Genomic DNA, 70,195 nt, shown 5'->3' on the forward strand with positions numbered 1-70,195 from the left:
TGCTTCCCTTAAAATGGGTTCTATATATATATATAGGGTTAATTTCCTGTTATTTTCCCTCTAAATTAATACTATTTTTACTGACTTTTGTGTTGATATATAGAGGATGTAATTAGTAATTATCAGGTTTAAACTAATGATGTGATATATACAAAAGGTTGCAAAATGACAAGATATGTATATGGAAGATGTAATTAACCAGATAAAATAAGTAGATCAGGCCGGCCAGGCGGACTTTTGAAATTTACTCCTCAATATATTGAGAGGCATTAACAGCCTAAAAGCCTTATCCTATACATTCTACTTAATTCTCTTAGACAAACTAACTAATTGTTAGCTGAAATGTTACTCAATTAGTATTAATATATATGTCTCTTTGCTCTCAAAGAATCTCGAGTTGGAGCCTCCTTTTAGGGAAACAAAAATTAAAAATCTAAGCTAATTCATGTTGCTGCTCATTCAATATATATATTTTATTAAGATAGGAAAAGTTGGATTTCCATATTTATGATCTATGTATACATGCCCCCACTAAATTGAGCTAGAGACAGTTACTGGCTTACATTTGTTAAGGAACCTAGCTAGTCATACACAGTTGCTCTTAATTACCACTTGAGCTTTGGGTGATTAATTTGCCCACTTAATTATCAACGATTAAAAGAAAGCTTTTAACAACGTCTCACTGTTTTATTTACAGGAGGCTGCTTATACCTAGCTAAGGATATAGTTCTTAGGGTCTAATTATAGAGTCTCATATATAATAATGACGATTTACCAAACAAAATCAATCAGGACGGGGGACGAATTTTGAGCCATGCCTTGACAACATCTATATATATATATATATATATATATATATATAGGACACTTTGACTTCCACCTCTCGAAAGGGTGAAAGAAGCTTTGTAGATTATAGAAAGATTTAACCTGCTTTAATTAAGTGCAATGATTATATTGGAGGGGAACCAAATGAACAAAGATATTGTAAATGAAACCCAAAAGGCTGAATGGTCAGGTTTTTCTCCTAAAGTTTGTGTGCTAGATTATTTGTGACCTCGATCGTTGCTGCTTTGCTTTAGCACGTGATTTTCTCCCCTGAAAGGTATAAATTGTAACAGGAAAAACAAGGAAAGCGAAGGGTGAAAATGATGAAAGCAGACATGTCCAATCATAATGATCCTCGTTGACACCAAGAAATTGGCACATTCAAGCAACTGTTTGAGTGAAGAAAGGGTATCATATGCTTACTATATTTATTTATTTATATTAACATCTATATATGAGCAGGTGCGTGTTTGTATGCGTATGTAGTGTGTGTTTTATATTTTGAAAAGGAAAGAAGGAGACAGCACTCTGGGTGGATGGCTTTTTCATGTTGAATTTAGATGCAAGAAATGATGTGCTTATCTTTAAATCATTAGGTCTTCCCTAAATGGCCATATTATGATTAATCCCCCAACGTCCTTAATTATGTCCTTCCTTTTCACAATGGTGTAACATTACTTTTGGTCTGGTCTTTGCAGCTAGTTATGTAGTATTCATTACAGCTCCATTGCACCTATGTATGTTTTACTAAATTCAAACCAAATTTCGTTAACTTGATCACTTGTCAACTTATTAGTTTATGTTCTAACTCCGCACCGGTCTCTTGTTTTGTTTGTAAATCTCCTGATTCTACAGACTCTTGATACCTTTTCGATCTGTTAAGTTCAACAGCTGCTTAATAAATCACTCGTAATTCATAAAAAAAATGCCCTACTTCCTCATTGAATTTGTCAAGCATGCAGGAAAGGGATAGTGGGTTATCAACAAATTCACAACGAAAACATTTCAGCTAGTGCAAAATGAAGCAGAACGGTGTGTGTGTGTATAGTATATATTCAAGAACAATGTGCATGCATCAAACTTCTTCATAAACTGGAAGGAAAAGACATGATTAAAAAGCAACGAGAGGAAAAATATCTGCATAGATCAATCATCCTCAGAACCCATACTCATTCTCATACAGCTAGCTTAATTAGACATGAAGATATATTGAGTAAACAAATACTTAAAAGTAGATGTGCTATACAAGTATGCTGCTTCTTCAAGTATCACGCTTTGTGATGACTAATTAATTATGTCAAATTACTAATCAACCCAATAATTAGTAGTAACATGTTTTTTATTTAGTTAAAAGGAAAGTAGTAATCAAGTCGAGAGCAATGGTTCAAAACAACACTTGAAGTTTCCAAGACACTCAATGAGAGCAGTGGTCCTCTCATGAGTACACCCAAAGTTAAATTTCCACAACCTTTTCTCTCTCCCTCCCTCCCTCTCCATATTAATTTGCATATAGACGTGCAATGCAAAATTAACAAGGGGAGACTGCCTTTATATAAAGGTGCATGAGAGGTAAGCATTTAATTAAACCTGGAGGACAAGAACATACAAGGAAGGAAAGCACCCCCTTCCCCCTCAAATTCTAAATGGTGAGCTGTGATGATATGCAGGAGGGTTTGGGAAATAAAACGGGCCACCAATGCTGCAGCAAACGGAAGGTCAAGAGAGGGTTATGGTCTCCAGATGAAGACGAGAAGCTAATAAAATATATAACCACCCATGGCCATGGTTCTTGGAGTTCTGTTCCAAAGCTAGCAGGTACCGATCACACGCACACACTCTGGTGCTCTTTAATTGATCCGTTTATTTGTTTTTCTTTTATGAAGAAGTGGTCTTTAATTCTTGTTCTTAATTTCAAAGCCAAACCCCCCCGTTGTATTGTTTCTTTTCCTTCTAATGGAGGCTTCTTCTTTCAGGGCTGCAAAGGTGTGGAAAGAGTTGTAGATTGAGATGGATAAACTACTTGAGACCAGATCTCAAAAGAGGCTCCTTTACTGCACAAGAAGAAAGTATCATCGTTGAGATTCACAGAATGCTAGGCAATAGATGGGCTCAAATAGCTAAGCATTTGCCTGGTAGAACTGACAATGAGGTCAAGAACTTCTGGAACTCGTGCATCAAAAAGAAGCTCATTGCACAAGGGTTAGATCCAAAAACTCATAATCTCCTCTCTAATAATTACATACATAACAATAACAATAATGCATGCAAACTGATCTCGCATCAATATTCCCATCAACAAACCACCTCAACTTTCACAGTAGATTCACAAATCAATGATATTTCAATGGATATGAAAGCACCCCTCATTCCATTCCCTACGATTCCCCCAGTTCCTGATACTAATCCTCCATATCCCCCCTTGTTGCACAAATTCTCTTCCATATCAACATGTGAATACCAAAACCCTAATACACTAGCTTTCTTGGAGTCTGGAAGCAAGTCTTCAATCGGTAGTGTCCCTGTATCCTCTTCTACTTCACATCCATCTGAGTTTGGCATGCTAGATGAGAGCTGCATGTGGGCTGGTGGCTATGAACTCATTCAATCCATAAAATCTGAAAAAGAGCAGCCAGAACTGCAAGTGGAAACGATTGAGAAGACCAATGAGTTAATAGGAGCTGGGCAGAATATGGTTGCTTCATTTGAAACTTCCACCTTCGATTTTGATTTTGTGGAGTCTACTCTATTGCCTTGTGGGATGTACTATAACCCTAGTCCCATAGTTCAACCTGCATGGAATTCATGGGCCTTGCAAGAGAAAAAGTGATTGGTGCGGCGATGAGAGATTTCACTCTGCAGAAATTTTTCAAACTAGTACTGGTATGCTTGTTAATGGTATTGGTAAGTAGTAGTACGTAATATATTCTGAAAGACGTTATGAAGAGTTGAAGCAATGGGGTTTTTCTTGTATTATTGTTTTAAAGTATAGTTTCTAGCCAGGTGGACTAATTAATTCTGTAACTTGGATTGTGATGGAGTAGTACGGAAGAAGGCTTTGTAAATTTGTATCCAATAATTAAGTGACGTCCCTTCTCTTGTTAATTTCCCCCATTTTTTTTTTTTAATATAAATCATTGTGTCTAGCTAGCTTCTTTCTTTGTTTTTTTTTTTTTTTTTTTCTATGAGAAAATCTTTAATTTACAGTTTCCTAACTTCTTAAAAGGATCTGAATTTAATACATTGATGAACACAATATAATTGTAATTGGATTTTCTTTTCTCAAGTTTAATTTATGTAATGGTTTGTGAAAATAATTAATATATCTTGTAATTTCATGCTTAAAATTGTTTCGAAAATAACGATTTGTACCGAGCTAGGGCCATTTTTATACAAAAAGTATTGTTTCCCTTTTTAAAACAGAGACCTTCTGTCCACCAAAACAACAACAAAGACAACCTACGATATTATTCAAGGAGACACGATGCTGCCAATCTTGTAGTTTGGTGGTAATTTACCCCATTCTAGATAGCTACAAATTAATTAAATTAAGGGCGCTGTTTTCAAACCAAAAATGACGCATGATGATCAATATTGCCACTGCCTTGGCAAATATTAGGGAGGGAAGACTTTGGGTTCTATGTTTAAATTATCCTTCAAGATTGCACTTTGAATTCCCTCTCCATCATCAATTTCACAGATTAATTACAGTACCTATTGAATTATATACAGGTTCTTTCACTATCATTCTCTAAAATGATTTTCTTTTTCTCAATTTCAATTATCAGAATAGAAATAGATTGTTTTGGTTAATACTGTTTTTAAGTAACAAGTGTAAAAGCTCCTAAAGGTTTAGTTGAACTCATAGTTGTTAATCCCGGTCTGATTAGGCCAAAAAGCTCAGTTTTATGTCATATAGAATGACTTGGGTCAACTGGAAAAGTAAAAACAATATATGCTTGAGGATTAATATTCTATATGAAAAAGTTTTGAAATAATACATGTTGATGTAGGCTATAAAAATAGAAATATGAGACATGAAGTGTATTATAGTTATTATATATCTAAAAATTAAGAAACAATTCATATGGATATAGACTATTAAAAAAAAATGTGAGGCATGAAGTATAGTATAGTTATCCCCCATTAAAAAAATAAAAAACAATTTATGTTGATATAAACTATAAAAAATAAATGTAAGGTATGAAGTGTAGTATAAGTATCTCATATCAAAAAGTTAAGAAACAATTCACGAAGATATAGTCTATAAAAAAAAATAAGGCTAAATATTTACAAATCAATTTTATATTTATTGGTTTTATTAAAAAAATAAATATATATAAAAAAATTAGATTTTATCCAGGTTATGTTGGGTCATCGAGAATTTATGTTGACTTGACAAATTATTTAGGTTTAATTGGACCAATTAAATTTTTAAATTTTTATGATTCAAGATTAATTTTATCAATAAAACTAAATTTATTTATTTGATGTTTCATATTCGAATCTTGTGGTTGATTTTAAAAAAATATCATATATCTGTGTTTGATTAGCACTATTCTTCTGAGATGGGTGTAGGTTGGATTTCTCCCAAATATATGTGTAATGTTTTCTAGAAGTGCTGCTCATTCATGCAATTTTTTTTTTTTTTAATAAAAAACAACATGTGTAAGAACAAGTAGCTAGTGTGGTAAATTATTACCAATCGTGTGAGACCCAACTACTAATAATAGCAACAACACGTGCAATATGAAATTTCCATCAGCCAGAGAGGGTTTTTTTTTTTTATTCTTTTTTTTTTCCATCCATTACAATAAACCATGAAGATTTTGAATATTTTATCATTAAATCGTGAACAAAAATATCCATAATCACTCCTCCACTAAAATGCTAGATTATGCTAATAGATTTGCTGGAATATTTGAAGACAATATGAAAGAAAATCAAAATTATTGGTAATATCATTATAATTTTTTTTAAAATTCTAATATTTAATTTTCTATTGGTAATATCATGATTTTCATTCATGAAATTTTCATTTTTAAAGAAAATAATGAAAAAAAATATTAATGAACCATTATGTTGGTAATTATTCTATGTAAGGAATTAAAAGATAAAAAGAATAAGAATTGAACAAGTTCCTTTTCTTCTATCATAATCAATTATTTTTCAGATTTAAATGGAGACTAGATAGAAAAACTAATTAAAAACATAAAGTCACGTTTATATATGATGAAATTGATGGATGGAATTAATGTTAAAAACAATAATGACGATGACCTTATAATCAAAGGATATTTTTGTAATTAGGTCTAATATTTTCCTTATGACAAATATAATATATGTAAGTGATTGGAAAGAGTAAATAATATTTTTTTTTACATGTAATCAAAATCTTCTGCATAATTTGGATCTAAGGAATGAAAGGTCAGAGTAATTTAAATATGAATAAAAAAATTAAAATGACATTTTAATTGCATGAATGGTAACCAAAAATCAAAATAAAATTTTAAATTCTTAATCTCTTATTTTTAAGATGAAAAGGAAAAATAATATAACTCATAATGATAATAAAAATAATAAAGTAATTGTGAAAGTGATAATGAATGAAAAAAAAAAAAAAGAGTAGCGAGAGAATTAATAATAATATTATATCAATCATTATAATATATTTAAAAAAAAATTAATGCAACCATGAAGGTTATTTAGTTAATTTCATTAGTTTAAATCCATCTCAGATGAATATAATAAAAAATCAAGAAAAAAAAAAGAATTTATTTAAAAAAAACACCTTCACTGTTTATATGAGCTCACGAGTTTATTTCAGCTCATATCTTTTTAGGAGGTTTAGGTAATCTTCAGTCCAGTCTAACAATTATTCGATTTAGTTTGTCGTATTAAACCGAATAATGTTCTTTCATGTAAACTCATGAATATTAAATCCAACCTGGTACACCTAATAGAGAGACCGGTTCGGTTAAAGTTAAAGACCAATAAAAATAGAAAACACATTCAACTCATGATCTAGATAATCCAGTAAAACTCAGTAAAGATCTATTTTTAAAAAAATTGTTTTTTTTTCTAACTAGAATTTTTTTATATATATTTTTTAGTCAAAGTTCTATATAAATACTAAAAAAATATTTTATTTTATCAATATAGGATTTGAAATTCTTTAGTATATATATTTTATATTCACAAGAAAAAAAATATGTTTTTTTAATGTGAAATAAAAAATCTTTTTTGTTTGAATATTTCAACTTAAAAAAAATATTATAAGTATTTTTTTAATGTGGAATAAAAAAAAAAAATAATTTTTAAAATTTTATTATTTATATATATATATATATATCCTATATTCACATAAATTATTTTTTAATTATTTAGATTGACATATATCAACTTGTGTAATTAAAGATCTACTTTCTTGGCCAGGTCAAATATTAAATTGGGTTTGATAACTTTTTATAAACCAACGCCAGGAAAACCCGACACAACACCACACGACCTGAACGGGGTTTCCGTTATTACTTGCTTCCGAGGTAGCTCAGCTTGGGTCGAACTCGAACCAACCGCCCGAGATGGAACATTGGCTACGTATAACCATCAGCAACTGTTTTAAGAGCGCCGTAACCCACCGCTTGCTTCTCCCTTGATTTCTCTTTCTTCCGCAGCCCAAACAAACGAAGAACATACTCACAAAGACAGTTCTTTATTACTTGGGAAAGCATGCCACAAGGTTTCTTCTTCTTAATTTGATTTGTTACTAATAGTAATAAGTTGCTGGCAGAGCTTCCGGGGTTTTATTATGATAAAGAGAAGAATCGGCATTCCCCTCTTAAAGGTTCAATTCCGGGTTCTTCTTCTTCTACAAACAATGCTCAAGAACCATCCACAGCCAATATCCAGGTCAGTGTTTCTTGTGTGTGTGTGTGTGTGTGTGTGGCTTGGTGACTACAGCTTCTAAGCCCTATCCTCAAGCATGTTTATATTTCGGCTGCCTAGCAAAATTTACCCTTTGATGACATATATTGCAAAGTGTCCAGTAGTATGCTCCTACATTAGGTCTGCTTTTCATTTTCTTTTATGGAAAAGGTAGAATCTCAACTCCAATACTTGCTCCTTCTTCCTAGCTTTGCAGGACTGAGGGTTATGTGAACATTAGTCGTAATTGATCAAAATTGGATGCCTTTTCATACACGAGTATTATGAGAAGCAAAGGATTAATAAAATCAATTACTTTATTTATATCGTTTACAATTCTTCTAAGCCCTTTCAGGTGATTTGGCATATTTATCACTTTCCATTCTTTCTTTCAGTAACATTTGTACTTCCCAAATTTTGGGACTTCATTGGTCAATTATTTTCTCTTCGTGCATGTGTTTCATATGCTATGCTATTTCTGGTTTAAGAAGAACCTGTTTTTACTTAATAAATTCGAAATGCTCTAAAAAAGGCACGAAAGTTTGTGATCTTTCAGTTTTAGAGATTGAGTTGTTGCTCAATAGTAAAATGTTGTGGTGCTCACCTCGATAAAGAAAGCAAAATGGTGTGGCAAAAGATAGAATTTCCATCATTTTATATTGCATTTTTTGCTCCCAGGCCAATAGTTTGGTAGACAAAGAGATTCAAGGAAATTTTTTTTTTATGGTGTGAGTAACTTTCCTAATCTTGAATTTCATGCTGTACTTAAATTAGTTGTCCATTGCTTTTAATTTACATGTACATATGGTTTTTCTTTTAAAAATCACAACTCAATATATGTGAATTGAACTTGTTTATCCCATGTTTGATTTCACTGTCCTGATTGTTCAGGAGATTTGACATATTTGTTTGTCTTGGGTGTCGTCAACCTTAATTAGCAGGATTTTTTTACCAGTCTAAAAGCTGTTATTTCTTGTCCTGGAAATCTCAATGTTATAAGATACAGAGATCTCCCTGGGTGTCGCGGGCAAGTATGGCCTTCTGTCAAATTTGGGTCTTGCTGTAGTGTTTTCTTTTAAATTGGTCGTCTTTGTAACTTATGTATTTCTAATTTACTCTTGGCACATCTTGTTTGCTTTAGCCATTCCCTTTTCGCTTATCATACTTGTTATTTACTGTTTTGTTATGAAAGCAGGGAATTCTATTTCACACTTGTAATTCCTTAATTTAAGGAAACAGGATAGCTACTCTCGGATCAGAGACATCTGGAGGATCTGTTTATAGTCTTAACCCTGTTGAACCCGTCAACTTTGATTCAAGTTCTGCTATAGGTCGAATGCTGTTTAAGGCTGCATCTTTCAATTGCACCATTTGGACTGCAGATTGCAATCCCAACTCAAGTCAGGCAGTGATTGGCAAGTATTCTTTTGTTCTTTTTTTTCCTGTCTTGTTTTTATTGTAGCTTATCAGTCTTGAAATTAGCTTAGATATGTGTTATGTTCACTACTCTGGAGTCAGGAAATAGAACTTAGCTAGAAAACCGTGTCTTGGAGTTTTGCATGTTATCAGGTTTAGTTTAGTTCTTTTCTCATTCAGATTGATGCTTTAAAAAGATAAATAGAAACTTGCCAGTCCCAGTCTGTATCTATAATTGACCACCTGGGTGTTAATGATTAGTTTGGTAGGAGTTCAGGGATAGATACAATGCATTGACATTAATTCTATGTTATTTTCATGAACATTTTTGTTTATTCTGGCTGTTACAGGAACAAATCTAGGAGCTGCCCTGGTCAATTTGGAAACTGGAATGGCATCATGGGTGTGTAGAAGCAAAAGTGATGTTTTGTCTGAACAGCTCGATCCATCAGTAACATTCTAATCTTTTTGGTACAACACCTGCATTGAGTTCCTCATGGCCACCAGGACATTATCATCTCACATGACTTTACTATGATTGTTAAAGAAGTGAAAATAGTTTGATAAGTTGATAAAGCATATTTTCTCCTGAAACCTCGAGCTAAAACCAAACCGGACTTATTTGGTCAAATTTTCAGTATACACAAAGTGAATCATTCTCTAAGGTGGCATTTGGTTACTATCTTAGGAAAAAAGAGACGGAGACAATGGGAACAAAAATATGTTTGATTAAAGAGACAAAGACAGAGACATAAAATAAATTTATAAATTTGTCTATGTTATAATCTTGGAGGGAATTTTTGTACTTCGGAAGTACATGAGAGACATGCCCCTCCTGTCTCTACTGTCTCTGTTTTTTCTGTCCTAAAACAATAACTAAATGCTACCTAAAGAACCCGTAGAAGGGCTGCTATCTGATGAGTAGACGAAAGTGACAAACTTGCCATCTTGCATTTATATCTGTGGTTTAGCAGCTTGACAGGCTGAAAATGATGGAAAAAGAAATTGATTCTATTTCTAAAGTTTAGGTTGGCTTGCTGACATCTCCAGCTGCTAGTGGTATAGTAATCTGGATGGCTTTCTGCCCATTATTTCTTTCATAAATTTAATCTCATTTTAAAGATCATGAGGCACATGGAACTTAATTACAAAGGATTATTGCCATTTGTCAACACAGACTTTCTTTTCCAATCAATTGCCTACAATATCTGAAATATATCTGTTTTTTATTTTGCTGCAGGGGAATGTTGTTTTATGTGGGCTAATAAATGGAGCAATTTTGACAGTCGATGTTCGTGAAAAACAAGAAATGGTTTCAGATAGACTTATAAGGCATAGAATACCTTATTCATCACTGGGCAGACAAGGTCCCAGTTCTAGTAAACAATGGTTTGAGGCATTCAATCCTTTAGATATGATAAATTTTGCAGGCACCAAATTTGTTGCCAAGTAGTCCCAGAAGTGAACATTCATCTTAGAAAAATATTATGGAACTTTGAGAGTATGATATCTTGTAAATAAATCGACTTCTAGTCTAGGAGTCACGAAGACCAGTAGAACTAAAATTAGCATTAGCACACAGGTATTGAATCAGGTGTTAAATTTATGTCTCACCATTCAAAACCTCAAGTTAAAGTGAAACGAAAAAAATAAAATAAAAATTAAGGGAGTAAGAAATTGTTGAAGGCATGCCTGGATCATCTCTCTCCTATTTATTGCACTTCATTTAAAGTTTTCAAAAAGAAGTGAAGTGCTATTATTAGGAAATAGATGAACTTTAAAACATAAAATTTTGAGTTTGGTAAAAGAAAAAAAGGTCAATAGCAGTAGTTCATGGGTTTGATCCCAATTTTACCGTGCCATTGTATTCCTCCAACAGCGAAGCAAATGGCAACTTCCCAGCTGGTTGTTTTGTTTTGCATTTATTTTGTTCAGTGAAGAGCTAGTCTGTGAAAATTTTGGTCATTGCAGCAATTCTGTTTTGTGCAATATTTGAACTTGATGATTTCAGATGATTAGTGTTTTCTTTCCTTTTCAGTTATTTTCCTTTCCTGCAGCAATTGTTTTACACAATAACTTCTCCTCTTGTGTGATTCATTGAACATGAGCTTGAGCATTTGGAACTGCTCATTTCAGTGAAATTATGGTAAATACCCTGGATGTGATGTTTTTTAGGTCAAAGGAAACATGTACTCTTCTCGTACTATTTTTATGCCTTCATCCATATGCTGGTTAGTGGGCTTATGTAATTCTTGGTTTTAGTTTTTATGTTTGCTTTCAATTTATATAACTTCTACCTTCTTTTGAATCTCCAGTTTGGTATCACTTCAGTCTGACGACCAGTACTTCTTGGCCAGCTCTATGGATGGATTGGCTAGTATTGGCTCCTTGCTTGCCATTCTTTTTACTCTTTTTGTGGACATCCTTTTAATAATGTGCTCCTGAATGGTAAGCAACATATCAAAGAATCATTTTTTTCTAAATTAATAAGGCAGTAATGAGGCACAAAATGTTCTCCTTTCAATTAGTCACTAAGTAATTGGATCCCGACCCAAAGAGAGCATATATTCTTATATTTTGGCATTATCATAATAATTTTGTTGGCAGGTAACACTAAGCGCCCCCCCCCCCACCCCCCGACCCCTTCCTCTATTTAAAATCATGAGTTGCCTGATTGCTGGAAAGTTCATTTCAATCTTGTAGGGAGGTTGAGATATTCTTGTGGATAAGCAGCAATGAGGATTTATTGCGTGAGTTACCTAAAATATCAAATAACACAAAAAATGTCTGGAAGCCTTGCAAAAGATAATGACCAACTTGCAGTGAATTTCAGCTATTTGGTCATTTTTTAAGGAATTTAGTTTAGAATTTGTAAATTGAATTCAATTTCAATTCCACCTGGCATGCTGGAAGCAGCCCACCCCTCTCCCTCTCAGATTATTATGTAGATTCCCCCCTTTCCTCTCTCTTTTTTTTTTGTTATGTGTGCTTTTCTGTTTAGGGTCCATTGGTTCAAGTTTTTAAAAATAAAGGCAAACTGTTCCATGAGTAGCTATTGAGAAATTCTTTAAGGATTTTTCTTTGTGATAGCCAATTAAGGGCAATTTGTTAGTGTTAAGAATTATTATTTTTTCCTTTACGGTCCTTTCTAGGCAAAAGGTAGATGAATAAAGAGGAAACAAAAGAGCCTAATGTTTCTTCTCAACTCATGCATGTTGTGTCAATCTCATTCATTGCACAAAACAACAACTATATATCAAGAGAGTACCATTGAACATGCCCGAATGCCTACTAGCATACTTCAATTATGAATATGCAAATTAGAACACTGGCAGTGGCAGTGGCAGTGGTACTGGATATGGTGATGTGGTGGCTGTGGAAATGTAGGAGGCTAAGGTTGAGGCTGCGGTGTTGGCTGCAGAGTGGTTGCCAACATTGTCATTGCTATTGTAGCTTAGGTGAACATCATCATTGTTACTAAAACTGTTATAGGAAAAGAAAAAATTCAGGTGCTGTCATCTTGTTTTGCTCTAAGATAGGAATAAATTTCTTTAGATAATCACAGTGATTCTGTAGATTTCAACAAAGACAACATGAAAAACATTGGTTCCTTGTAAAGAACTGTGGTGGTCTTCTAACATTCACACACTTGCGATCTCTGAGACTAGGTTAGAAATGTTTGCTCTTCACAATCTCTTAGTATGTTATCGTTGTTGGGAGACCAAAGAAGGCATTAAAGATTTCATTTATGCTTCCTTTGAAGTTCATAGAATGGGAAACCGTCGATATTCTGCAGCATTTACTCATCATTCGACAGTGACAGCTTGATGATTTCCATGAGCAGATGCAACGAGCGAGTAGTAATGAGTATCCAGAATTTCAGTTCTCTAAAGAATGCGAAATCTTTTTAGTTTTTTCCTGCTATTGCACCTCAATGTAGATTATTTGTTATCATGCTTGTGTTCTATTATTTGATTTTATTTATTTTCATCAACTAATTAATCAAACTAAATTTATTTATAATGTGAAAATTCCAAAATATCTTCTTTTAATTTTAATTAAAACAATAGCTGTTGATGTGCATTTCAATGAAAAAAAAAAATATGAAGGCCTTTTTGTTTATGAAAAACATATAAAGCTTTAACTTGACCACATTATGGAAAAAATATTGTTTCAGTTTCTTATTAAGCTTTATAAAACAAATCATGAAAACTTCTTAATGATTACTATTTTTGGAAGTTCTTGCAATAAAAATATAAAAAGGCTCTGTATCTCCTACCTACAATCTATCAACTATTCATGAACAGAAATTTATTTTATTTTTCTAATTTTATTTTAGCTGAATAAATTTGTTTTATGTGATTTAAAATTAGAAACTTTGAAGATTTTTTTTATAAAATACTAAAAATTAAATATCAAACATTTGTATTCAATAAATAACCAAATTCGTTAACTTATGAAGAAAAACTTTAAGGATCTATTAAAATTAGTAAAAAAATATTAAATATGAACCTGACTGATGCACGTGTTATAATTCAAGGGGCAAGAAAACCAATTTCCTAGAGGAGGATAAATACTAAACAGCACAACCAAAAGGCAGTCTCATATTACACTGTAAGGCACCTAGTTTTTGTCTTCTTTTCTAATATACTGTTAACCAAGCATCCATTTTCTCTGATAGAGAGCACATCATATGGATTTGAGCGGGTGTACTGTTTTATAGTAAAGTGAAGTGGCCAGGTTTTTGTCCAATTATAAATCCTATTGTTTTTTTTTTAAGTCAAAATAACACATATTAGCATAAATTATATTAAATTGATAAAAAAAAAAGTATTGAATATATATATATCTAAGTGTAGAATGTGGGTGATGATAGTGGTGACCGGTGGTGACGCTTTTAACTGGGAATGGCTTGACCTGCGGTGGAGAAAGAAAGAGAGGGATGATCTCGTTTTGAGGAGAGGGGGAGAGAAAGAGAGGAAGGTCGCTGATAGCAAGGAAAGGAGAGGGGCAAATTGCCTATGAGGAAAGAAGGGGGGGCATAAAAGGAGAAAGGGAAAAAATAAGCATCATGGTTTTAATTTTATATAAAATTATAAATGATATCTGCAACTCGTTACACTGTGCTGTTATTTTATTATTATTATTATTATTATTATTGTGCTTAAAACCAAGAAAACTCCTTTTTATTTTTACCCGTATATAGATGTTCAGCATGCATGCGTTTTGTGAGGTGACCCAAATGTCATTCAATCCAACCCCAAAACTGTAGCTTTCAAGTTTTCTTATCCATGCAAAAAGCAGAGGCACCAGACCACAATTTAACTTTTAGTAAAGGGTAAAAAGAAAGGAAAACAGCTATGAAAATTCTCCTTTATTCACTTTGATCGATGGAGACAAGCAGTTCTTTTCCCTTTGAAGATGCACGACAAGACTGCTGGTGTTAGATATTTCAAAGCGTTTTTATTCTTAGTTTTAAAACCAGAGTCTCTCATATACAGTGCAGGCAATATAGGAAGGTAGGTCTGGTTTGAGTCTTTGTTACAAAAGTTTCTTAAAGTGATTGAACTCCTCAAAATCAAAAGCGAAGACAGCATGATGCTTTGATTGCCAAAAGTAAACCATCTTACTGCCCGTTCTTCTAGACTTGTGGCAATGGCAAATATTAACAAAACATGCATATGGGCGTCTCTGTCTTGACTTAAACTTGCTTTTAGCAAAGTTTTTATAATGATTGAAAGTGAGGGAATATAATCCATTACAAATATCTTGTCAGCTTTATATGCAGCATCATAGTATACATACTGTAATAGTAACACTAATTTGTGAACTGAACTTGTAAATTATTTATTAAACATGTAAGTATACTAATCAATGGTTATTTCAAGCAAAATTATAACAGTCTCCTAGCTAGTTAGGCATGCTAGATATGCCAATTTAATCTTCTTCTTCTTCTTCTTCCTGGGTGCAAGTTTAGATTTTAGATAGTCTTTAAATAGCTAGGTCATTTATATTGGAACCGATGCATCAACAATGTTGGACTTGAATCATGAATGGTTTCCCATGAGGGGGTAAACCCAAATCCAAGATTCATATAACTTTTTATAAGTTCGAATTTCTGATACCTGCTTCTTAGGCAGTTGAAATGGACGTTAATATTTTAGAAGAAAAAACTTATAGGGATATAGATTGGTATATCACCCATGATGAGGAGTCCAAGTATAAAACACATCTATAGAGGGGTTAAGACTATCATGGACAGCATATAAACAAAATATTAGTTTTTAATTTTATTTTTTTAAAAAAAAAAAACTGATAAAAAGGAGAAGATGGACACAATGTCTATAACTTGCTCTCTTTGAAAATTTATTTGCATTTCTCCCTGTCAATGTATCTGTCTCTACAAGTATAACGGCTATATATTGAGTTGTGAAACTCTGCATTTTCATCTATGATTATGTATTGATACATAAACACATGAAATAGTATAATCTTGAGGCTTCAGTAGATTCTACGGTTTGGAGAGTAGAGGCACACTCTCTAATTACTTCATCAGCAGTGAAGCAACTAGGTTTAATGCTTGTCTTACTTTACAAACAGTAAACTGTTTTCTTGTAGCCTTAATTAGAAATAAAATCTCAGATAATAATGTGAAGAACACATCCACTTACCAAATGTTAATCTAGTTATTTGTGTTTAAGTTGGTGGTATTCAAAAGATTATAAATGTAATTTGGAGAGAATGAGTGCATAAATCAAGGAGAGAAGAAAAAAAAAAGAAAAAAAATAAAAAGAAGCCACTACACGCCTCCATTATCTATACATGTCACACAACTAGTAAGACCTCGTTGAGACATTTCAGCGGCACCAAAGATGGTGGCATTTAGATATTAGAGGAAACTATGCATGCTGCTAAAGCGCGATAGCTTCCTTTACAAGCTGATGCGTGTAATGTATATGTCAACCTCTTTGCCACTATTTATTAATTGACCCCGCTTGTAATTTTTATCAATTTTAAATTTGATCCAAGCCTCATTATTTTAAATCAATAAAATTAAATTATATTTTATAAAACTAATTGTGTATCAAGATTTTTCCTCAACATTGAGGGATCCCCATTTCTAGGAAACCATAAAAAATATTATTAAGTTCAATAGAGTGTTGATTCTTACCCTTCCCATGAAATCGAGTACTTGATTCTTTAAGTAAAAAAAGTTTGAATATTTATCTATTGTTCCAATTCAGTCTCCATGGTTTTAATTGTTTTAATTAATAAAATTTCATTTAATTAATTTTACCAAATCAAGCATCAATTGAGTGATAGATTTTTTTCCTGACACTTTGGGATCCTACAAGTTAGACAGCCAAAACAAATCATTAAGCTCGATTTTAAATTAACACAACTTCAAACAAACAAATTGAAGGATTAAAAAGAAAAAGAAACCAATCAACCAAAAAAGAAAAGAAAAAAGAAAACATTATATTATAATCTACAGTAAAATCTTAACTCGTAATCTTAATGGGATGATTTCGAACCCACTCGATGCACGAATGCTTGCGTTCCACAAAGGAATATGTGATCATTCAAAACGTCATGAACTTAAAAAGTAAAAAATCCTTGAACAATAGATAGCTAGCTAGATTCCCTTTTCTCTCTGTTTGGCCAGGCATTGGACTTCCTTTTTATCTTTTTGGCAGTGCAAGTTTTTACGCTGGTCATCATAAAGAATAAGTACTTGATCGATCGTTTCAAAATACATTTCTCAAAGTTCGAATTAAATTCATGCTTGTTTCCTGTCTAAGTTTACCTGGGACAAATTAATGCAGGCAGTTCCTTGCATTAAAAAACATACAAGTGGAGGTAGCCAACAAGAGGATGAAGACATGGTTGAGGCACATATGGACAGAGAGGACCCTTTTATGGTGATTCATGCATCTAAGTCAGTGTTTTACACTTCTGATGATTGCAAAAGTGTTTTTAAAAAAATTTTTTATTATTTATTTATTTATTTTAAATTAATATGTTTTTTATATTTTTAGATTATTTTAATATATATTAAAAATAATTTTTTTAAAAAATAAAAAAATACTATTATAATATATTTTAAAATAAAAAAATTTTAAAAAACAATCATTTATCATTCTAAAACAACTGCATGCAAAAACAGACAAAGTGGCAGTAAATGTGGTAAACAGGAGAGAAGCAGGGATATTTTGGGAAGGTGAAATGAGGAAAGAAAAGGGTCCCTTCACGCCAGCTTTACACGCAAAACTATGGTATTTTGGGCTTTCTTTGCCCTTTCATAATTGTATTTAGTCTCGTCCTAAACAAAAGCCCAAACCCACACATTTTTTTTAATCATTATGTCTCTCATTCCACCTCTCATGTTTTTTATATCAGTGATTTATGATATTTTTAAAAATATTTTTTATTTTTAATATCAGTATATTAAAATTATCAAAAATTACTAAAAAAATATCAATTTAATATTTTTCAAGTTAAATATATTTTTGAAATGCACATAAATATAATTCTGAACATACATAAATATATTTCATATTGAATCAAAAGTGGAAATGGTGATCCCTTTCACTTACTTATGAAATTACAAGTCTCTCTTAACTAACTCTACTAATTTGTACTTCTTCTTTTTCATTCGAAAAATCTTAGATTATGCAAGAATAACTACTTATATTTAATTTTTTAAAAATAAACATAAAAAGAGAATAAAAAATGGTTTTTAGCTTACATGCAAATATTCTTATTATTTTTAGTGGGTATTGGATTTGATTTTTATTATTATTATTATTAACATGGATGTCCGGGTTAGCTTACGCGTATCTCGACTAATCCCATGAGCTATAAAGCTAATGATTATGTAAGACTCCAGTAGCTCTAAGATTTGTGGACTCGAAACTTGTGACTTCTAAACAATAAACCTAGAACCTGATTAGTTGAATTATATCCCTTATGATTTTATTTTTTATTTTATAATTTATCTATCTCGCTCTTCAAAGTGAACTTTAGGGAGTAACTACTAATACTTTTTTTTTTATTTTTGAAGGATATATAAATCCAAATAAAAAATTCGAAGGATTTGGAATGGTTACCTTACATGGGAGTTCCTTAATGATACCTTATTCCATTCCAATATTACTTCAGTTGTAGACTGTGAGTATTCAAATATTACATATACAACTGAATTACGTACCCACTCATTAATTTTTCTGTAATCTTTTTGGTCAAGTGGTACTGATGACCGAATAAATTATATGATTCGGATGGATTTTTTTTTCTTTCTTGGGAGATAAATTAATAAAAGGGGCCAGTAATTAGTAAAACCAAGGGCAATTGGCAGCAATAATTGAGAGAAGCAAACAAAAGAGGAAGCGTGGCATAATCATGAGCATTCAACATCAAAAGAAATCCCCAGATATCATTATCATCATTTACAGATATCTCATGGTTGAATGATTGGTGGATAGGAACTGTTTGAGAAACCAATAATTATAAGAATAAACTGTAGTGATCTCACATTGTTTTTATATATATATATATATATATATATATATAACAATATAACAAGAAAACCTAATTAACTGTATAAAAAAAAGAAGAAACAAACACAAACTAAGACATAATTAAAGAAAGTTGAGCTTGAGTACTCTGGTACTTCAATCTCCTTTCACCTATTGGAAAGGGGATTTGGACCACTAGGAACTTCATGGGCGCTAGCACTGAAAATTCCTTCTTGCCATGGTAATGGAGATCTATGAGCTCGAAACCGGCCTCTCCTTCTACTACTCCGTGGAGGAATGTGGATAACATTAGCCTTTGAAACTGTCTTTGCATTGCCCATGTCAGGTCTCGTAGTAGAAAATTCCATGCGGCTTTTCTTGAAATATCCTCCATCCCTTGCGGTACCAAGTAGGAATCCATGGTCTTTGTTGGCCATGGTGGTGTGGAACATGATAAGAAGGAAAAATAAGATGGTTAAAGAAGCGAGATAGGGAGATCCTACATCACTAGCCATGCAAAAAAATGGATTAATATATATGAACCATAAAGAATCACAGAAGGTTAAGTGATTTTAACATCTATATATATATATATATATATATATGTCCAGTCAAACAAAGGGTTGGCAAAGGTGAGAATCAAGCTTGAAAGAGCTTGAAATATATATAGCGAGGAAAGAGAGGATTTGTGTCTTGTGAAGAAAGACTTGTAATATGAATATTTCAAATGAGAGAGAGAGAGAGAGAGAGAGAGAGGATTCGAGCTAAAAGAATATATAAAAAGAAGGAAAAAAGGGTGGTGGACTGCTTTAGCAATGTCTTGAGGGTGATGGGGATAAGTGGATGGCTTTATCAATTTCCTGTTCTAATGACGGTGAAAATATGCAGAGTAGTGATAGCTAGCCAGCTAGATAAATAATGTTTTTTTGGGCTTGACGATGAGAGGGGTTTCGGTTTTTTTTTTGTTTACCGCGTGATGATGGCGATCTTATGGCATTTTGGGAGCGTTTTGAAACAATCTGCAGAGCCCGTCCGAATGGGAAATTGTATTTACTTTTTAAAGTTTACAACTCATTAAATAAGCTAGAAAGCCATTATAAACAAATTAGAAAAATAAAATTACTAATGTCAATACTTCTTTTCCTAAACTAAATGGAAAAAAATAAAATTGCTATAAAAAATATTTTATTAAACTAAATAGAAAATAATAATAACTAATAAAATAAAAAGTAATTAATAAAAAACAGACTTGATCTCATTTGAACTATTGGATATATAACAATAAGCAAAAATCTCTCCCTTAATTGTATTTTTTTTTAAAATAAAATTCATGCTCATAATATTTATTATAAAATTTCCTCCCATCCATATCTCGAATTCTAATATTTTTACTTTGTATCCTAATATTTAAAAAATTTAAATTTGACAAACTCGACACTTAAATATGTTTTCATAATCAATTCCTATATCCAAGTTTGAGTAATATTAACCAAAAAAAAAGAAGGAAGGTAGACTTGATAAGTTCTTATGTATCCAATACTTTTTTAAATAAAAAAAATCAAGTTTAAATCTCCATAAAAAATAATTAAAAAAGTTAAATCTCATCAATATTATGTAGCAAAACTCAGTATACCGTGAATTGCTACAATACACTAATTATTTTGTCCTCCATGTTCGCAAGGAGGGGGCTAAGTTTTGGGAGGAAATAGTATCTTTAGATGGTTCAATTTGCATTATCAATTTGTTTGGGAGTAAATTAGTTTTTTTTTTTTTTTCATGTTTTGAATCATGTATTTCATTTCAAAATTTTCTAGTCATATTAACCAATTTCACAGGATATTTAATTAGTAATATCATAAACTTTATTATGGATTCCAATTTAAATTCTATTTAGTCTTGTTTAAGGTATACTTAATCCTTGATCTCTTCGTTCGTCTTTGTTGTTGTGTAAAACCTCACTGACCGAATCAGACACGTGAAAACATCATGGAATGCTTTAGATAAAAGCAAAATCACTTTGCGATTCGCTAGCTGTTGGAAATTAAGGTTAAACATAGACGGTCAAAACTATTTTTGACATATAGATTGGTTAATTTGTTGAATAACATTCTCATTTTTTATACACGGCTGATAAACAGGAAGACAGAATCAATTAAAAAAAAATACAAAACATGGAAATTACGAACAAATTAAACTCAGAAAACAATTACATTACACAAACAAAGTCTTTCAATAATTAGAATTGACCGAGTAGCATTTGGTTCGAATTTCACCCCCGTCTTGAACTGCAGGGACTAGAATATTGCCGAGCTTTGTCATCGACACTGCAAACTGGTGGTTGAAGAAATCGGAAGGCGCATCAGCCAACACATCAACAATGGGAGAAGTCCTTGAATCAGAATATAGCGATTGATCTGTGTGCAGAAGTCCCTTCTTGTCTTGAAGATTCTTGTAGTAAACATTGTCAAAAGTCCGTGGGGTTGTAGCATCTAGATCAACGTACTCAGAGGCCCATCTGCATTTTCTTTTCAAGAAGTTCGCGTACCTATAATCAAGGGATTCATCTTGTCTGCCTGTTCCTGCATAGTTGTACAGCCTGTATTGTAGTGAACCGCATGTAGCCCTGCCAATTGTATGTGCCCCTGTCAAACACAAAACAGAGCATCAACTACATTTAGTATAGATCCATATCCACATTTGGCTCTCAAGTTCTTAATTAAACACTGATAATAATGCTATTAATTCACCTGAGAGAACCACCAAATCAAGGACATTCAAACCATTAGACTGGTAGAATTCAATCAGGGTAGTGATGTTTTCCCTGCCCATTGGCACCAATTCAGCATCCTTGTCATTAGAAACTTTCCCATCTTTCCTTCCATAGGGCACGTCCCAGTATGGACCGCCAAGAAGAACGGTGGCGTCTCTAGAGGCTGCGGTAAGAATGTCAGCGCACGACACCGTTCTTGGGCACTCCTTCTCCATCTCAGCTTTGATAGCATCGATTACTTCAAACCCCCTAAGAGACTTGCTTGCCTCTGCTGTTCTCTCACTTCCCTCATGGTTCAACAGAATGGAGCCATCACAACCCTGTAAAGAACGATAAATAAATAAGCAATTAATTTTATGCCATTGAGGAAAGGTAGGGTTTAATTAAAATCACTTGTAACTACATATGTTGCTCGGATTTGGGTACGAGTATTGTACAGGGGTGCAAGACCGAGGGATATGATATTCAAATAACAGATACTGTAAATATAGTTAAACAAAATAAATGTACAAACAAAGGAAACAGTTTGAAGGGATTCTTACATGCACGGCACAGTCATGGAAGTGCAACCTCAGGAGACTCGCAGCAAGGGTTCGGTCCTCTTCAACCCACTTGGTCACGTGTTTATTAATGATGGATTCAGCTTTAGGACAGCTCTTGCTATAGTATCCAAAAGATAGCAGATCATCTGAAGGCAAGTTATCCAGCAATGTTGAGATCTCCATTGAAGGTGCATGATCATCTTCCTGGTCGTAATTTTGATCATTCTGTGCTGGCATTCTTTCTTTTTCATAATTTTTATCATACTTAGCTGGTCCCTTTTCTTGATCTTGGTATTGACCCTCATGATCTTGATCTTTCTGGACTGCTCCCTCGTAATTATCATGGTAGGCCGCGCGTTCATATTTTCCGTCCTGGGCTGAGGCTAAAATCAAGGGAAGAACAAGGATGAGGAGAAAACCAAAGGAAATAGAGCACTTCATTCCTTCTTCTTCTTTTTTTCTTTTCTTTTTTGGGTTAAGCACACTACTTTAGGAAGAGAAGATAGAAACTTGAACTTATTGGGTGTCATGCATAAAACTCCTAATTTATATAGAATGTATGCTGGTATTCTTCAGAATGATCATGGAATATTTTATTCGTTAGGTAGGAAACTACGTGAGAGGCACCCCCTCAAATAAGAGATGACTTGCTAGAATGTAGAGTTCAGAAACTCGGTCGCTTTCATTTTTTTTCTTAAAAAAAACGATGGACTTCAAAATGCTTGCATTGTTGCCTGCCTGTATCCCTACGCCAAAGCTGGTAGTGGAGGGGTGCCATAATAAAAATAATTGACTTTTTTTTGAACGATTTTATTATTCTACTTGGGCCAATGGCCTGTCATTAATGTACGGGTTGGTTTTATACTAGACCCATCACAGAGCGGTGGTTCAGGCCCCGTCCAACTGTAGATGCTTGTGTTGTTTCGGCTGCACCCCGTCTGAGATGCAATGACTCCCCCCAGCCAGCAATATCGAAGATGATTCTATCATGAGAAGAAGAAGAAGAAGAAGAAGAAGTAATATAAAAAAAAAAAGATTAAATTAAAGGACAAGAGCATAAGTAAAAGAAAACACTGTTAATTTCGTTCATCTAGTTTGAAAATTACAAGCTAATGCTATCATTTTGTTTTTCATTATTCCCCCACCCCTTGCCCAAATGATCCAAACCGTTGGCTCATTCTCATTCCGTTTCGATTCTCCATAGAAAAAAGAGAAAAACATTTACGAAAATCACCATCGACACTCTCATCAATTTTCACTTACAATACATGTTTAATTTCATGACAATCTAATTTCAATTATATTAAGTTAAGTTTCATTTTTTTTGTGCGAAAAGCCTCGCTAATAGTGCACATTTTCCTCCAAAGATACAATGTGGTCCTTACCACAAAAAAGTTTATATCATGCGGAAACCACAGTCTAAAATTTTCAATATTGCCCCTCAAATTTTTTAATAAATTTTTCAAAGTTCTAAATTTTCCCAATTTGATATCTCACCTGAAATGGTCAAAAGTTTTAAAATGAAATTGTTGAGTTTTTTCATAAAGCAGTTGTCATTTGTACTTTAAACAGAAAACATTCATGAATATATAAAAGAACTCAATTTGAGGAATTTCTAAACTTTCAAGAAACCATCGGAGAGTTCTTTGTTGGGGGATCCAATTAAAAATGAATGAATAATATGGTCACAAATTTTCAGTTTGGAAACAAAGTTAGAGAAAAATTTGAGTTTTTTCCTCTAATTTTTTTACTATTTAAACTTATCCCACACAACATACTATCATTTTATATGTTTTTTTTTCTTGAAAATTATTGCTTGATCCTCTTTTTTTTTTGTTGATATGTCAACTTAATTTTATATTGGTGTTATTAACCGTTTTGTTCTCCTATATATTAATGAATTGTGAATTTATCTATTATCAATTTTTTTTTGTCTAATTGAATTAAAACCAGCTTATTAATTTCAGTTGATTCAATGACCTACTGAGATTCAATGACCTGAATCATAAATATATTTTTTTATAACACATTTTCAATAACTAAACATTATTTTCCGTGGAAAAAAAAAAAAGCCTGACCCCTAGTTTTTCACTATTTGAACTTGTACTTCAAGAATAAACACACACTTGGGTCCCTTTATCGTTTTCTTTTGTTGCCATGATTGATCCTCCTTCTAACTGAACTTTCCTAATCTTCTCTTAAATTTCACTTCTCCAAACGGCAACTTTCAATTCTTTCAATTTTCAACTTCAATCATTGAACAAAAAAGAAGCCGTCGACCTAATCAAGCGATCCCAACCTTTAAGTAGACTGACCAGCTCGTCGAGCCCTACTTTAGCTTGAGTTAACTTGATCCGAAATCTTTGTCTTTAATTAGCATGACAAGTACGAGAAAGTCCTCTAAAACTAGCTGTGTGAACGTGACACCGCGAAGAGTTGTGATAGTGACGTCATAGTTATAACAATTTCAAGTTACAAGCCCGTGTTAACAAACCAAACCGAATTGCTCTCAGTGGAAATCTTGTCTGATAATAAGGTTGGGTCTAGCATTGGACGAGTCCTTGTGACTTTCAAGGGTTTCGAAGAATGGGAGGCCACCCATCATGTGAACTTCGAAATCCAAGCGAACAGATCGATCAGTTCTGGGGACCAACAGCTCCAAGGTCTAAGCCAAGGGTCGCGTGAGCTTTAAGTCGGAAATTAGATTGTACTAACGAACTGGACAAGATAATATATATACACACACACACACACACACGCACGCACGCATGCTGTACGTTTAGACTAGTTATTCTAGTCATTCAGTTTTGACAATATGGATGTTTTCTTTGGAAATTTGGTCTGAAATTACCTTTAAAATTCAAAGATCAATGCATCCCTGTCCGTGGGATAGCGACCCTTTTGATAAATGGCCCGTGACAAGACCTGAACTATATGGGATTGACCTTCCGGGAAGTTTCCTCTTCTTCTGCTTTAATTAAACGTGTGATTGATAAATATCATGTTAGGTATTTATATCAATTGTTAGATTTTATTCCTTAAAAACATGATTTCTCATAACTGCCCAGAGATCAATGTAAAATGCATGAATTACTAACAAGTTCTCTTCCCTCTTATCCTAATAACTAATACTGTGCAGCTTGTCTCCAATATTAAGAGACAAAGACAAATGGTATTTTTTGTGTGACAACAAATCAACAATTAGAATTTCTAAAAATCTAATTCTACATGGTAGAACAAAACAAATTGATTTGATATTTCAAGAGATCTCATAAATGACGGAACAAATGAGATCATTTATTATAAAAGTGAAGAAAAAGCCGTTGATATATTCACCAAGTCCTTCATATTAAAGTCATTTGTGATGCTTGGAATATTGCACTCAAGAAGATCTTGTTTAGAGGAGAGTCTTTCATTGCTAAGCTGAGTATTTAAGAACATCAATTTAAAGATTGTTGAGATATTAAGAAATTATAGTATAAATAGGAATCCTTGATAAAATAAAATTTCATTTTAGAATATTTATTTAACTAGTTAATTAGAATCTTTATTGAATCATAATAGTTTAAGCTCGTAATCTTTCTATAAATATAAAAGTCTTGTAACCAATATATCAATAATTGTTAAGAAGATTAAATATTTGTCTGTCTATTCTTTTTTAACAAGTGGTATAGAACTTTTCAACAAATTAATATTTGTTTCTCCTCAGGCTACAGTGATTTCATATAAAATATTTTTCTCAATTCTCATATTTTATTTATTTAGGAAAACTTGACCAATATGAAATGTTTTATATTAAAAGGAAAAATAAACTTAAAACAATAGAAAATAACTCACGGTTCTTAAAAGATAAAAATATTTTTTTAAAAAATAGTTTTGTTAATAAACCATAGACTCCACCAGTACTAATTAATTATTGTTGTTTTCTTTTTAAAACATATTTTTTTATATATGCCAAGCACCAAAAAGATTTATTATCATAATCAAATAACAAAAAATAAAATATTTTCTAAAAGATTTCGAGTGTCGTGCCTTTTCTTTTTCAAAAGTTATAATTTAAAAATAATTTTAATTTTATATGTTTTAAACGGTTTTAATATGAGAACGCAAAATCATCAAAAATCACTTAAATAAACATGAATTCAGTGACTTTTCATATAAAAAAATACTTTCAAAATTCATTTTAACTTAGAAAGTTGAGATTACTTAATTTCAAGTGATCCGCAACTCATTCATTTGATAGATGCAAAATGTGATAATCATGAGATAATAAATATTGCTGTAATTAGTAGAACCCTAGAAGAAATACATTAGGAAGGACTGCGATGTTTAGGACTTTTTTATAAGAAATACATTTGTCTCATTCTCTTGGACGTAGCATCCTGTGTTTGATCAATTTGAACTTAATCAATTCTCCGCTTGCCACATGTGATATGATTCTGGTAAAATATAACATAAGGCAAATAATACTATACTATAATATATTTTATTTTATCTTATTTTATACACTCCACGCTTTAATTAAGGAATTTAATTTGTTTGGTGTTTAATTACCTACAAAAAATACAATATATTATGTGATTGAGCTCGTAATCATCAAATACCACAACAGCATAATCCTGTGATTCTTGAGAATAACAGCTGTCGTATTCTCAACAATGATCAAGAAATAATTTGAATATTAATTAATGTTTATCCACAACTATCATCAGAAAGCTATTTCGAGTACCAACTTGTCTCGGGCAACGATCAGATAGAGACATGGAATAGTTTAGGCAGTGTTAATTAATTAATTTATATAATACTAATTGAGAATTATACGACCTTTCAGGAGGTGATGGAGACGAGGAGGGGAATAAGAAGAGCAGAGAGCCGAGAAGCATTCTCAGTTATTTATAAATAAACTAGTGTCTGTTAACAAAAACTTAAAAAAACTGATCAGACTTTCGGTGTGAGATATAGATTTATTTACTGTGATTTAAAACTATAAAATGATGATTTCTTTTCTCTGTAAAAAATTAATAAAATTGTTATTAGAAATGATTGCATTATTTTTAAAAGCCAAAAATTAATTAAATTGCATCTAAGGGTTTTTCTATATTTTCATTTTTATTTTTTTAATTATAATTAAATTTATTTGGGAAGTAATTTGATATTTTAATCAATATATAAGAGATTTTAAAAATAAAAATAATTGGTGCGTGTAACCAGGTGAAAGACACTTATATTTTTTTAGTAACGATTAAGACATTATTTTATAGCTAAAAGTTGCATTCCACAACTAAATTAAAAGTATAATGATGTAATATTTTTTACAAAATTATCTCTATAATATAGCTAGATCATGATATTAATAAGTTTACTTAGTCATTAGGCATACGAATTCAACGCATGGTCTGAAATTTGATTGGTGGTGGCAATAGAGTATGCAAACATTGAGGCTTGATTATTGCATGTTTGTTTAGTTTTTTTTTTTCTATCTTTAATTAAGACTTAATCAATTTATATATATATGTATGCGTGTATCATCATTTTTTTTTCTAGTTAAATAAAACGGGTTAAATTATATCCACTAAGCTCAATCTCTAAGTAATGCTAAACTCACACTCATTGGTACTTTACTCGGGTATGTAGGAGGTACAAAATGATAAACACATGATCGATCTTACATTATTGTATATAAAATTATAAAAGCTCAGTGTTTTATTATTTATTATGTGAATTACATAGTAAGACTATTGTTTTGCTTTAGGGTGGAAATTTTTTTTGAAAATTTTAAATTTAATTCCTAAACATTTTTTTATATATAATTGAACCATTTTGAACTCGAATTTAAGTCTAATTACATATTTTTTAGAGGGTGAGGGTTAATTGAAAGACAAAGAACTTAAGTGAAAAATTATAAGTAAAATAAATAACAATACTTTTTCAAAATTCATTTTAGTCTCTTATTTTTTAAAGCTCTGAGGTAACTAGTCCATATAATTGTTAAATATATATTTTGATGCCAAACTTTATTATTATTTTTTTAATCTTTTTTTAGGTGGATGAGAAAGAGAAGATTGCTAGATTCTAACTTAGATAGAGAAGATTTCGACCTCTAAAATAATTTATTTTTATGTCAAATGTTCCATATAATAATGGAAGTTAATATTAGGTTTTTCTTTACTCTGAAAAACACCTAAAAACAAATCTAAGATCTGAATTTGGGTCTGGAGAGGTTTTTTTTGTGTTTTTGAAAGTCATGTCTTGGTTTAACAAGGTTCTCAAGATAATTTTTAGGTGTTTTAGGTAAAAAATAGATTAAAAATAAGTTTTTAAATAGAAAAATATCCTTATTTTTCTGGACACACCATTGACCGAATTCTAGGCACTTATAGACAATGCATCAGTTAAGCAAACAATGTCGTCTACTTCATTAACTAAAAAAAAAAAAATTAAAGGCCCACACGAGGGATTTGTATGGGTTGGCCAGGAGCTAGGCTTGACTTTCTAGACTCAACAACTCTTGACTTTATTTATTTAACAAAAAAAAAAAGATTTATTAATTGCTTTATTTTTTTAAATATATATATATATATAATTTCTCATGTATCCCTACATCTACCACAAGCTATATTAACTGTGTATGTTAATGGTCACAATCGACGAAGAAAAAATGTATTGTTTGCCAAAAAATATTATCAAATCATTTCAAGGGTAATCCTTTTTTCTTGCTCCTGTTGTCTCTATCCTTTAATCTGTATGAAGTGGCCAGTACGTTCTGGAATTATAGAACAAGGACTATAATGAAATAATAGAAAATTCTATCTGATCTACCAGACAACGTTAGTATATATTAACCAGATTCTCCTTCTTTTGTTCCATTTTAATTAGTCAATGGTAATTACATCATCAGTATTATTGTTTCCAATTTAAAACAATTGCATATCACTGATAGGATGTACCCTCTGATCAATGAACAAGACACCATTTGCGACGCTTCAAAATCTTAAACCAGATACATATGTACGTGCCTTTGCAAAGAAATAATCGGGGCTATGTTGAATTACACATACAGTATGATCTCTGGGGATTAATTTGATCATAGAAACTTAATTACCCACGAAATAATTATTAGATACTTCGCATGAAGGGAACAAATATCCTCTTTTTTTTTCTTTTTTTATTTGCCTTTTTTCATGGATCCTAAGATTCTGTGAACTTGGGATGCCTTTATTTTTACTTGTTTCTAACAATGTTTTTTTTTTTTTTAATTAATGTGATATTTAGATCAGTTTGTGTATACCTCGACTAATTTTCCAGGTCCTGAAATTAACGACCATGTAAATCTCCAATGGCCATCATATAAGCAATTACAGGGCTCAAATCTAAAATAATAAAAAAGATAAATTTCTTAATCCTAAACTCTCATCACTGAACACCTCCTAGATTAGATGGTTATATAATAACGTTTTTATTCTCACTTGAGATGAGCTTTGGATGATCAAAATATTATAGAGTCAATCTTCCCACACCGAATGCAGGGAAATGGATAAAGGTTTTGTGCCACAATAATGGTTTAGCTGAAGCAGGTTGGAAATGGATTTGTTTGCTTGCACAAAACAAATTAAAAGAAGAGTATAAGAAACAATAAAATACGTAATTGATTGCTCCTGAAAGCATCTCAACACCCAATTTGCATAATTTGAGTGGGGAAACAGTTCAGTAGGGCATTTTGGAGTGGGCAACAGGGTTACATACATGCAACCAATCCAAATTTAAAGGCCACAAAACGACACTAGGGTTTGGTAGCTCAACCCATTAATAACCTGTAAATCGCAACGGCAGCATTATATTCTGTAGACGTGGTTTTCAGATTAGGTAATCTGCAATACTTTTGAGCCAAAATATCAAACTTGTAATATATACGCTGGTAAGGTGCGATTTGGAAGTTGTGTTTCTTACGAATGACAAGTTCATGCGGGGAATCCGTTGACTTTGTAGAGCTTCAAAGTACAAATTGATGATGCCTTGTAACTAAACAAAAGGGAAATAGTAGTAGCAATCCAACAGCTCACTTTCTCAGTATTTCAGAGCTAACACACTACAACAAGAAAACTAGCAAACCCACGAATATCCCATCCCCTTGTTGGTCATGTAACCACTGTATCTACCTCCATGTAATCCCATATCTTTTCTTACTCAATCAAAACCTACCAGCGTTACATTACATTATTTTGTTTCCCTCTCCACTGTTATTAAATCCAGCCTGGAATGTTGAGGTTGGACTTGGTCGATCTGTGTGTCAAAAAAAATTGATTTGAAATTAACCTAATCGACCAATCAAGTTAATTTATAATCTAATTAAAAACTCAATAATTTTTTTTTTTTGAATAATGTTGTTTTGATATTTTTGAAACTCTAGTTTGAACTTGGTTGTTTCATCTTTAAGTTTGGATTGTGTATCTAAAAAATCAACATGAAATTTACTCGTTGAACCAAGCATATTAATTCATAATTTATTAAAACTTGATGATTTATTTTTTAAATAATATTATTTTGATTTTTTTAAACTCATGATTGTACGGAGTTGATGCATCTCCTGTATATGCTGTGTGTTAAAAAAAATTAATTTTAAATTGACCTGGTCACGAAGCGTTAGAAACTTGATTAACTTTATCTTTTAAATGATGATATTTTAATAATTTTTTATTATCCAGCATCAACATATTCCGACCCATGGTCCAAGCCTTTCTTCATTCTTGAATCGTTTAAAAACAATATATGATGCCCTCTTCTTAATCAATCACAACTATTTTATTAATTATTTAGTATTATTCTTTGACTTCTCTTGTATTTGCTCTCATTTATGGGACCTTTTATGCTCATACTTTCATGTTCTTTCTCTGACCAAGTTTGACCTTATGAATCTAGCTATATCCCTTCATTTAAGACTGCCTATAACATACTCTAATAAATAGCACAGTTCCAGTTGTAGCAGCTTGGCGGTCATTTATGGCATTTGTTGCCCTGGACTGACAAAATCCTGCTCTCTCGCTCATCACGGTTTCTTATCTCTTCTTGTCACCCATTTTAAGGCTTCTTAAAAGACACTGCCAACCTTTCCAACACTGCTCAGCCATCAATACACTGCCCATCTGCTTTGCAATTCAAGAGCCATGCATGAAGCTCCCTCACATGGCTGCTGCTGCCTTCTTTGCTCAAACTACGCGTCTTCCCTTGCCCCAAGAGCACCCACCTACACCAACACAGACCTGTGCTCTCTGTCTTTAATGGCAATATGACCACCACCTACCATTTCATGCAATAGACCCAGCATGAATTCACCTTCCGTTTATATGTTGTTATAAACCATTTTCTGAACTTGTATCTTGTGATAAAAAATTATTATGGCGGTGCCAAAACGAGTGCTGTTGCTTTTTGCTGCTCTTTTATTTTGCTTTTCATTTGGTTTTGTTCTGTGTCAAAACCAAGAGCTGTCTAGTCTTTTGGAGGTGAAGAAATCATTTGAGGGAGACCCGGAAAAAGTTTTGCTTGATTGGAATGAAAGCAACCCGAACTTCTGTACATGGACCGGAGTTACATGTGGCTTGAACTCAGTTGATGGCTCAGTGCAAGTTGTGAGTCTAAACTTATCTGACTCATCACTTAGTGGCTCAATATCACCCTCACTCGGTAGTCTACGAAACCTGCTCCAACTTGATCTTTCTTCTAACAGCCTCACGGGTCCCATTCCAGCTACTCTCTCAAACCTCTCTTCGTTGGAATCTTTGCTTTTGTTCTCTAACCAACTCACTGGTCCCATCCCAACTCAACTCGGTTCCCTCAAGAGTCTCCAAGTCCTGAGAATCGGTGATAATGGACTCAGTGGACCTATTCCTGCTTCATTTGGTAATCTTGTCAACTTGGTCACTCTTGGTTTGGCCTCCTGCAGTCTCACAGGTCCAATACCACTCCAGCTTGGACAGCTCAGCCAGGTCCAGAGCTTGATTTTACAGCAGAACCAACTTGAAGGACCGATTCCTGCCGAGCTAGGGAATTGTTCAAGCCTCACCGTCTTCACTGCAGCTGCCAACAATCTTAATGGATCAATCCCTGGAGCATTGGGCCGTCTTCAAAATCTCCAAACACTAAACCTGGCAAACAACAGTCTCTCCGGTGAAATACCGAGTCAACTTGGTGAACTGAGTCAACTCGTCTACCTGAATTTCATGGGGAACCAGCTTCAAGGCCCAATCCCAAAGTCACTAGCAAAAATGAGTAATCTTCAGAATCTTGATTTGTCAATGAACATGCTCACCGGAGGCGTTCCAGAGGAGTTTGGCAGCATGAATCAGCTTGTTTACATGGTTTTGTCAAATAACAATCTTTCTGGTGTCATACCAAGAAGCCTATGTACAAACAATACCAATTTGGAGAGCCTGTTTCTGTCAGAGACGCAACTTTCTGGCCCAATTCCGATAGAATTAAGACTATGTCCATCTCTGATGCAGCTTGATTTGTCAACCAACAACCTTAATGGATCAATTCCCAATGAAATTTACGAGTCGATTCAATTGACTCATCTCTATCTCCACAACAACAGCTTGGTGGGTTCAATATCTCCTTTGATAGCAAACTTAAGCAACCTGAAGGAACTTGCATTGTATCACAACAGTTTACAAGGCAATCTTCCCAAGGAGATTGGAATGCTTGGAAATCTTGAAGTCTTGTATCTTTATGAGAATCAGTTATCTGGGGAGATTCCTATGGAGCTTGGCAATTGTTCAAACTTGAAAATGATTGATTTCTTTGGAAATCATTTCAGTGGAGAGATTCCTGTTACTATTGGGAGGCTGAAGGGACTGAATTTGCTTCATTTGAGGCAAAATGAGCTTGGTGGTCATGTTCCCGCCGCTTTGGGTAACTGTCATCAACTGACTATTCTAGACTTGGCAGACAATGGCCTATCTGGTGGCATTCCTGTTACTTTTGGATTTCTCCAGGCTCTTGAGCAGCTCATGCTTTACAACAATTCCCTTGAAGGTAATCTTCCTTATTCGCTTACCAATTTACGGCATCTGACCAGAATAAATCTGTCTAAAAACAGATTCAATGGTAGCATTGCCGCGTTATGTAGCTCGAGTTCTTTTCTTTCTTTTGATGTTACAAGCAATTCATTTGCCAATGAGATTCCTGCCCAGTTAGGAAATTCGCCTTCTCTTGAAAGGCTTAGATTAGGGAACAACCAGTTTACTGGCAATGTCCCTTGGACGCTTGGTAAAATTCGTGAATTGTCGCTGTTAGACCTGTCAGGGAATTTGCTCACAGGGCCAATACCCCCACAGCTTATGCTGTGCAAGAACTTGACACACATTGATCTCAACAACAACCTTCTTTCTGGTCCTTTGCCGTCATCGCTAGGAAATTTGCCACAGTTAGGGGAGCTCAAGCTCTCCTCCAATCAATTTTCCGGGTCTCTTCCTCCGGAGCTGTTCAATTGTTCTAAACTGTTGGTGCTTTCTCTTGATGGTAATTTGCTGAATGGAACTCTTCCTGTTGAGGTTGGTAAGCTGGAATCTCTCAATGTTCTCAAGCTCGAACAAAACCAATTATCAGGATCAATCCCTGCGGCCCTAGGTAAGCTGAGCAACCTGTATGAACTTCAGCTCTCGCATAACAGCTTCAGTGGTGAAATACCTTTTGAACTCGGGCAACTCCAGAATCTGCAAAGCATTTTGGACCTTGGCTACAACAATCTCAGCGGTCAAATTCCATCTTCTATTGGAAAATTGTCTAAACTTGAAGCTCTTGATCTGTCTCACAATCAGCTAGTTGGAGCAGTCCCTCCTGAAGTTGGTGACATGAGCAGTCTTGGCAAGCTTAATCTTTCCTTCAATAATCTCCAAGGCAAATTAGGCGAGCAATTCTCACACTGGCCAACTGAGGCATTTGAAGGAAACCTGCAGCTCTGTGGAAGCCCTCTAGATCACTGCTCTGTGTCAGGTCAGCGTTCAGGCCTAAGTGAGTCATCAGTAGTGGTAATCTCAGCAATTACAACCTTAACTGCCGTTGCTCTGCTCGCACTTGGACTTGCTCTCTTCATCAAACACAGGCTAGAATTTCTCAGAAGGGTGAGTGAAGTGAAATGCATTTACTCTTCCAGTTCTTCCCAAGTTCAGCGCAAACCACTCTTTCGGAAGGGTACTGCCAAGAGAGACTACAGGTGGGATGACATTATGGCAGCAACGAACAATCTTAGTGACGAGTTCATCATTGGCTCAGGTGGGTCTGGAACAATCTACAGGACTGAGTTTCAAAGTGGAGAAACTGTAGCAGTTAAGAAGATTCTGTGGAAAGATGAGTTTCTACTTAATAAAAGCTTCACAAGAGAAGTGAAGACACTTGGCAGGATTAGGCACAGGCATTTAGTGAAGCTGATCGGGTATTGTAGCAGCGAAGGAGCGGGTTGTAATCTCTTGATTTATGAATACATGGAGAATGGGAGTTTGTGGGATTGGCTGCATCAACAACCATTGAATATCAAGAAGAGGCAAAGCCTAGACTGGGAGACGAGGTTAAAGATCGGTTTGGGATTAGCCCAGGGAGTGGAGTACCTCCACCATGACTGTGTACCAAAGATCATTCATAGAGATATCAAATCTAGCAATATATTGCTTGATTCCACTATGGAGGCGCACTTAGGGGATTTTGGACTGGCAAAGGCACTAGAGGAGAATTACGACTCCAATACAGAATCGCATTCATGGTTTGCGGGCTCTTATGGTTATATTGCTCCAGGTATTATAGCAGTTTCTGCGTAGAATTATGCTTCTTTAAGTTCATCATTCCCCACATGTCCTAACATAAGTTTTTGCATTTTCAGAGTATGCATACTCGCTCAAGGAAACGGAGAAGAGTGATGTTTATAGCATGGGTATCGTGCTGATGGAGCTCGTAAGTGGAAAAATGCCAACTGATGCAAGCTTTGGTGTCGATATGGACATGGTGAGATGGGTGGAGAAACATATGGAAATGCAAGGTGGATGTGGACGTGAAGAGTTGATCGATCCTGCTTTGAAACCACTCTTGCCTTGTGAAGAATCGGCAGCGTATCAATTGCTTGAAATAGCACTGCAATGCACAAAAACCACTCCACAAGAGAGGCCCTCATCCCGACAGGCGTGTGATCAGTTACTACATTTGTACAAGAATAGGATGGTGGATTTTGACAAGATGAATAATGATCCTTGTTCATAACTGATGAAATCTATTTTTAAGATCGAAGCCGATTATCAAGCTAAGCATCCTTCTTTTTCTTTTTTGTTTCTTTTTTGAGATCTTGTGCTAACTAGGTCAGTCTTCAAAAGATGTCATTTTCATTTCTTGATGGTATTTTCACTATTGTAACCACAAGCATGTAATCTGATCCCCAAAGCATGGTGGAAGCTGTTTTGATGATAGCACCTTTGGTAGTGTGGTGTAGCACCTATATAGACCGAAGCAACCGTAAAATAAAACATAGCAACAGTAACACAACAGGGCAATACAAAGCAAATCCTAAGATTAACTCATTTCAAACTTTAGATCAAACGATGATCACGAAGGGCCCAAAAATCCATTACATAATCATATTTCCAGTGGAGAAAATCACTAGATTGCTTCAAAGTATTATTGAAGATCCAACCCCAGCCTGTCCACATTATGAAAGCATCTAAATCTTATTTGTAGCAAAAGCAAGAAAAACAAATAACAAGATTACAAGCACAGCATCAAAAGATTAAAAAAAAAAAAAAAACCCAAGTGTATACGGCCCTTTGAAGAACATTAGTTCTGAGACCACAATTTTCAGGAGAAGACAGGAACAGGTTCTAATCATCATCTTCATCTGCAAAGGAAATGAAAAGTTGGATCAGTGAAGAAGATAATTATACTTGAAGACAGACACAGAAGCAAATGAAAATTTTACCTGAACTGGAAAGAAAAATGTCAGACATTGGGGAAGAGGTATAGGAATCTTGCATAACCAAAACTAGGGTTTTTCAAATAAAGCAAGTATAAATGGCAGGATAGGAGAAGAGATCAAATGGAAGATACTACATGCTGCTTCTGTCGATAATGGTACAATATAAGGAAAACGTGTCATAAGAACGTGTACACATCAACACATGTTTAGGTGGGTGCATTTACAAACTGAGCTAGAAAAGTGAAGTAAATGCCTAGAGATGCAAAAACCAATTCCTGTCGTTGTGCTTCAAACTCTAACACAGAATTTGTTTAACACTAAACAAGGAAGATAATTTCCACCCCAATGTCCCACTAAAATAGTCCAATACAAGGCCAATTTTAATATTAATGTATGAAGGTCAGTTGGGAAAGTGTTTTTAGGGTCAGATTTAAGGCCTACAGGTATAAGGGAAAACAGATAGACAGTATCAGTAACTATTTAACCTCATGTTGCTTCTCACTTCTTACAATTCCTCCTCTCAAAATGATACGACATGCAGTCACTTTGCAGGACCATAGGTCTGGTGGAAGCAGGAACCTTATGTGTCTTCTAGCTTCTGCATTTGCACCTTCAAGTGCATCGGTGATGTTGAATTGAGGCGTCACTAGTACAACCCCCCCCCCCCCCAAATCAAAAAATAAATAAAAAATAAAAGCCCCGTTGCAATAAAAGTTGTCAGATGTTGGTTAATTCAAATGCTTTCCTAAAAACGAGTAGCTAATATTTCTTTCATTCTCTTTAATGTTTCCATAACTTTAAACAATCAACTTTTTCTTACTATTCTTGTATCTTTATTAAAATTGTATTTAAAATCATTTCCCTAATTTAACACTTATTTTATTCCTACCTTGCAATGGTGTTTTTATTTATTTTTTAAGGACTTTAACATGATATTATTTGAGTTGAAATTATCAATTAATCATGAAATTAAAATAGACCAAAATATTGTCATGTTTTTAGTTTGATTAACTTCTTTTTTTTACTATTTTGAGAATTCACTCAATTCTAATAAATAATTTTAAAAATACTTGATACAATGCCTTAATATGAAGTATAAGATTAAGTATTTTAAAAGAGCCTGCTGAAAATGACTCCTGGCTTCGCCACTGCTCAAATGGCAGGATGTAATTATTTCGAAGGGCTGTTCAGATTTGTTAGAAGCAGAACAAAATTACAGTCTCAAGCTTCTTTAATTTAATCAAAAGACAAACTATAATTGATTAAAACAAAGTTTGACTCATGTTTTACAGGGATATTTTGTGTGGGTGGGTCCATGCAGAGAGAGCACAAGCGCTGCACTGGAAGATCAGCGACGAGAGGCAGTGTAAAAGATAATGCTCAAATGCAGCCAGTGTAAAAGATGTCAAGAGGCGCTTTAGGCGAGGTGAGACCCAGCACCCTTTATTTTTCCAAGCAAGGCAATTTAACTAGGTGTTGCCTAGGTGCTCGCTTGAAGTGTAAGCACCAGGCACTGAAGCGAGTGCCTAGTCAGAACATAAGTTATTTTTTTTAATTGATATATGTTTTCACATGTTTCCCATATTCTTTCTATTCACCACCAATAATAATTCAAGAGTATAGTTGTAAAAGTAAAGAGTAGGGTTGAAAAAGAAGAAAAGGACCATCAAAATAGAGTTGGGAGGCACATTTGACAACCAAGCTTTTCCAAAGAATACATCTTTTTGTTTGTTTCTTCTTCATTTATTTTCTTTTTTCTTTTTCTTTCTTCTTCACTTGTGTGGTCTCTCTCTCTCCATCTTATTTCTTTTTTACCTGTCTTCTTCTCTCTCTCTTTAAATATCCATGGTGTTATGTTGCTGAAATTTTTACTCTTTTTTTAATAAAAGAACACTTTCTCAAATCTCAAGTTCATCACTCATCAAACTTCATAATTGATTTTTTCCTTGTCGTGTTTATTGTTTCCGAAACTTTAGTTTCAAGCTTCACAATTGATTTTTTTTTCTTGATGTGTTTACTGTGTGAAACTTTAGCTTATTCTTTTTTTTTAATTAACTTACTTTATTCCAAACTTTAGCATTTTAAGTTTCACTATTTTAATCTACTTGCTCTTTAAAATTGTCTTAATTTGTTTTTAAGGGTGAATAGTATAACCTTTTCAACTATTTTAAAATATTGAGTTTCATTTTGATTTTAGAATCTTAATTTTTAACATATATATTTGTGATTTACATATTATAATACTATACATATAATTTATTTGAATTTATAGCATAGCGCCTTGTTTTATTCAGGCATTTGACGGCCTTGACACCTTAGGGCTCCTTTTGCTTTTGACAACACGGAAAGCAGCCAAGTCATATGTTCAAAAAATTTCAATATCTGTTGATTAAGAATGTTAAAGTGAGACTTTGTTATTGCTTATAAAAAACAGAGTCTGTCTGTCAAAAGATACTGATGGTAAAGAGCAACACAAAAAAGGATATGATGGAAAAGGAACTGATAACAAATGGGAACGAAGGATTAGGTCATTTAATGTTTGAAGATCTCTCATTTCAATAATTGATTGATCAATGTTAACAGAGCAGGATGAAAGTAGAATATTCCAAAGGGTGGGTTGGTTAGGTCATTTAAATCTTGTGTTTAAAGTTTCTTTTACATTTATTCCTATTTTCTTCTTTATATTATCAAACAGTTTTGAATGTTGCATGGCAATAGAAAAAGATATCAACATAAAATTCACAACCAAGACTGAAATTGGCTTCCACTTTGGACTTTGAATAAATCCACCATTGAAGATGATCAGCATGTTGGAGAATAGGTCTTACAGAATTATGCGCTCATTTTCTATTAACTAAGATCCGCACTGGAATGGAATTAGGGTATCCTTTAGAGTATCTATAGATAGGTCTGATGCACCTATAGTGGATGTAAGCAAAACCCGTTAGAAAACTCTAAATCAACACAAGCACATAGCCACTCCTATGAGGTTGCGATGCTAAATTTCTAAACTTTCCATAAGTTAACAACACACACTCCTCCTATAACCCGACGTAGGAATGATTGCAGTTTGAAATTGACAGAGACATCCACGTGATAAGGTCATTTACTAAGTTGTCAGTACTTTTTCATCTCATAGATGTTCACAACAACTTATCACATCCACAGCTCAATTCTTGGTAGAAACTAGCTCAAAGGAAATGCCAGGGCTATTAATCAGGTTGATGGAGCAGTCCAACACAACAAAAATTCACACAGGTCCAGCTAAACCATCAGCTAACTAGTACAGCCTGGAAGACATAAACTTTATCACTGATAATGCACCTGCTAGGGGATAACAAGGTTTTGTATGGTTGGATTTGGGGATGGTGCATAAAGCAAAAAACTTGGTGATGTTCAACAGGAGTTTAAATTCCAGTGGGAGCATCATCTAACCCAGACTCTAAGCCATTTCTATGAATCAGACTTGTTATAGATGTTGCCAGCTCCATCATGTTTGTACATTCCTAGTACAAAAACTTCAACTCTTAAATCTTAGGTTGTAACAACAACCTCACCATTTTTTCCTTTTTCTTTCCTCAAAAACCACTAGTCCACTACTTTCTCCTATTTCTATCATTCTCATTTTACACGTTTCCTCTTTCCCTAAAAATCCACTTTAGAAACAATTTTCCTTATCTCCCTCGTCTACCCACACACACACGCACATCTTTTCTTTCCAACTTCGCCCTTCAATTTGGTGATTTTTATTATAGCACTGATTAGTGAATTACTAACACAGCAATGCCAATTAACAGGTTTTGACTCATATGAACAGTTCCACTGCACTCCATCCATCATAACAAAAACACTTGTTTTCTCAAATTGATACGTCCAATTATCAACAACATTAGAAAAAAAAACCCAAACTTGAGAGGAAGAAACCGAGGGCCCAAACTAAATGACGAAGAAATTAGGAAAAACAATACGAACCCAGAAAAGAAAAATTGTGAAGCAGGAAGATATGATCAAGATAGGAAAAGGAGAGAGTACCGAAGTAGCGGCGCTCATTGGCTTCCTTAGCTTTTTGAAGCATCTTGTCAAGGTCTTGTTCAAGCTGAGCATCCCATTTGACCAATTGATTCACAAAAACAACTCCTAATCCCATGCCCACCGCATGTTCCCACGGATCTATTAACATAAACAAAAAAAAATAATCATAAAGAAAATTGAAGAATAAAATGGAAAGAAGAGAAAAAAGATTAGTGATTTTGTTGGTAAAAGAGTGTTGAAAAAAACATACGGCGCATGTAAGGGAGTTTGCGGAGAGCATTGGAGTACATCTGGGTACCCAGTCCTAACAGTGCTCCTATCACTGTTGCACTCAACACCATCTCTCTCTCTCTCTCTCTCTCTATCTCACCAAAAATCCTCTTCGTCTTTCTTCGCTTGACTTCGAGTTTTCTGAGGATTTTCTGCTTCTGAGTTATGTCTTTGTTTCCATGTGGCTTTCATCCAAACCTATTCGATCTTGCCACGTTGATTTTCCTTTCCTGTTTTTTTTTTTTTTTTAATACCTTCTTTTGTGAGCTTAACAGTTTCAGTTATTTAAGTCAGTAATTTTTCTTTTTTTAAAAAAAAAAATTTCATCTCACTTTTTTTTTCAACAATCATTTGAGGTGGTTTTTTAATATTAAAGTTAATTTATCGTGTTAAAATATTTATCACACAATTTAATTTTAAGCTTAAATTAAATAAAAAATTAAATTAATTTTTTTTTTTCAATTTCATCCTCAAATATTTATTATAAATGATTATGTTGTTATTGAAACTAATCAAATTAACTAAATCACGTTAGAGGAAACTCTCACTTAATTTAATTTAAAACTTGAGTTAGAAAACAAGTTGAGTTTGAAAGTTTCCAAGATTGACTTATTGTTTAGGTTTAATAATAATGCAAAATAATTATTTATGATTTAAATTGTTTTTTGTTGTATTAAAAATAATGATTCGATTCATTTAATTTAATTTGAAACCAGGGCTAGATAACAAGTTGAGTCCAAAGATTCTAAGAATAATTTGTTGGTTAGGTTTGATAACAATAAAAAATAATTATTTATAATCTAAACATTTTTTGTTGTATTAAAAAAAAAATTCGATTCACGGCATAATACAACAAGTAAACTAATTGGTTAGTTAATATCTTTGTTACCCTTGAATATAGTCATAAAGCTCATTATTTGTAGGAGCTCTAACTTTTACAAAAATTATATGTGTATAAAAGGATAATTACAAACAATCATGGTTTAGATAGTCTCTAAAATCAAGTTATATTCTTAATTTTCTTCTTGAAGGAATAAAGCAAGATATTAGATTGCAAGTTCAAATTCACCTATAAGATCAAGAACTAGGACATCATTGCTTTCGTTAAATTATTCATAAGTGACACGCACCCTTTTAATCGAACTTTTTTTTTCAGGATTAGTAGGAAAAAGAAATGAGTAAATTTAGGGTACTTTGTTTTATAGAAAAAGTTTCTTACTATTAAAAGTTGTCCTATCTTTTTTTTTTTTTTTTAGTTAAAGTTCTAGATAACTTAACTGCATTTCACTCCAGGCTAAATTAATTTTTTTTAACATAAAAAAAAAAAGAATATGTAGGATATGAAAAGCTTTTTGACAATTATTAAACTTAGATTAACATGGCAACCTCAAAACCTCTCAACTCGACTTATTCTTTAGCTCATACTTCAAATTAAATTATCTTAAAGTTGCTTTGATATTAGTTTATTAATTTGATAGGTCCAAAAACAACTTGAATAACTAATAAAGATGTGGTTTGGATTTACAAAAAAAAATCTAAAATGATATATTTTTTTAAAAAATAAAATAACGAAACATTGGATCAACTCGAGTTTCACGATTATGGGCTCTATTTGGTTTAATAATTTTTTAAAAAAATATGTATATTTTTTGCTTAACTATATGATAACAAAAATAGATACTTATAAAATTAAACACCAATAAAATATCAAGATATTTATTTGAGAGTATGACAAACCTATATAAAACAAATGTAAACAAATTATGAAACTCGATTGAAAATCAACCAAATGTTGAAGATGAAACTGAAAAAAAAAAGTCAAGAAAAAAATCACTAAAAAACAAAAATCAACCAAATAGAAAAAATAAAAAATCAATTTGGTCTAGTTTTTCAAGCATATTTAGAGAAAAAAAAAACATCATTATTGAACTCTCCTCATAGAATAAAATTATTGACACTAAAAACAATGAGTTTCATAGTTGAAAAATGGTCATTATTCACCGACTTTCTTTGTCCTTCGTTGTTTTTAGATAATTTTCTATCTCTTCTCTCAACTCAGGGTTGAAATGTTAAGAAAAAAAAATCTTTGGATTAAAATTAGAATTTCAAAAACTAAAGGGATTGCAAAAGATAAGCGTTACATATTGAATTTAAGATTGACCATAGAGTTTCTCATTGTTTACATTTTGGTCCTCTATTGCTGATTTTGTTTTCTTAATAAATTTTGACAAATTGATAATGAAATTAGACAAAGAAGATTGCAATTAAAAAAAAAAAGATTGAGGATGAAAATGGAAAAAAAATTGGACTCTAGGAATTACTACATTGATTTATCTAGCCCTTTAGTATAATTTGTAATTTTCTATAAAATAATATTCTTTTTAGTTTTTTCTTAATTGTAAGATCCATGAGAAGCGTTCCTTCTAAAATAAATATAAAAGCCTAATTCTCTCTTGTTAATAGAATTCTTAAACTGATAAAAAGAAATTGGTTATGCGCAATTTAACATAAAAAAAAAAAAAGAATAATAACTTTCAAGTTGCATTCAAGTAAAATAAGCATGGAATCCACCGAAAACTAGCACCTTAAACAATAACCGAGTCAAGTTAGCATGAATTCCTGCATAATTAGTAAAAAATATTAATAATAAGAGATCTATTTGATTTTTGGCCATGACTGTACTTGCTTAGTTACCATGCAGAAAACTTTTGCAGAGCCAGGAAAATACTGCCTTCTTTCACTGGCACCTACAGAGTAAGAACATTTCGAAAAATTATGAAAACAAAATCACATATTTACTGAAATAATTGAAGATCATATTGCACATTTACTTAACTTTTTAACAAAAGAAAAAAAACGTAGTTCAATTTTCACCAATTACTTTCATGTTAGTAATAATAAGTTGAAAATCTTTCCCTCTCTAGACCAAATGTTTTAGTTTAATAAATGATTCAGTCTATCCTCGACCATATTTTCATTTAGCTTCTCCGCGGACTCCACACTCTTCAATTGCCAGTCCTCGTAATTTCTCTTCTCCTTTCTCTTCTTTTTTGAGAATCTGGTTCTTGCATTTGCATCAAGTCTTCCATGTAATCCAAGACCCTTGCTTTGTCAGAGAAGGTCCCTTCTTTTTCCACTCTTTAGTGGTGCTAGCCACATGGTTAAATGACAATGGAAATTAATAAAGCAAGGCATTCATAGGGAATGAAGGGAACAAAATTAGCTGATGAGGACACAGAGGAAACTGAATTCCATTATAGAGATCGTGTCCACAGAGATAGAAGAATCCCATTAAACCCCGATGAGGACGTGAAATGAAGCCCTCAAATCAAGCTTACTGTAAATAATATGTCAACCTAATTAAGCAATTGGCAGATTTAAACCTGTCAGGTCAAAAGATTAGAAAGGGTGTTTGGTATGTACAGAAAAGAGATACGCTCTTAGGACAACGATTCTTGCTTTTTCCCTAAACTTGAATTTATGGACCCTACAAAATACAACGGCTAAAATCCAAAAAAAAAAAAAAAAAAAACCCAACGTCTCTCTCCTTTTCTTTCACCAAACCAAAGACTCCCCATGTCTTCAGTTTATCTATGAAGTTTCCCGAGTCATAATTTGTTCCTTCCAGTCGCACCATACCAATACATTGATACCCAACACTTTGCCTTGCTTGCTAGTATTTTTGACCTGTGAGTGCCATTCGTTTGTAGGGCAAGAAAACAGTTTTCAACAATAGAGTCCCAAGAATAGGAAATAAAAGCTAAGGCATGTCCTGTATTGCTAGCGGTGGTTGTTAGTTTAGTATCCTGAAAACAGAAGAGATCCTCTGTTTCTTTGTGGTATAGAATTATCTGTTGAGGTATTGTGAGGTTTGATTTTTGTTAACAACCCTCCCATCCATCCATTTCTTTTTTCTTGAAAAATGGGTTGTGTCTCATTTATGGCATGCACAAAATTGCTGCATTCATTCCAATGTATGTCGTGATGTACATTTGTTAGAATAATGGCTTCTTCCCAAATTGAGATTGCTTCGTCTTCACCGTTTGGCTGTGTTCTAAGAGATCATAACCGGCACGAACGATGTAGTGGGGAGAGCACTGCCAGGGCAGCTGCTGCTGCTGCTTTTCAAAAGAATCTCAAAGGATTGGTTGGAGAAAACCTCCGTACTTGCATCTCTGTGACTTCTGATTCTGCTTCTAATGAGAATCCAACAAATCGTATTAATGGCAAAACTGATGATCATCATCAAAACTTACGGCGCTTGACCGATAACCAAGATAACATTCCCAAGAATGCACGTGATTCTTCGATTAGGAGCAGCAAGCAAGCGAGGATTCTTGACCAATGGGCCGCTACGCAGGCTCGAGAAATGGTGTCGACAATTGAGATGCAGAGGGAGAAGGCTGGGTTGTTGATTGCATCTTTGAAGAAACCATCTTCTATGCAGCAGAACTCTCAAGACTCTGAAAATCCTGCAGGTCAATCCAACAACCCCCCCATGAATAAGAACCGGGGGGCCTCTTCTCTTGTTCAGATATGGGAGGCAAGGCTAAATCAATCGGAGGCGTGCCTGAAAAGGTCCCATAGCATGAATAATAGCAGGACCGGTTCTGTATCTAGCCAGACTGAAACTGCATCGCCCAATACCGGGGAGAAATCAAGGCAATCTGGTATAGCTGACTCCAATACGAAAAAGGAGGCTTTTGTGGACTGTGGCTCGGCAAAGAGTGCACCTTCATCCATACATTTCAGGAACACAGATGCAGGAGAGCCCGAGAAAGTTAAAATTGTTGACATCATTAGGAGACTGACATCTGATAGCAACGATGATGATCAGCCGTTGAACGGTGCTGGTGATGGCCTATCTAGAAAGCGGAGGCATTCTTCAGTTTCTGATCGGACAGAGCAGCAAGTCTTGTCACAGGTTGTAAATTCACCAAAGATAAGAGGGCGACAAGCCTTCAATGATTTACTTTTGCAAATAGAACAAGAAAGGCAGAGGGAGCTCGGCTCGTTAGGGGAGCGCCACGCTGTTTCAAAATTCGCTCAACGTGGCCGCATTCAGGTGAAGCCAAGCTCTCCATCCATTTCTTGATTTCAATATCAAAAGCTCACGAAATTTGCAGTGCAATTGATTACTCTTTTCTTTGTAGTTTTATCATATGTAAACAATTACTTATTGTGTGCTGCAATGCTTTTACAGTGCTTGCTTCGCCTGAGATTCCTGCATCGTGGTGTGGGGTTTGAAGATCAACAGCGGCCGCGATCATCTCAATCAACAGCCTCGTCCAGTAGTGATCGATCACAACATGGGTCTACCATCATGCATCTCAGGTATCACAATATTCATATTTTGGCTTCCAAATGAAAACCATCTTTAAAAATGTCAATTTCACCCATTTTTCATGCGTTATTGGTCCATAGCATATTAAAATTGCAGACAGCATCTATATGAAAACATTATGTATTCAAAGTGAACGCCAATGTTCATGATGCTCGTCTTATATTGTTTATATGATAATGTTATGTCTGCCGTGTCATTTATTTCCTTGATGCCATTCCATTTGATCTTATGTGAATTGGTCAGTTCAAGGAAATCTTTCTAAATTTACTGCTCAAGTTGATGATATCTGTCATTTACATCTTACAACGAAGTTGAAGTTTGCCAGGCACAATAATGAGCACTGAGGTCATGTGGTAAAAGCATCCATCATGAAGAGTGAGATTTGGATGCAGACAAATAAAATTACTAATTAGAAATCGAAATTTAGGATATAAGTTCATTTATCAACAATAATCATATTGTATGAGATTTGGATCAATCTGGATAAGCTGTTGAAAGAGTTATCATTGTCATTGCTTTGCCAATTCAAAACCAGACTATGTTGCTAGCTATATCCAATTGCTGCTTCCGTGTAATAAAAGTTGTAAAATATACATGTTGGATCTAATATTGGCTACTTGTCTTTCTTTTAATCTTCCCTATGCTAACCCGGAACCTGAATTCAACATAGGGAGAGATTCGGTGCAGGCATTGAGAATTCCATACAGAATCAGCCAACTGCTGACGGTCACCATCAAGAAAACTCTACCAGTGCTGAGCAGCAGAGTGAACCTCAAGTTAAGATCTCAGCATCAAACACGTGCGAAGTCCAAGAAAAAGTTGATGAAGAAACATGTGCAAGTTCGGATGTCACATGGCAAGGAATAAGCCTGCAGGTTGGGAATTTTGATCCTCCAGAAACTTCCAAAACAACATCACCCTGGAATGGTGAGTGGGAAGATAATGAGGTAGAAGAGGAGGAGTATTTTGAACAGACCAATTCTGACTGGTTTAGTGATATAGCTCGCCCACGAAGTTATTGGGAAGATCAAAGAAAAGCACGTTATGAAGAGAAGCGCGGTGGTAGCTCAGACAATGATGAGATAAGGCAACTCCTTGAAAGGTAAGATAGTCCACCTTGTTTTCCTTACTTTTTTTGCCACTAAAAAAACACTAAGAGTAGTTTCCAAAGAAGAAGAAAAAGAATTATGCGGTGCATAAATTCGATGCTTCAAATTACAAATGCAGAAGAACAGTGTCAAGTTTTCTTGCTAGCGATTTGCGAGACAGTATAGACCAACTGATGATGTCTCGTGTACAAAGACAAGTCAGTCAAGAAGATGAAGAACTAGATGGGGACAGTCAGGAGAGAATGGGACAGTTGATGTTGTCTTACTTCCAAAGACACTCACACTCAGCAGACAGTCAAGAAGAAGAAGAAGAATTGGATGGAGGAAGTGGAGGAGAAACGGCAGGAGAAGAAAGCATATCAGAAGAAGGAAGTCCAAGTAGCCATCAAAATATCGAAGCTACTGATTATTTTGATCAATCCTCACCATCTCAGCATTCTCCATATCCGTTCAGGTCATGGAATTTTTCCGATGAACATGAAGTTGCTGATGGCTGTCAACAAGCTCAAACAAAAGCTTTACACCTAACTCCTCCATCTCAAGTTTCCAATCAAGATAGGCGTTACTCTTCCTCCATAAGTCATTCATCAATTGTGAGTAATTTCACTTCACAGTTTGAAGTTAATTACCTTTCTTAAATATCTTAATGGAAAAATAAAAAACACTCTAAACTCACAGGAAATGGAACTCCTGTACGATTTAAAAGGGCACATGGAGCAACTTCAGCGTGAAATGTCTGAACTCCGAAAATCAATTCAGAGCTGCGTGGAAAGGCAAATGAATTCGCAAAACTACTTGAAGGTGCAGGAAGTACATCCAGGTGAGCTGGGAAAACCGTTTTTCTTTCCTGGAAACAAGTTAAAACAATTTAATCAACCTAATATTGTATCATATAGAATCTTTAATGGGGAATTTCATCCTACTTATACTACAAATATTTCCTTCTTTATTTTATATCTTTTTTGCCTCTAGTCATCCAAGAAGGTATTACTAGGTAGTAGGCGCAACAGCAAATTCAACCTTAATCTATAGTGCATATTTGCATATATTCCTCTATTCCTATGCTGTTAATTTAAGGAATGACCTGATGAACGATTCAAGTCCGGAATTATTGCTACAGTTCAAGGGAATGGAAAGAATTCATTTGATAGGAGACTAAACAAACGCAGCTGCTGTATCTGCTACGAAACGCAGGTCGACTCTTTTCTGTATAGGTACCTGCTTGTGAAACCCTTTGTCGTTTTGAAACTCCATTGCTACTCCTCTTCAGAATCATGAACATTGGTAATAGCTTAATATGATGCCTGATATTTTCAGATGCGGGCATATGTGCACTTGTCTCAAATGTGCGCACGAGCTGCTGCAGGGCAGTGGAAAATGTCCAATATGTCGAGCTCCAATATTGGATGTCGTGCGAGCATACCTGGATTCATGATGCACTGGTGATCGAGTTCTTGCTCTAGAGGACCGTCTTTTTTGTATAACTTAACTCAATTGATGCTGACTTCAGAAACCGGAAAATCCTTTTACTTTGCTTCTTTTACCTGATTTGATGATCAATATAACCATCTAATCTATGTAGCTGCAATTAATTTGTGATCAATACTGTTTCTCCTCTCCAAATTTACTCTGTAAATTTTTGTTTGTTTGTTTGTGTGTTTTTGAGGAGTTTCAGATTTTAACAGTCTCGGGAGATTGTTGTTGTTTAATTTACCAAGTCTCTTCTTCTTCTTCCTCCTCCACTTCTTCTTCTTCTTCTTCAGTCTCCTGTCTATTGAATATCATGACTTAGCTAATGGAGAGAAAAATGTAGACATGGACTCGCAGTATGTTTGTGGACGCACGTATGATAATTATGGAGAATAAAGAAAGCAGATGTTAAGAAAAAATAAAATCACAAGCTATTTGTGCTCTTAAATTATTAAAAGGAGGCATGCTAGCTGCAGAGTAAAGAATGTGTCACTTTCTTTCCTCCTTTCACTTACCAGAAATGAACAAAACTTGCATAAACGGTTTTCTGTGATCTCTGTACTTCAAGAAAAAGACAAGCGTCTTATCCTATGAAATTTCCCCACATTTTGATATGGAAAACTACTACCACTACCAGAAAATTAATAAATAACAATGAAAACACCTAAAAAAATATATCATCACTAATTTTCAATGGAAATGATGATGATTAATTTTCATCAGCAATTTTCAATAGAAATGACGATGGTTTACGTTTAGTCAATACATGTGGTCAGGACTGAAAAGATCAAGGGATAAAGTTGAAAATAAAACAAAAAACAATAAAAAAAAGGTGAACTAAATTCAATATAAAAATAAATTAAAATCAAATGTTTATAGATTAAATTAAAAACAAAATTCAATTACTAAAAGGGTTAAAAAGTCAAAATAATAGGGACTAAATTTGATGTAAAAATCAAATTAAACCAAATAATAATGGACAAAATTGAAGAAAATAAAATAATTAAAAGAAGATAAAAAAATATAAAACAAATAGCTATAAACAAAGAGGATCAAATTAAATATAAAATATAAATAAGAGGACACTTTTATATTTTGGCAAGAAAAAGAGAGAAAAGAGGGATGTGAAGAAAAAAAATCCATTAGAGCTCAATCGCTACATCTCTACACACGTGGTGCACCACCGGAAAAAGAATGTTAATGTAATTATAATAATGTCATAAAAAGATTTCATTGTGAAACAACACACATGCCAAAAAAAAATGTGGGTTGTGCCAACTACTTTTACTTTTATTAATATTTTAAATATCTAAAACCGAGTGAAAAAGACCCTCCCCTCCAAGAAAGCTTTAAATTTCTTGATCTCGAGGCAATTAAGTAATTGCACTGTGCATATTAATGTTTTTTATTTATAAAAAGACCAAATTGCCCTTTATATAACATGAGTATAACAGAAAAAAGAAAAAACCAAGTGAAAAAGCCCACAAAACCCCTCCTAGAAAGGTTCAAATTTTTTTATCTCAACCTCTTTGTCTGTGTATTAAAATATCTATAAAACCCCCAAACACCAATTATTATTATTTTGCTCTTGAAGGTTATTTTAGTTATAACTCTGTTCTCAAACAATGTGAAAAAGACCGATTTGAACCTATTAAATTTGACAATAACTACTGTGTCCCTACCATTTAACTCTCAAGTGACCATACACATAAGGTCCCTATGAATTCAGAAATTCCCAACGGCTTCCTTCAAACTGGGTCTAAAATCATTTGAACATCCAATATGAGAAGTCTCTGTTCTCAGCAATTATATTGATCTACGTTTTCTTTTATAAATGATTTGGTAAATGTCATCCAGAATGCTGACACTGAGAGATGCCAGCATCAAGGTCCACCTCCTGGGGCATGTTGCCCTCCTGTTACCTTGTTGCGTAAACAAAGAGGACATAGCCACTTAGCTTTTCCCTTTCATGGGATCAAGATTACCTTGTTACAGCTCATAAGACAACTTGTGTACTGATGTTCATTTCAAATCCCCCCCGCCTTTTTGTGCTGCTGTTAATTGGAATTTGATGTGAGTTTCAGACGAATTATTGAACTGTGGCATGCAAACTGTGAAAAAAGATGAGCTGCTAAAACCATGCTTGATCAATGGTGAAAGACCATGAATAAAACCTTCAAAAGTTGAGCTTGAAAGCAAAACTTATCAAGTTGTTCCAAGAACAGTAGATGAAAAACTAAAAGATCTGCTATAATGGCATTGATTTTACAGGGGATGAATTGAATCCGGTAATGTTGAGACAGATAAATACAGGGGAAAGAAAAAAACAGCTCCAGCAAATTAGTTCCCAAGGTGTGTAAGGTTTTGTTTCCCAAACTTTCTGCGGTGGACATCAGCATCCATATTATTGGGGATGTCGCCGGTGTCCCACCAAAGAGGAGGTAACTTAGCAACAGGACTGAGCTGTACTTTTCATGATCCGTGACCAATTGTTTCAAAAACGTAGCGGATTGCTCAGGACAGAAGACAAGCTTGACATTTTGGTTTTTGTAGAGTACAATAATGCACTTGGGAAGGGTTTTTCTATGAAGAGATACGTCAAGAAAGTGAGGAACTAATTAAAAAAAAAAAAAAAAAAAACCTAAAAGAACTCACTATTTCACTTTCACTGTACATACACCCAGAATATACAGTGATTCGCAAAGTAAATCTATCATCTTACCCTTGCCACACAAAACCATTTACCTTGGAGGGTAATTCAGTCTTTTCCGTGGGATATAAATGTTATTACCAAATTCATTAGGGGCATTATGATCCAATTATATTTTTATTACACGGTCAAATTATTAAATTATCCTTAAAAGTTGTTTTCATTTAATTAGCATCTAGGAGTATTTTTGGTTTTTTATTTTATTTTAAAAACTGAAATGACTAAATTTCTTCTAAAATTTTTTATTATTATTATTATCATCAGGTTAGGTTATGGACAATCCATTCTTTTTGTGTTTTTAAAATTTATTTTAGAAAAACTTATGGCTCGTGCTTAGCGGGCTCTAGCATGTGGCGGCTGGATGCTATTAATTGGTGCGTGAGAGGCCATCCAGTTGAGGAACCGGCCACCTAACTACTACAAAACTACACCGAAGTGTTATTGTTCCATGGCATTAATGTTCTTGGAAACAGAACAAGTCAAGTAATATTATTGCATTGAAAATGCATCAAAGTGTTAATTGTCATTCTTGGAAATAGAAGCTTTCATCGGTTGTATGCCAGATCTATACAACGCATAAAGACATATGATTACTTAATTACGATTAATGATTTTGTAATTTTCGAGGGATTTGATTGCTAGGGAATGTATATAGGGTGCTAGATGTGCTTATTTGATCATTATTTATGATTTATTGATTTTTAAAGGAGTTGTTACGGATGAATGTTGTTTGTTTTTGTTTTAATAGTTTTGGAGATATGGCAATAATCATAAAGACTCATCTTGCATTCATGGAATCATATACTCAATTTGGTCGATTATTAATACTAGAATTATCCATAATTAATGACTAATTATAAAGATTCATGAATTTAACACACTTTGTACGAACAAATTAGTTGAATCTATTTAAAATTGAATGAAGAAAATTAGACTAGAAATAGACCATATTCACATTATCACTAGTGTTTAATATATATATATATAGGAACTTGTAAAAAGACTAAGAGAAAAAGAAATTCTCATAAAAGATTAAAAAAGAGAGAGAGAGAGAGGAAAAGCTCAAGATACCAAAACGCTCTCTAAATTATATAGTTTTTTTTAGTAATGTATGGATAGTTTATAGTTTTTTTAAGTAAATAAAACTACTAAATACTATAATTAATTAGACCCATACAACTAGAAGCTAATATATTTAAAATAAAATAAATTTAGTTTACTTAATTTTAAAATATTTAAGGTCATTAATTATGTAATTAAAAATTAGATAATTACTATGTATAAGAAATTATTGAGGTTGGTTAATTTTAAAATATTTAAGGCTATTTTGTCTTTTAAATAAAATAAACATTCTTCCATCTCAAAACACATCACTTTTGAAGTGAAAATTAATTTAAACTTAACTTGCTTTTATAAGAATCACTTTCTACTCTTAAAAGTTAAGTAAATGATTTTGGAAATCATATATATATATATATATATATATATATATATATTGATGATTTACTTTAAAGAAAAGCAGTGAACACTTGAAAAGGAGGAGGGCAAACAGGCTCGAAATCAATTAACAATTCAGTTGAAATAATGGAGTGACACATGGATCGGTGACCGGTATGAATATATTTTACTAATTGTGTGTGATAGGTTCATGTGAATTAATTTTGTTTTTAATATCATCAACATAATAAAATCTTACTAAAATTATTAAAATTCCATGCACAAAAACACATGAATAAATTTTTTTATAAATTCAACAAATCCCAAAAAAAAAAGAATTTATTAATTGCCTAATTAATTGCATGAAGATTTTGTGTTAATCATATGGAAATATCATAAACTAAGAATACACAAAAGCATAAAATAATAAATCTAAATTAAACAAATTCAAATAAATATATATTGCCAAAACTTATGGTTTTTTTTAGAATTTATATTTAAACTTAATAAGGATACAATGTATAGGATCAACATAATAAAATCTTAAAAAATAAATTCAAATACCATAAATAAAAGAAAAGGCAATCAAAAATATAAAATTCAAATTAAACAAAGACCAAAAATATAAACATATTTATTGTTGAAAGATTGTGTACTGTATGATCAATACACTAAAATCTTATCAATTTTTCAGCAAATATTATTTTTTAAAAAAAAGATTGATATTTAGTATATTTAAATATATATATATATATATATATATATATATATATGTGTGTGTGTGTGTGTGTGTGTGTGTATGTAAAAGCAAACAAATCACATGCATAATAGTGGGCAATTGACTAGGTATTGTTTTTGGAATTTTTTTTGATAGAAATTTAAATATATCTAAATAATACCACCACCAATGAGTTATGCTTTGTGCCTACCTATATCGGTATATTATCTACTCTACCAAAAAAATTAGGTAAAATTGTAAATTTTTCACTATTTATATGAACAACGAAGGAGTTATTCTATTTTATTCTTTTTTAGAAAAGTTATATCCTCTATTTTTTTATTGAATCTTTTTAGTTTTTTTTTATTTTATCCTTCAATGTTTTATTAGTTTTGAATTAGATTTCATAATTTATTTTGGTTTGCTTTTTGTGATATTATTATTATCTTAAACAAAATATCATGATATTTAATTAGGTGTCCAATGTTACGAGCGCTTATTTCAATTGAATCCTTTTTAGTTTTCTTCTCAATTTTATCCTTAATTATTTTATTAATTTTGAATTCGTCTTCATAATTTCTTTCAATTTGATTTTTATAAGGTTATCGCAGTCTCAAATAAACATCCTAAAATTTTATTGGTGTTTAATTTTGCGAGCGTTTATTTTTGTTGTCATATCATTAAGTAAAAAAATAGTTAAAAAAATTATTAAAGCCAGTAAAGTCAATGATATAATATTAGTTATTAATTCCTCAACACTATAAATACAAGTAATTTGGTTATTTAGAAACAATTTTCTTTTCATATTTTTCTCTTGTTCTACATAAAATTAAATAAGTTTTTAAGAGATTTTGAAAGTGTCTATTGTTTTCTATTCAAGGATTATTTATAATTTTAATTTTATATTAGTCCTGAAACTGTATTTGCTTTAAATTTAACAGCAACTATACTATATATACTGGGCAAATAACACTTTAAGAATATTAAATCTTTATATTATAAAAACACACAATCAGCAATAATTTTATCCTTCCTATCAATACAAGAACATTCCCGGACATATTTAGAGTGTATATACCAAAATCTAACCTTTGAAGGATTGTATTTGAAGTTCAACCAACAGGATTCACTGTAGATGACAGATATATGGAGTCATTCAAGTAATTGACCCAACATGATGAACTGTAGATGACATCAATGCAAATTGGCCCTAGCCCGCTAGCCTTATCTTGTCCGAGGCATGCACTGCTTTGTTAACAACCGCTTGGAAGCACCAAGATGGAGATTGGACATCAATGGCAGTCCTGGATTTCTCATTGTTTTTAAAGCAGCCGCCTGACCGCTGGGATCCACTGCCTTCCGCGTGAACCTCTTGGGGTCAGATTGTCCCCGACCCTGTCCGTGATTTTCCTAGCTTGTCAACCTAAGGCAAGAAAATTAACCAAAAAGAAAAACTTCTCCAGGTTTTGATTTATATATATCCATGCAAGTTGGAAATATATTGTTGAGCAGACACTGTATCGTTTCTGGAAATAAAAAATTAGCACAAATCAAGACATTCCACCCATTTTCCTCAAGATTCTCATGCATGGTTGGAGACTAATATAAGTGACGAGACTTGTAGAAATCGAGTTTATGGTTTATTTGTGATATCAGCCCGAACTAAAGGAGAGTCACTTTATTTTAACTTTAGACACACAACATGTAGGCCCGAGTTATTCATTGTAAAAATTTAATGAGATTGTGCAAAACAAAGTTCAGGAATAAATGGTTGTTGAGTCAAAGAAAATGAATGCACAAATAACAAAATAAAATGTACTAGGCTCAATTAAGTAGATTTGTAGGTGCACATTTTTCTCCTCCTCCTCCTCCTCCTCCTAGACCTTCCACCTCAACATCTTTTCTTTCCCCTCCACCTTTAGCATCCTGTATCGGGTATACTTTATCTTATTGATCTACGTTATATTTCAATTGAAATTTTAATGGTTTATTAGACATTATTTTATTGTTTATTTCTGGTTTTTTTTTTAATGTTTATGTATGGAATTTTATCTCATTGTTCTCCACTATTTATATGAATTTGCTATTTAAATCTTAAAACCTTAAAAGCTCATAAGTTTGTATAAATCATTTAGCATTATCCATTGTGAAATTTATATAGATTAATTTTTTAAGATATTTTTTGTTATGATTATAGATTTATAGAATAATTATTGGCTTGAGGATGATAACAAATAAATAAAAATGAGCTGTAAAAGCTTATTTTAATTTAGTGATGAATATTTTCATCAATAAATCTATTGGTATTAGAAATTACCGATAGAATAAATAACTAGGCGAATTAGTTTTCAAAGATAGTATTCTATCTCGTTTCCGACAAAATCTTCCTTATACACCTATAGAATATTCCATAAGCATTTTCCAAATTTTTTCTTTTTTTTTTTGGTTGGTAGTGGTTTGATTCACTTCGTTGCTACAGCCTAAAATCACATGGTTAAAGGGTGCCAATTTTGACAAATATTGTTCAACGGGTCAGCTTTCTTGGTTAGTGAAGTAGACAATACTTTTCACCTCCATTAATCCATTCTTCTTTGGATCTATACCAATGACACTATTGATTGAAAATCAAGCCAAAACTAACTCGGAAGTCGTGTTTTTTTTAGCAATAATGTGTGCGGAAATGTCGATGATGCCATTAAAGATGTTGTATCCGAGATACGTGAGCATGTTTTGCTTCGACTAGAGCCTGCAAGTTGTTAACACACTAGGGTGAAGGGTGTATGATCCGAAGTCTCGAAGTTCAATGAAGATGGTCCATTCGAATCACAGTTGGGATCATCTGGGACCATTTGACATGAATACAACTCCATCTTGAAAGATAGCAATTAAAATAAGACAAGCTGCTCTAAACAAGGATCATGACAACAAGGTCTGCAATATCCGAAACAAAAAAAAAAATCTCGGGAAGATTTTAGCTACTTTAACTTGATTCACTTCGGCAACTAAACCTGAGCTAATACCATAGCAAAACCACGTTTCTTTTTTATTATTTAAGTGTTTGCCTCGGCCTTGAGAATTCCAGCAAGCTCGGGGGGAGCAATGATTGGTCATTCTCTCCTTGATCCTCACTCTAACTTGGGATTAGAGAGGAGATCATGGGCTGTTTAGCAGTAAAGGCACAAAAAAGTGGCAATTTTAGGGTCCATGACAAGGCTGGCAGTGGCACCACCACCATCCCCATACACTCTCTTTTCTTGAGAGAAATAATAGTAATCCTAATCTAGACCCAGGAGTCATTGTCATCCTTGTGCTAGCTCACATTAACCTAAAAGCAACCACCCTCACAAGAGGGTTGTATGGCAGACCCCGACCCACCCATGTTACTACTCCCTCCTCTCTGTCCCCACTTTCCAGTTTATAAACCCCACGTCCTTCCCAAACCCTCAAGCCCTTCATCTTCTCCATTGCCTATCTCTGATCATCTCACTCAATAATTTCTTGCGCCCAAATCACTCGCTCATCTCTATTTTCTGTCTATACAAAGCACATTTTCACTAGCATGTGTTCCTCTAAATCCAGGCTGAACCAAAGTACCAGTAATATTGCAGCTACCATTGCTAAAATTAATGGCCGTCCGGTACTTCAGCCAAAATCCAATCAAGTTCCTAGCTTGGAAAGACACGGTTCACTTAAAAAGAACTCACCTCCAAGGTCTCCTACTCGGGAACCAGCTGAACCACCTGTACCATTGATGCAACCAGCTTGTAATGCTGCAGGTACTAAAACTAGGCTTCCTTCAGCACCGTCCCCTCCTATCTCTCCCAAGCTAAAATCACCTAGACCTCCAGCAGTTAAGAGAGGAAATGATCCTGGCGGATTAAATACTAGTGCTGAAAAGGTTTTGACACCACGTAGCACAACAAAAGTGATTACTAGTACGGTAAAGAAGTCGAAGAAATCTAGCACTGCGGGAGTTCCACATTCTGTTGACACTTTTGCTATGAAATACTCTTCCTCTTTGTTAGTTGAGGCTCCAGGTAGCATAGCTGCTGCTAGGAGGGAACAAGTTGCTGTTATGCAAGAGCAAAGAAAAATGCGTATTGCTCATTATGGAAGAACCAAGTCTGCTAAGTATCAAGGGAAAATTGTTCCTGCTGATTCTCCGGCTGCAAGTACCATCCCTCGGGAGGAAAAGAGATGTAGTTTTATCACTCCTAATTCAGGTTTCAAGAGAATCACACACATTAATTAATTCCATTTGATTGACTTAACCTTCTATACACTGAAAAATAAAGGAAACTGAAGTGTCCAATCCGTACTTTTGTTTCACCAGATCCTGTCTACGTTGCTTACCATGATGAAGAATGGGGGGTTCCTGTCCATGATGACAAGTAATTAAGTTCTCTTTACTCATACACAGTGTATATAATGGCACTCATGAATCATGAAACTAATATGTTATTATTATGCAGGCTGCTGTTTGAATTGCTAGCACTGACAGGTGCACAAGTTGGATCGGAGTGGACTTCAATCCTGAAGAAAAGAGAGGAATTCAGGTGTGTGGTTTAAACCGGAAAAAAAAAAACGGTTGCATTGAAATATTGATTGACAGAAATTGTGATTAACGGGTTCTCGGACATTGATCACTACTGCAGGGAAGCCTTTTCAGGGTTTGATGCAGAAATTGTCTCCAAATTCACTGAAAAGAAAATAACGTCTATCAGTGCTGAGTATGGCTTAGACATAAGCCAAGTTCGAGGAGTGGTCGACAACTCTAATAGGATTCTGGAGGTAATGCAGCTTAGCTTTCATCACTTGTTCGTATTCCTCAACAGTCATTTCAACCACTTTATTTCTTACCACTTTCTTCGGAATGCTCTAACATCTTACTTCACTAATGAGTTTCCTGTTCGATAAAATTAATGCAAAATTAAGTTTCTTCTAGAAAAGAACTTTGGATGGAACAGATTTAATAGTTCATTAACGACCTTAAAGAATCATTTTAAAAACTACCATGTGGACCCAGACACAGTAATTGGAAGTGCTTGGCCAGGTTACATTATTTGTCTTAACTTGGCCTAGTTACTGAGCATGTACTTGACTACCTGTCATGTTACGATGTCAATATATAGACATGATTAAGGGACTTTACTGTCTAAATTATCCTGATCAAACTTTAATTTATTTTCAGGTTAAAAGGGAATTTGGATCCTTTGACAAGTACTTGTGGGGATATGTTAATCACAAACCTATCTCCACCCAATACAAATCATGCCAAAAGATCCCAGTGAAGACCTCAAAATCAGAAACCATAAGCAAAGACATGGTGAAGAGAGGGTTTAGATTTGTTGGTCCAACTGTCATCCATTCGTTCATGCAGGCTGGTGGACTCAGTAATGACCACTTGATCACCTGTCCAAGGCACCTTCAGTGCATAGTCTTGACATCTCAACCTCCTCGTACTGTAGCCCCACCTTCGCAGAAGAAGTTAATTACAACATGATTAACATATTATGTGGCATCTAGTTTTACCATAAATTAAGAAGCAAATATAGTTAATTATTTTGAGCATCTTACTACAGAAATAAACTAGGTGATGCTTTGTAATGTTGTAATATAGTGCTTGCTATGTAGAGAGACTCTGTGGGAGCTTTCAGTGATGGAGCCAAGATAGAATGGAATGATGAAATGAAAAGTTAAAGGAGTATAGGAAGTGGGGGCATATGGGCACGCGATAGCATGTGCAGGTTGGCAGGCAATGACATATGCACGGTTTCAACTCCCAATGCCTTTGTGACCACCACACCCTTCTCCATTACGAGCTTCCTTTAAACGGGCCATGAGAGGTTAATCATTGCAGAGCTCTTGGGCTAGACCTCAAAAATATTCTCTCCCTGGCTACGTACTGTGTGGATTGGATGAATTGCTGTATCTGCAGCTTTCCTGAGGATAGAGATTCTATTCTTCAGGAGATACAAGACTTTGATCCTTCCAATCCAGGTAGTGACTTGTTGGCATTGCACCTCATTTCCTAACAAATTAGCCCGGATACATTTGTATTGGCCAGCTTTTAATTCTAACTTGTAAGGGATACCAGGTTCATGTAATATCATGGATTAAATGTACTGCTTGAGTGCAATTTTTGCTAGTTGCTGTTCTGTGACTTTTGCCTTACAAAATATGTTAAACATTATTATCATGTGTCTCCATTAGCAGCTCATTATATATAAAGATGTTTTATATAGAATGACTCCCAAGTTAATCATATGCTCTTCCTCTTCCACGAGCTCTCATCTTCTAAGCTGTTTACTTTTTTTCGTATACTTTTGCGCAGCAAAGTAGCAGGAATACATGTATGGTGATTGATGACAGTTAATTCGTGGTTTTAACTTCATGTAAAGTGGGCATATATTGGAGGGGAATCCAAGGCACTAGCTTGTATTGAGGGACATCTAGCTAGCTGTGATGACCTACCTCCCACCCAAATGCCCTTGTTGTGCTAGCACTACTATACAGGATTCCCCTTTATTCACTGCGAGATCATTCAAGAACTCCTTTTGGTTTTTGGTGGGATCAAGCGCATGAGAATGCGTCTTTTCTTTTCTTTTTTTCAAAAGAAAAGCTCGAATCTAGTGCTTTTGGGGTTACAAGTACATGATTGTCAGTTGAGCTATAAGTTTATTGGCATCATAAGAACGTGTATGCACATGTTCATCTTCAAAGGGCATTGCCATAAGCATTTAATTGCATTTCTTAGATGCTTCACAAGAACATAGGCATGAGCTACTTCGTCATTAAAACCTCCCTGCAACATATCATCATTCAACTTCTAAGTTCTAGGTTAACCCCTTCAGTCTAGGCCACTGGTCATCTCTGGAAGAAAATACCATGGGCTAGTGCAAGTAAGAGCTTGGGGCCCTTTCAAAGTCTCAGCAGATTGTTGAACGAAAAGAAATTTAAAATAAAAGCCTTCAGCAATTGGTTGAAAACTGAGGCTAGAGTAGGCTGTCGTGATCCAATGAACTCAGGCCTGGGAATTTAAAGTCCATGCATTGCAATTTTATGGGCTTGTCAATTTCCACTCCAGGCCACCACAGCATCCATTAACAGAACTCGAAAAACAAAATGGCAAGTCCCTCTTATTAGGGCTGGAGATATGATCGGACTCTTCGACTTGTTTCTTTCTATTTTTAATAATAAAAGGCTCATCTTTATTAAGTTAAATCAACAGAGAGCATAGACAGTATACAGCTTGGAGCTACATCCAGCCACTTCCCATTCACTTCCAAGTACCAAACGTCTTGATAGGTAATTAACTAGACAGATGGCTTGTGGTTTGCGTTATGCTGCATGCTGGGATAGTTTTTAAAAAAAAAATGTAAAAGAAAAGATTCTATATGGAACTTGAGATTTTAAAAAAATCAGATAAACGAGTCATTAAGTTGACCAGGTTTAATAACTGGTCTAATCTAATAATACTTAAAATAAACAATGAGAGCAAATAAATTGAGTTAATAAAAAATTAACATTTAAAATATAAAAAAAATGATAATAAAAAAAAACTTATATTAACTTCGAATCAACCCATCAAATTAATAAATATTAAAAGAGATATGCCATTTAAATGATGCGAACAATCTTTACACGCTGGTGCGTCCTTATCAAGTATTAATAACTTTTTTATATATATAAATATCAAAACACTCCTGCCCCACATGAAATTTTAAAAAAAATTACAGTTTAAAAGACGCTGACACCACTAAAGAAAAGGGCATTTGTTTTAAAATTTAAGGTTATTTTAGTAATTTTACTGTGCTAACAAAGAAAAAACCAAAAAAACCCCTCTCCCAAAACAAACCAAAATTCTACTTCCAAACTATTGAGAACTTTACACTGTGCAATAAAGAAAGTAAAAGATATGCATACCCCTCGCAAATTCTACCGTACCAAATTTATCCCGTATAAAAGTGTAAAAACACCCCTAAAACCAGCTTCTGTATTTCTCTTTTTGAAGGATAATTTAGTAATTTTCCTGTGAGAACCTACGGTAAATTGTAAGAGGGGCTACAGTAAAAGGTGAGCTCTTTTAGTATTTTTTTTATATATGTAGTATGTACGGTATGATGGTATCTTCGTTGGATGAGATAATATTTGTAACGGTCCTAACTAGTATCCTAATTAAATCCACAGGTCACAGCTGCTATGCCATGATCGTTTCAGTTGGATTTCTGTTGTCCTAGCTAGAAATATATGTACTCGTCGAAACTCCCAGCCTCACTTGGATCAATCCCCAGGTGCACCCTCGTCTCATAATATATATATATTAAGGCCGGCATTAATTGCATGCATAATATATGTTAATGATGATAAGGTAGCTGTGCTGGGATGTCCTAATCCCGGGTTAACGGTGCTGTCGGCCACACCTGGGTTATTTAAATAACGTCTTAATTACCGTGTTCCGATTTTCTAATAACAAATTTCCAATGCATAGTTTTTCTCAATATTGTTTTTTTTAAGTTTCACTCTTTGTATTAACAGTAAAGCTACATAATAGAACCCAAATGTTTTTAGTAACATAGATAATCTGATCACGACCACGAAAATCCTTTAATAAAAAGTCGTCCTTTTCAGAAACACGAGTAGTGATCGAAAACAAAATTAAGGTTACAAGTAAACACCATATGGTCTCGGGTTGAGTCAAGCAGCATCTGACAAAGGTGCCGACCGATCAATAAAATATTAGAGCTCCCTTGCAGGCAAAGCGTCCCTTCCCGATGCTTATTGCATGCCCAGCCATATATATATACATATATATATTGGGGAACAATTTGCAGTGATTGATGTATTTTACTTAACCAGATAAATCATTAAGAAATTAAAAAGGTCTTGTCACATCTTATTTTGAAATATTTTTTTATCACAATAGTTAGAAATCTTCGTGTTAGTTACTTGTTTAGCCAGCTTTTAAACGGATCATCCATTATTATCATTATTTTTCGAGAAATCAAATCCTAGGTAATGATTTATGTAATCCAAGATCAATGATCAATGTTTACCTCTAGGAACAGGTAATAATGCGCTAAAAAAACCATAGTTGCTTGATGTAAAGCTTGAATTTCAAGTTTTAACTTGAATTAATTTTTAAAAAAAAATTAAAATGATATTATTTTAGTAAAAATAAAATTTAATGGGTTATAATAGATCTTGTTAAATTACCTTAGGTTTTTTTTATATATATTTTTAAATTAGTTTAATTTTAACCTTGAATTGGTCGGTCCCGAGTTGACCCAGTTTAAAAACTAGGAAGAAAACAGTGACAACCATAAAATCTTTGTTAAAGAGAATTAAGGGACGATAAATGGAGAATTACCTAGGAAGAGAATCCCAGCAAATAAACGACTCTATATATATAACTAGAACTGTTTGGTGATGCGGGGTCCAACTCACCAAATAAAAGACACGCGTCCATTACTCTTTTGCGCCTTGTACAGATTGCCTTCCTCTGCAAATCCTTTTCATAAAATTAATTGTTTAAGAATTCCCGCAATTACAGGAATTATCAGGTCCAGAACCCTCCCGACTAGTCGTTAACTGAGTAAAGGCTACCGATGACCTTTTGAGTGTGAGAGCTGTATTGGTCCACGTGTCAAGATGAGCTAGGTGCCTAGTTGATGACGAGGATTTAGTTTTTCTGGTTATTAAAACGGCGAATATTGTGGTCCCATCTAAGGCCTGTGTCCTGTATGGGGGAGGACAGCGTCTATGACAGACGAAGCACACCATTAAAGAGAAGACTCCGTCTGTCTCCAATCCGCTTCCCTCTTTGTTTGCTTTTATTATGTTAAAGGTATGATTCTCATTTGACTCTTGCATGCTCCCCTAATCATAATATTCCTTGTTAGGTTCACTTCTTTTGCCTTCTCTTTTTATTGCCAAATTCATGCTTGGAATTATGCTTTGTGTTTTCTGCACTTGAACTTGGTATATCACATTGTCATTTTTCTTATTTGTTGGCTTATAAGCCTTTTATATGTATATATATATTCTAGATTTAGTTACACGTTGATTTCAAATGAACATAAGTCTAGTAAATTGCTCTATCATGAGCTTAACATGATATCAAGCCCAAGTAAATATGTATCTGCTGAGCATTATAAACTCTATATTGGACCACGAGATTTTATTTTGTTTATTTTTTTATTTTTTTTAATATGAAATGTTAATGTCAATAATGATCATCTCTTTACACCGCTAGTTGTATAAAAATATTCTAGTGATTTGTTATATTTCCATCAATATTAATATTGTATAAGAGATATTTATTATTTATTAATATTACATGAAAAAATAATATTTTAATCCCTTCATTAAAACAACATAACAAGGTTCAAGAGTTATATATGTGTACACCTCTTTAACCACTAAGTTAAAGAGTTCATAATTTCATTTTTCTAAGTATTCATACTTTAATTTTCAAAATATTTATCGTGTGAAAAACAAGAGCAAACATTTATATTCTTAGAATTTAAAACTCATTCTCTTATTTATTACAGTCACCTACTAAAAATTATCGAATTATTATCATAGTATCCTAAACACCACAAAAAAGAACTATTTAGAGGTGTTAGGTCTTTTATCACTAACTATCTATTTCATGAGCTCTAAAAGAAAATATTGATATAAACATATGATTACCCCTGTCTAATCCCTCATAAACCACAATTCCGTGTATATTGAAAATTTGTCTCTCCTTTTTTTTATTATTAATATAAGTGTCCGAACTAGTTTATATATATATATATATCAATTAATTTTATGGATCTTAAAGTTAATGATTATATAAATCTTTAATGATTCTGAGATTTATAAAACTTGAACCGATGATTTCTATAAAATAAAGCTAGGTTCTCCCACTTTTTAAGTTGATTGGAAGATGTTAAATAATTATAGAAAGATGCATTGAAACTTGTTTGTGAATGGGAAGTCATGGCAACTGAAATTTAAAGCTGAATACGAGGATCCCTATGGCCACGATTAAAATAACTATAGAATTATAAACGATTGCCAGAGACAAGGGGCAGGAAATCTAAGAGACATCTCTTCCATGCGACCCTGGCAACGCGCTTTGACCTGAGTTTTGGATTTTAGCCGTTTTCTTTACAAGCTCGACGTTTACAAGGTAGACTTTACATGTAACAACGCTACGTAGCGAGCCTCCTTTTTTTTTTTTAATTTTTTTTAAGTGGATTAAATTTAAAAATTAATAATAATAACTCTATAAAAAATATTTTTAAAAAAAAAATATAATTTAATTCTTAGCTCATCAAATTCAAACTAATAAAATAAAAAATGATAAAAAAACTCAGGTCGAGTTAATCCAAATTAGTCTGATGGACTTGTAACTTAAAGAATAAAAGTGGACTAATTTTAGTTAATCTTACCAAACTTGCAATTCAGGTTATGAGATCGAGATAATTAGATAAATAAAAAAACATAAACAATCACAAAGTTGAAAAAGTGTTTGTTATATATATATATATATATATATATATATATTAAAAAAAAATTTATTTTTTACTGAAAGGAGGTGTTATTGAAAAAAAAAATTGAAACTAAAGACCAAAAAACAATCAAAAGAAATGATCAAATTTAAAATTTAAAATAAAAACAAATTTTTTGATTGAATGGTGGAATTAAAAGAAAAATCAATTCAATAAAATACTAAAAAAAAATCAAGATGATGAGGATCAAATTAAAAAAAACAATATATGATAGATTGAGATGGGATGATGAAATTGAAAACAAATAATTAGAAAGAAAAAAAATAAAAACTGAAATTAAAATAAGAATTGAAGTTGAAATACCAATAATAAAAAAAATCTAGTTATAATATTTAATGAAAGAAAAAGAAAATAAAAGGAAAAAAAACTTATCAATAACAAATCAAACCATTGTTGTTAACACACCACACTATAAGAAAAATGTTACGATGACGCTTTCAAAGGCATTATGTATTTTGGGATATCAAGAGATGATACATGTGCTGTTTGAAGGGCATGGGTGCCTTCCAACTGTGCAAAACACACGAGCCTTCTAAATATATTTTAATGTGTGTGCATATAATTATCATTTCAAAACCCAGTACATTAAATATACTGCGATTTAAATGCCTCTAGCGGATTTAAAAATCATTTGGCTGAAAGAGACTAAGTTTAAACGCGGGGCTAAAGAGAAATTTTAGAAACATATAGGAAAAAAAAAATTAAAGGAAATAGAAACTTAACAGACCCAAAAGAAAAAAACTTCAAAGCTCAAAAAAACGAAAAGAAAAATCTAAGATCCAGAGATAGAAAATTATAGCACCACAAATTAGAATCTGCATTGGTGGAGTTTTTCTTCTTACTTAACTTTTCAGAATTTGAGTCGTTTTTATTTTATAAAAAAAAGTGGAATTTTCTCGCAAGAAGCCAAGAAGTGACACGTACAAAGATTAAATTCCTAATTGCAACGTTTCTTTAATTACTTTCTCTTCAATGCCTTCCACTGTTTCACAAACTGACAATGGAGTGTTTTGTCCCCCATCTTTCCGGGATAATCTGGCCTTTTAATTAATTAGAATTCATAAACAAATTTGAAGCTTCTCATTTTCGGAGTACAAATCAAATCAAACCACATAATTGACAAATCCACTCTAATTTCAGAAAATACATAAATTAATCACCCAACGAAGAAAGATTACTACCTCCACTCTACCAATCATATCCCAACATGGACAGCCAAGCAATTTGGAATCTACCCTTGAGAACAGTGTTATAACTTATAAGAACACCCACAGACATAAAATGTCCCCCGCACTAAAAAAAGAAACGAGAAAGAAGAGAAAAGAGAGCTAGCTAGCTTTCTCTGCCCCTTCGTCACCTCTTATCTATCTTCTCTCTCAAGCAGAACCCGTTGATCTTAACTGTTTTACGGAGAGAGTAAAAGAAGTCTGTCCAGTATGGGTAAAGAGAGATCAGAGAAAGAGAAAGTTGGAGGAGGAGGAGGGGGGGAGCATAACAAGAGGAATATGTTCGTCTCTTGTGTTGTAATGAACTCGTGTGCTGCAGAGCTTAAACTTGTTTTAACAGCTCTTTTAGTTCTGTGCAGTATTGCTACTCTTTTCCAGATTCTTCCTTCACGTTTCGCCATCTCTGCTTCTGATCTCCGTTTTTGCATCTCAAGAATCACCACGACCACCACCACCACGACCACCACCACCATTGCCCCCCTCAACTCCACCACAACCACCACCACCACCATTGCCCCCCTCAACTCCACCACCACCACCATACCTCTAACCCCATCTCCACCCTCCGCTCAAAAAGATCAAGTGGCTGACAATGGTGTTATAAAGCGAGTATTTAACCCCTATGGTTCAGCTGCATATAATTTCATCACCATGGGTGCTTACCGAGGTGGACACAACACTTTTGCTATTATAGGCCTTGCTTCTAAACCTCTCCTTCTCTACTCAACACCCACTTACCAGTGTGAATGGGTCCCTGAATCGTCCTCTGCATCTAATTCTACTTTCTCCACCGTCTCTTACAGGATCCTCCCTGACTGGGGCTATGGTCGTGTTTACACTGTTGTTGTAGTGAATTGTACCTTTTCAGAGGCAGTTAATGGTGAGAATTCAGGTGGGAAGTTGTTCTTGGAAGCCTCAACATCAGGCGGTGGTGATAAAAATCTTAACATTACTGATAGATTTGAGGTTTTAAACGAATCTCCAGGTGATTTAAACATGTCCCTTTTTAGTTCGAAGCCTAAATATGATTATTTGTACTGTGGCTCACCTTTATATGGTGGGTTAAGTCCACAAAGAGTGAGGGAATGGATTGCTTATCATGTGAGATTATTTGGAGAAAGATCTCATTTTGTGATACATGATGCTGGTGGGGTTCATGAGGAGGTTTTGGAAGTCTTGAAGCCATGGTTGGAATTGGGTTATATTACATTGCAAGATATAAAAGAACAAGAGAGGTTTGACGGGTATTACCATAATCAGTTTATGGTTGTTAATGATTGTTTGCATAGATATAAGTTTATGGCTAAGTGGATGTTCTTTTTTGATGTTGATGAGTATATTTATTTGCCACCAAAGAATACTATCAAGTCCGTGTTGGATTCCCTCTCGGGTTATACTCAGTTCACTTTTGAGCAAATGCCTATGAGTAGCAAGCTCTGCCTCTCCGCTGATTATGGTAGATATTACAGGTATATCCATGCTCACTCCCTTTCCAGTTTCACTTTTTTTTTTTTTAATTTTTTTTGCACAATTGAGTTTAGTTTTATATTAGCACGACTGATTTCAAGCAATCAGAACTACAAATCGGGTCTTTTTTTTTTTTTTTTTTTGTTCCAGTATTTGTGTGTGTGTGTGTGTGTGAAAATAGAGATCTGCAGGTTCATAGAAAGGTCCTGCTAGGCGCTAGCACAGTAGTGGTGAAGTTTTTACATGGAGAAAATTAGGTTCTAGGCCTTACAAAATTGGGGTGGATTGTTGGTTGCTTGAGGCTTTTGGGATATTAGCTCATCAGTCGGCTGCTTTTAGCTTGTTTTGAATTTTCTAGCTTTGCTGTTTGGTTCCTTTTCCTTTTCCATTCTGGCAATTACGCGTGTATTTATTGGGTTTTTAACTTAACCAATGATTGAGCAAAATTTTAAGAGCATTATTGGGTTTTTGAAATATAGTATTGATACTTTACCCATTTGTAATGCGGTGGTTGCCGGATTGGAACATTTTAGAACTGATTTTGAACAGATAAACAAATGATTCAGTGGTTTGCTCATGTTTGGAATTATTCTTCTGGTGTCGTAACTTTGATTTCTCTCTCGTCGTTGTATTAGGGCAGGTGGAAGTGGGATGGTTTGAATTTTGTTCCAACAATATTATCTTAGTAATTACTATACTTTGGGCCTTGTCATCTCTGTTTTTTATCAATCTTGTGTTTGTTCAAGTGTCATTGTATTTCCAAGAATAATAAAAAACTGAGGCTCGATTGCTGATGTTCACTTCTTAGAATTTCGCTGTTACTGGTTGTAAAATGACTGCAATTTGATTGAGTTGCATCTTGTTCCCTTGATAACATGTCTTGTGATTTTGCTTGGATTCACAGAAAGTGGGGGATCGAGAAGCTTGTTTACAGAGACGTGAAGAGGGGCACAAGGAGAGACAGAAAGTACGCAATCCAGCCGCGCAATGTCTTTGCAACCGGAGTGCACATGTCCCAGAACTTCGCCGGTAAAACAACATACAAGACCGAGGGCAAGATCAAATATTTCCATTATCATGGAACCATAGCACAAAGGCGTGAGCCTTGCCGGAACCTGCTTAATGTCACGGAGATCAACTTTGAAAAGGTTCCATACGTTCTTGACACCACAATGCGAGATCTTGCGTGGTCTGTGAAGAAATTTGAGCTCAAAATGATCGGACCCAAGCTACAGAATACGCGGCAATGACTGAAAAATAATATTTATTTTGTTACTACGTAGTTTCTTGGTAGTGATTTTTGTCCTTTTTATTTCATTGAAGGCTGGGTAGATCAGAAATATTCTTTTGGGTTTTTTGTATGTATGATAGTGTATTTTTTTTCCTTTACGGGTGTATAGATACAGGTGGGGGTAATATAATATGGAAGGTTCTGCATTCTTTCAATTCTTCTCTATTAATTTAATATAAATTTGCAAATACAATATGTTATTTCTCACGGAAATATCATAAACTACGAGGTTGGATTGTTGTCGGTACGAGGTCCCACCGCCACCTTTGGGCGGTAAGCAATGTTGCTGCCCGTCTTTCTGGCATGAATTGCCCATCAATGACGGCCAGCTTTGGTGTTCTTTTTCAACGGTGAGAAAGGTTTTAACATGGATTAATTCTCAAGCAAGCATGTGCTACTGTTCTTAAGGAAAGTCACAGGCTGCAAGTTTTCCTTTTCTTCTTCAATCGTCATGACAAGTCCATGTGGGCGACAAAACTTTGGTCGCTTTCGAAGGTCTAGCTCTTAACTAATGTGATAAAGCAAAATGATTTTTCTTCTCTGATCATCATCTTATGATTTATTCAAGATGTTTGGTAAATTCTTAGAATTAATCTTCTTTCTTTCGTGGCGTATGAATGCAGGGATATATATATATATATATATATTGTAAGATTTTTCCTCCCTTGACCAAAATGGATTCAAAGTTCCACACGTAATTCCCCTCCTTTCCCAGCCATCCATGGAAGATAGTTCATAGTTATGAAGATCCCATTTAAAAAAAAAAAAAAAAATACTATAGTGCCTGTGTAGATTATCATATATATATAAATATATATGTTTCATAAAAAAGAAAAGGAAATCTGATACCGTATCTACTAAATAAATTATGTGTTGGATGAATTGGAATAATATTGGTAGACTATGGCCATACCTTGAAAGGTAATGGATGTTTTAGGAATAATTTTGCAAACCGATTCGGATAGTATTTTATATAAAAATATTTTCTAAAAAATAATAATGTTAATATAATATATTTTTTAAATAAAAAACATTTATAAAAAACAACCTATTAAACAATTCTAAGAACTCTCCGCCGTACCAACAGGAATATTCTCTAGCATGTTCTCAATTCTTCCCGCTGCCAGCTCCAGCTAATTCAACCTCTGCCCCCCATTCTCCAGCTATTTTTGAGAGAGTTTTCTGTCATGTAGTGACGATGAGCTTTCCTTTTCCTGTTGCTGTGGCATCGCAGACTGCATAATTCGTTTCTGTGCTTGTTACTGCTTTTAAGTGTGTTTAGGTGGAAAAAATATAATTCTTTAAAGGATTTTTTAATTATTTTAATATATTGATGTTAAAAAATAAAAAAATCTGAAAAAAATATAATTTATTATACATAAGTTATGGTATTATTAAAATATATACATTCAATGAACGAAAATTATAATGGGAATGAAAAGGGAAATGGTGTGTAGAAGAGGACAGGCCGTACGTATAGGTTAATTTCTCATCCTTGGTTTATGATCATGCCAATATATGGTTTTGGCTTTGTATGCCAAGTAATTAACAATTTCAAAGATAAAAGTTTATTTTTTTTTCTTTCTGAAAAACTACCGAATGATCTCCATTGCTAGAAGT

At 33.7% G+C, this 70,195-nt stretch overlaps 8 protein-coding genes across 14 annotated transcripts; 6 read left to right on the plus strand and 2 right to left on the minus strand.

The window, feature by feature from the left end:
* The first annotated feature begins 2,324 nt into the window (after nucleotides 1-2,324).
* Nucleotides 2,325-3,965, plus strand: LOC118054551 (transcription repressor MYB5). Its single transcript, XM_035066189.2, has 2 exons — nucleotides 2,325-2,640; nucleotides 2,799-3,965. Exons 1-2 carry the CDS (start codon nucleotides 2,469-2,471, stop codon nucleotides 3,650-3,652), a joined length of 1,026 nt encoding a protein of 341 aa, XP_034922080.1. The 5' UTR covers nucleotides 2,325-2,468; the 3' UTR covers nucleotides 3,653-3,965.
* Nucleotides 3,966-7,309: 3,344 nt separating this feature from the next.
* On the plus strand, nucleotides 7,310-12,367 carry LOC118054354 (uncharacterized). Of its 5 annotated transcripts, XM_073407957.1 has the most exons (6): nucleotides 7,310-7,731; nucleotides 8,986-9,161; nucleotides 9,513-9,613; nucleotides 10,403-10,558; nucleotides 11,478-11,610; nucleotides 11,866-12,367. In XM_073407957.1, exons 1-5 carry the CDS (start codon nucleotides 7,631-7,633, stop codon nucleotides 11,496-11,498), a joined length of 555 nt encoding a protein of 184 aa, XP_073264058.1. In that variant the 5' UTR covers nucleotides 7,310-7,630; the 3' UTR covers nucleotides 11,499-11,610; nucleotides 11,866-12,367. The 5 variants fall into 5 exon arrangements, with proteins under 5 accessions (XP_073264058.1, XP_073264057.1, XP_073264055.1 ...); XM_073407956.1 differs by having other exon boundaries at nucleotides 10,403-11,610; XM_073407954.1 differs by lacking the exon at nucleotides 11,866-12,367 and having other exon boundaries at nucleotides 10,403-11,393; nucleotides 11,478-11,820.
* Nucleotides 12,368-20,765: 8,398 nt separating this feature from the next.
* Nucleotides 20,766-22,490, minus strand: LOC118054355 (peroxidase 7). Its single transcript, XM_035065907.2, has 3 exons — nucleotides 21,993-22,490; nucleotides 21,428-21,770; nucleotides 20,766-21,322 (listed from the first exon to the last, which is right to left on the minus strand). The coding sequence occupies exons 1-3, from the start codon at nucleotides 22,431-22,433 to the stop codon at nucleotides 20,910-20,912; spliced, it is 1,197 nt and encodes a 398-aa protein (XP_034921798.1). The 5' UTR covers nucleotides 22,434-22,490; the 3' UTR covers nucleotides 20,766-20,909.
* Nucleotides 22,491-30,709: 8,219 nt separating this feature from the next.
* LOC118054356 (uncharacterized) lies at nucleotides 30,710-35,859 on the plus strand. Its single transcript, XM_035065908.2, has 2 exons — nucleotides 30,710-34,775; nucleotides 34,861-35,859. Exons 1-2 carry the CDS (start codon nucleotides 31,385-31,387, stop codon nucleotides 35,232-35,234), a joined length of 3,765 nt encoding a protein of 1,254 aa, XP_034921799.1. The 5' UTR covers nucleotides 30,710-31,384; the 3' UTR covers nucleotides 35,235-35,859.
* LOC118054357 (uncharacterized) lies at nucleotides 35,520-40,417 on the minus strand. Of its 3 annotated transcripts, none has more exons than XM_073408279.1 (3): nucleotides 40,223-40,417; nucleotides 39,973-40,110; nucleotides 35,520-35,948 (listed from the first exon to the last, which is right to left on the minus strand). In XM_073408279.1, the coding sequence occupies exons 1-3, from the start codon at nucleotides 40,311-40,313 to the stop codon at nucleotides 35,887-35,889; spliced, it is 291 nt and encodes a 96-aa protein (XP_073264380.1). In that variant the 5' UTR covers nucleotides 40,314-40,417; the 3' UTR covers nucleotides 35,520-35,886. The 3 variants fall into 3 exon arrangements, with proteins under 3 accessions (XP_073264380.1, XP_073264381.1, XP_034921800.1); XM_073408280.1 differs by having other exon boundaries at nucleotides 35,520-35,943; nucleotides 40,223-40,416; XM_035065909.2 differs by having other exon boundaries at nucleotides 35,520-35,862; nucleotides 40,223-40,411.
* A 3,360-nt stretch (nucleotides 40,418-43,777) lies between these two features.
* Nucleotides 43,778-48,312, plus strand: LOC118054359 (uncharacterized). Its single transcript, XM_035065910.2, has 7 exons — nucleotides 43,778-45,307; nucleotides 45,446-45,576; nucleotides 46,257-46,688; nucleotides 46,814-47,288; nucleotides 47,374-47,515; nucleotides 47,816-47,909; nucleotides 48,013-48,312. Exons 1-7 carry the CDS (start codon nucleotides 44,246-44,248, stop codon nucleotides 48,128-48,130), a joined length of 2,454 nt encoding a protein of 817 aa, XP_034921801.1. The 5' UTR covers nucleotides 43,778-44,245; the 3' UTR covers nucleotides 48,131-48,312.
* An 8,143-nt stretch (nucleotides 48,313-56,455) lies between these two features.
* Nucleotides 56,456-59,296, plus strand: LOC118054360 (uncharacterized). The gene is made up of 5 exons (XM_035065911.2): nucleotides 56,456-57,253; nucleotides 57,364-57,421; nucleotides 57,503-57,586; nucleotides 57,686-57,821; nucleotides 58,222-59,296. The coding sequence occupies exons 1-5, from the start codon at nucleotides 56,590-56,592 to the stop codon at nucleotides 58,531-58,533; spliced, it is 1,254 nt and encodes a 417-aa protein (XP_034921802.1). The 5' UTR covers nucleotides 56,456-56,589; the 3' UTR covers nucleotides 58,534-59,296.
* Nucleotides 59,297-65,872: 6,576 nt separating this feature from the next.
* Nucleotides 65,873-68,730, plus strand: LOC118054361 (galactan beta-1,4-galactosyltransferase GALS3). The gene is made up of 2 exons (XM_035065912.2): nucleotides 65,873-67,286; nucleotides 68,189-68,730. The coding sequence occupies exons 1-2, from the start codon at nucleotides 66,028-66,030 to the stop codon at nucleotides 68,532-68,534; spliced, it is 1,605 nt and encodes a 534-aa protein (XP_034921803.1). The 5' UTR covers nucleotides 65,873-66,027; the 3' UTR covers nucleotides 68,535-68,730.
* The last annotated feature ends 1,465 nt before the right edge of the window (nucleotides 68,731-70,195 follow it).

The sequence above is a fragment of the Populus alba genome, chromosome 3 (assembly GCF_005239225.2).
Source record: "Populus alba chromosome 3, ASM523922v2, whole genome shotgun sequence".
Classification (NCBI taxonomy): domain Eukaryota; kingdom Viridiplantae; phylum Streptophyta; class Magnoliopsida; order Malpighiales; family Salicaceae; genus Populus; species Populus alba.

Excerpts from the sequence above, each read along its gene's own strand:
- LOC118054551 (XM_035066189.2), top strand. The coding sequence starts at position 2,469 with ATGGTGAGCTGTGATGATATGCAGGAGGGTTTGGGAAATAAAACGGGC. Across the intron at positions 2,641-2,798 it reads TTCTGTTCCAAAGCTAGCAG|GGCTGCAAAGGTGTGGAAAG; the intron begins GTACCGATCACA and ends TTCTTCTTTCAG.
- LOC118054360 (XM_035065911.2), top strand. The coding sequence starts at position 56,590 with ATGTGTTCCTCTAAATCCAGGCTGAACCAAAGTACCAGTAATATTGCA. Across the intron at positions 57,254-57,363 it reads TTTTATCACTCCTAATTCAG|ATCCTGTCTACGTTGCTTAC; the intron begins GTTTCAAGAGAA and ends TTGTTTCACCAG. Across the intron at positions 57,822-58,221 it reads ACTCTAATAGGATTCTGGAG|GTTAAAAGGGAATTTGGATC; the intron begins GTAATGCAGCTT and ends ATTTATTTTCAG.
- LOC118054355 (XM_035065907.2), bottom strand. The coding sequence starts at position 22,433 with ATGAAGTGCTCTATTTCCTTTGGTTTTCTCCTCATCCTTGTTCTTCCC. Across the intron at positions 21,771-21,992 it reads TCCATGACTGTGCCGTGCAT|GGTTGTGATGGCTCCATTCT; the intron begins GTAAGAATCCCT and ends CGTTCTTTACAG. Across the intron at positions 21,323-21,427 it reads TGATTTGGTGGTTCTCTCAG|GGGCACATACAATTGGCAGG; the intron begins GTGAATTAATAG and ends TGTGTTTGACAG.
- LOC118054356 (XM_035065908.2), top strand. The coding sequence starts at position 31,385 with ATGGCGGTGCCAAAACGAGTGCTGTTGCTTTTTGCTGCTCTTTTATTT. Across the intron at positions 34,776-34,860 it reads TTATGGTTATATTGCTCCAG|AGTATGCATACTCGCTCAAG; the intron begins GTATTATAGCAG and ends TTGCATTTTCAG.
- LOC118054361 (XM_035065912.2), top strand. The coding sequence starts at position 66,028 with ATGGGTAAAGAGAGATCAGAGAAAGAGAAAGTTGGAGGAGGAGGAGGG. Across the intron at positions 67,287-68,188 it reads GATTATGGTAGATATTACAG|AAAGTGGGGGATCGAGAAGC; the intron begins GTATATCCATGC and ends TTGGATTCACAG.
- LOC118054354 (XM_073407956.1), top strand. The coding sequence starts at position 7,631 with ATGATAAAGAGAAGAATCGGCATTCCCCTCTTAAAGGTTCAATTCCGG. Across the intron at positions 7,732-8,985 it reads CATCCACAGCCAATATCCAG|GATAGCTACTCTCGGATCAG; the intron begins GTCAGTGTTTCT and ends TTAAGGAAACAG. Across the intron at positions 9,162-9,512 it reads CTCAAGTCAGGCAGTGATTG|GAACAAATCTAGGAGCTGCC; the intron begins GCAAGTATTCTT and ends TGGCTGTTACAG.
- LOC118054359 (XM_035065910.2), top strand. The coding sequence starts at position 44,246 with ATGGCTTCTTCCCAAATTGAGATTGCTTCGTCTTCACCGTTTGGCTGT. Across the intron at positions 45,577-46,256 it reads TCTACCATCATGCATCTCAG|GGAGAGATTCGGTGCAGGCA; the intron begins GTATCACAATAT and ends AATTCAACATAG. Across the intron at positions 47,289-47,373 it reads CCATAAGTCATTCATCAATT|GAAATGGAACTCCTGTACGA; the intron begins GTGAGTAATTTC and ends CTAAACTCACAG.
- LOC118054357 (XM_073408279.1), bottom strand. The coding sequence starts at position 40,313 with ATGGTGTTGAGTGCAACAGTGATAGGAGCACTGTTAGGACTGGGTACC. Across the intron at positions 40,111-40,222 it reads CAAACTCCCTTACATGCGCC|ATCCGTGGGAACATGCGGTG; the intron begins GTATGTTTTTTT and ends TTATGTTAATAG. Across the intron at positions 35,949-39,972 it reads CAATGAGCGCCGCTACTTCG|TTCAGGTAAAATTTTCATTT; the intron begins GTACTCTCTCCT and ends TTTTCTTTCCAG.